This window comes from Molossus molossus, unplaced genomic scaffold (assembly GCF_014108415.1).
Source record: "Molossus molossus isolate mMolMol1 unplaced genomic scaffold, mMolMol1.p scaffold_m16_p_13, whole genome shotgun sequence".
Taxonomy (NCBI): domain Eukaryota; kingdom Metazoa; phylum Chordata; class Mammalia; order Chiroptera; family Molossidae; genus Molossus; species Molossus molossus.
In genome coordinates, this window is record NW_023425348.1 from 48624736 (window position 1) to 48693907 (window position 69172).

The window sequence follows — 69172 nt, forward strand, 5'->3', positions numbered from 1 at the left end:
AGTCAAAATTTGGAAGCAGTTCAAGTGCCCATCAGTGGATGACTGGATAAAAAACTGTGGTATATTTATAAAGTGGATTACCACTCAGCCAAATTCTGCTTCCTTCTTTATTTTGAAGGTGTCAGCCTCTAATAAATGCCTTCCACCCTAAACTCTGTCTCATCATCTACTTCTGGAAAACCCAATCTATGACAAAAACATAGTCAGTCATCAGGCAGTTTGGCCATATGAAATTATCAATTTCCTTGTTTGCCATTCTACTAGTGATATAATGACTGTTTATGCTAAAAGGATAATGTTATAACTATGTGAAATGGTGCAAGAGAGTGCATCTGTCGAAATATGGTTATAAAATCCATGGTCCTTATTGGATCAGAAAAGAATGTAGGTTAATCAAAGCCACAAAATTAATCTGGACACAAAAATTATTCTTGATATCAACCACATACCATAGACAACATGTAATTTGTGGTGAACTTATTGAAAGCTTAAAAATAGCCCTGATCTATTTGGCTCAGCAGTTAGAGCATTGGCCTATGGTCCAGAGAGACCCGGGTTCAGTTTCCACTAAGGGCATGTACCTCCGTTGCAGTTTGTCCCCAGCCCTGGTTGGGTCGTGCCGGTGGCAGCCTTTCACATCGATGTTTTTCTTTCTCTCTCTTTTCCTCTCTCTCCCTCCCACTCTATCTGAACATAAAATGGAAAAAAATGTCCTTGGGTGAGGATAAAAAAAAAAAAAGCTTTAAGGATATTGTGAGATAACATGGATTTTTATTCATTGATTTTAGATTTATGTTCTCTTAAATATTTCACAAAAACAAGAACCATAAATAGTCTGTATTAAAAAGAACTTATTGGCATGAAAAAATAGATAAGAAAATAAGAAAGCCAGCTATAGACTAATAGAGATATTTGTTATACATATGTGAGCCAAGACTCACATCAATCATTTATAAATATTATCTGATCTATAAGATAATATCAGACAATCTACTTTTTTTTTTTTTAATGGTCAAAACACTAGAACAGGTACTTCACAGAAGAGGCAAGTAATCAATAAATATATAAAAACGTGTGCAGAAACTTGATGAATATTGAACACAGAGTATGATTGAACTTTATAAACTTTACAATGAAGGAAAACCAATCCAGGAGGTGGAGTGTATAGGGACACAAAAGGGCTTTTGCTGGGCTGGTAAAATTCTGTTTCTTGTTGGTGGTGGTTGATACAATGGGGAATTTATTTTGCAACAAATTTATTGAGCTGGACATTTCTAATTAATTCACATTTTTAAATAAATTAACGCTTGTTTTACTAAGGAAATGCTCATGGAAGCCATTCCTGATTGTCAGTTGAGGTTTATCTACAATACATTTTCTCAATCCTGTTTTCATCTTCATTTTGTCAATAATTAACTAAAAAATTAATTTAATTTAATTGGTAGTTAAGTTGAATCTCATCATTTTTTTAATAAATAAAGAAGTATATCTGAGTGTTTATTTGTATATCCTCTATACATATGTCTATGACTAAAATCTAACAGAGTAGATTTAAGTTTTTTTTTTTTTTTTTGCTTAGTAGAATGATATTCATTAGATAGTGGTTTTAATATGTAAATGAAAATTGCTCTCCATCAGTGAGAGTCATATCATTAAATTGCCTGTGAAAGTATCTGCTTCTGGTAGTAACTAGAAACTTTACCTTGATGCTAGAGTATAATTATTTAGTTATCTACATGCCATAAATTGTGAAAGTTGGAGTCTATTTTTCAATAATTGAATGTTCAGTGGGAAAAAATAGTCCAAAATACAAATAATTATATTAAGTGTGATTGATTATAACAAGTAATAATAGCTGACATTGTCTAACTGCTTATTACGTGTTAAACACTCTTCTAAGTGCTTTATATTTCCACTTCACAGCAGCTTCGTGTAATAATTATTTCACTCATCTTAGAGATAAGGAGCAAGGAGTTCACATAACTTTTACAAAATGGCAAATAAAAACCAGACTCTCAATGTCAACCAAGTCCTCAAGTTCCAACATTCATGTGCTCTTAATCACATGTATACTGAATTGTCAGTTTTCTATGAGAAGAGATAGTAAGACCCCTGGATTCCAGACAATGGGTATTATGCTTCCTGTCCTCCATATCTGACTCATAACTTGAATAAAAATGACTCCCATTTATGAACAAACTGATGGTTCCCAGGTGGAAAAGGGGCTGGTGGGATGGGTGAAAAGGTGGAGAAATTAATGAGTGCAAACTGGCAGTTACAAAATAGTCATGGGAATGTAAAATATAACACAGGCAATATAGTCAATTATATTGTAATAACTTTGTACAGTAGTGGCAGGTGGGTAGTAGACTTATCAGGGAGACCACTTTGTAAATTATGTCAATGTCTAACCACTATGCTGTACAACTGAAACCAATATAAATATTGAATGTCAGCTGTAACTGAAGATAAAAATGAATAAAAAGAAAAGGACACATATACCACTGAGTGAGAAAAAAAAAACAAAAAAAACAAAAACTCCCATTTTGCCCATTTTGTTTCATCTTGTGATGGAGACTATGTAGATGGAGGATGTAGAGAGAGAAATGAGGGGAAATCAGGCACTGGAAAGGGGTTCTTCTTTTCCATGAGACAGGGCTCTCAGTTCCAATCCGCTGCAACCAGACAGCAAAACTAGGAAAAAGAAGATGAGTGGGAGGACTTATTTTACTTCACCAAAACTAATGTGTTGCTCTCTTATAATTTGTACACATTCCTTACTATAGGGACAGGGGTTGAGAGTTCTCATAGTCAGCGAGGGAAAAGTGGTCCCTCAAGAACTATGCTTTAGTCCAGTTCCTTAGTTAATCTATGCTTCCTTCCATATCCTGATAGCTATAGCTAATTTACCCCTCTCATAACAACAGGGCTTACATAAAAAGCTAGGACACAGAATGAAACCTTGGGGACTGCTATTCAAAGCCCCAGATATTCAAAGTCCCAGATCTGCAAATAGAGTTGACAAATATAGAAGATGGGAGGTGTGAAGGGGAGGAAGACAATGAGGGAGGGACAATGGGTCACCTACATCAGGAATGGACCCTGGAGGGGAACTTCTAAAATAAGTGTTTGTACCAGCCAGGATTGTGTGCAGATTATGAAAACGATGGTGATGTGATTGAATCCTTGACAAGGCTGAGGATTCCAGGTTCAAGACTATGGAACTAAAGAATGGGAGAGAACCAAAATTCAGGTCAGTGAAGGTATCTCATGCATCTTCTCTCTGACACCTCACTGCAGGCACCAGGATAGAGAGGGCAGGAAACAGGGAGCTGATTTCTCAGAAGAAAAAAGTGATAGTATTATCTGTCAAGAGTATGTAGAGAATAGGCACAGGTCCTTAAGATTCTCCTTAAGCTCTAAAATGTGTTTTATTTAAAAATTATATACAAAGGTTTATAAAATAAGGGCTTGGATAAATTCTGGAACCCATAAAGCAAAGAAAAGTTGTGGGAGCAACCAGATGATAGATGTCAACTCAGTGCTGAGTTATGTGTTTCAATTTCTTGCTCTCTTTGTGTCTGAACTTTCAACCTCTGTGGTATCATTCTGACCCTGTGATTTCCCCTAGAAGTCCAGATCAGTACCAAAGACAGAAACTCTTCTTAAACTGGGAAAACATGTAGCTCTGTAATCATCAGAAGTTCAAACACTTTCTAGACAGAAGTCACTATATGACCTCTACTGAAGACTAATAAACCAAGTCAAAACTAATCTAGGATGGGCCCTGGACTGTGTGGGCTTTCAGATAAGGAATGGTGATTTACATAATTGCGTATCTTCAGCACTTGGAAAGTACAGAATGCAATGGATATTTAATACCCTCTGAATTGAAAATAGGGTAGAGTTTTTCCTTCAGTATCCCTTTTAACAACCCTCGGGGCATTTCCAGGTGCTGACACACAGCTATGTATTCAGACAGTCAATCAGCAACTTGGTAGGTTACACCAGTCAATCTATGTGCTTTGATGATTTGAGAACCTGCTAAAAATGAGGTCCATAAGATGATCAAAACCAATCTGTGTGTGTGAGCAAAACAATCATTCAGTGACTGGAAAAGAACACACTATTACGATGGGCATTGAGTGAAAAATTAAGTATTGAGAATGAAACCATGGGAAGCCTTGTAGACAGAATAAACAACAAATGGATTACAAATTTGAACTATACAGAAAGGAATGATAAGGGCCAAAGGGTAGGAGATAAAACAAAGGAACACACCAAGGGGAGAGGAATTAAGTATTTGAGATAGAAAAAGAAGTGGCACCGAAAGTGAAGGAAGGAGCTCAACGGAAGGTGAGGGAGAGTGTGAGGTAAAAGTCTGAGCAGTGTATCTGCATGGGGCCCCCAGTTCATGTGTCAGAGTTTGAGACCTGGTGGATTAGCTCCTCATCATGGGAAGCCTAGTCAACTCTAAGACAGAGGCTCTTAGAATGGTGAGTGGTTGCAGGGAAGAGGAAGCATCTAGGATTTTTAACCATTTCAAAACTCACAGATAATCTCTTGTGCCACAAAAACAAAACAAAACAAACAACCAAGAAAACTCTTGAGTAAATCAAATAAAAATGTTCAGTTTTTCAATATTGAAGCAAAAAAGAGAAAATCAGCCCTGGCCAGTTTGGCTCAGCGGTTAGAGCGTCGGCCTGCGGTCCGGAGAGACCCGGGTTTGGTTCCCGCTAAGGGCACGTACTTCGGTTGCAGTTTGTCCCCGGCCTTGGTTGGTCGTGCGGGTGGCAGCCACTCGATGTGTCCCTTCACGTCGATGTTTCTCTCTCTCTCCCTTCCTCTCTCTCCCTCCCACTCTATCTGTACAAAAAATGGAAAAATATCCTCGGGTGAGGATAAAAAAAAAAAAAAAAAAAAAAAGAGAGAAAATCAAGTTTTGTTGTATGCCCAAATACTACCAAACTTTCACCCACTCCTGAAATCTTTCTAAGGCATAGTGCACATGAAGGATGCTGTAATTTGCGTAATGTATCTGTCACCTTGGACATGAAAATAGTGTGATTCTATGAATGGAGAAATAAGCTATTGTGATGTTTCTACAGCGAAAATGAGCCCCATGCAATGTTCTAGTGCCCTGACATGTACTAGAACTCAACTTTTATTTGTTTCTTTTATTTGCTTTAACTCTATCTTTCTTGCTTTGTGCCTTCCACTCCTGCTTCTTTAACCCAAAATAAGTTAAGCGTTTCTTTTCTTTTTTTTTTTTATCCTCACCCGAGGACATCTTTCCATTTTTTGTTCAGATAGAGTGGGAGGGAGAGAGAGAGAGACAAAAACATCGACGTGAAGGGACACATTGAGTGGCTGCCACCTGCACGACCAACCAGGGCCGGGGTCAAACTGCAATCGAGGTACATGCCCTTAGCGGGAACCAAACCCGGGTCTCTCTGTACCGCAGGCTGACGCTCCAACCGCTGAGCCAAATCAGCCAGGGCAGTTAAGTGTTTCTTAGCCTTTTACTCACAGGCAGGAGTCAGCTATTTCTTCTCTTTTTATCCCCGTGAACACAGAGTTGTTTATCCCTCAGATAAGTACCAAAGAAAGAATCTCTTCTAAAACTGTGAGAAGAGGTAGCTCTGTAATCACCAGTTCAAACACTTTCTGGAGAGAAGTCACTATCTGACCACTCACTCTATCCTCCAGGCTGGTGCTTCAGGCATGATGCCTTCAGCAGCCACCATCAGAAGTTCCTGCATTCACTTTCCTTCTCCCCTTTTCTTTTCTGCTCAGACCTATCATCTTTTATCCACTTCTCAGACGGATTCTAGTTTAATACTCTTATTTACAGTCAGCTCCAACCTCCTCAAAATCCCATTATCTTATATCTGTTCACCAGGCTTCTTAATAAATTTGACATATCTCAGAATCAATGACTAATCCTGCTATATACCCATTAACAGTGGGAAGGCTTGTCTCAGTAATAACAACAAAACTTCAAAAGTGAAGAAAAACTTACTTTTTGCAAAGCAATTCCCCTTTTGCACTTCCATTCCATTCTGACACCCTGTGTCAAGAGCATGACTGGGCAGAAATTACTAGTAGCATTTAAACATACTAAAATGAAAGCCCAAGGTTAAGTGACTTTCTTAATACGATGATTGTTACAGAGTAGCAAAACTAGAACTTCAACCAAATTCTTCCCAAGGTAAAAGCCCAGTAATCTTGAAGACATTTTTGCATGCACAAAAAAGTGTCCAGGTGTGATGCATTAAATTTACATCAAGATGTTTTTTTTCAAAGTACTTGAGATGCACTGTCCATACCAACCATATTAGAAGGTGGCCCCATTTTTCACTGGTTCATGCCAGAAACATTAATCAATTCATGCAATTAATCAAGTCATGCTCTTTTTACTCCCAGAGATTGGCTGTCTGCACCAGAAGATACCTCAAAATTTTAATGTCACAGAACCTTCCGCCTTTTGTTAATCTCATCAGACTTCATAGCTTTTAAAAATGTTTTTCTTAAACTTGCTTAAATAATTTCCATCTTTGTATCTGCAAATAGGTGATATGCAACAGTAATCGGTCTTGTAGTGTTAACAAATAGTGCTATCAAATGCCTATCATAAAATCCACCTTCTATTGCTTTTTTTATATCTATGTCATGAAATTTTAAATTCTCTGAGACACAGTACAATAATAACTGAGGCATTATCATATTAGAAAACGTGGATTTTGAGGTGTTTGTATTTTGAAAACAAACACATATGATTAACTCATATCATTTCTACAGACTCTTTCCTTATTTTTTTTATTTTATTTTTTATCCTCACCTGAGGACATTTTTCCATTTTTTGTACAGATAGAGTGGGAGGGAGAGAGAGGAAGAGAGAGAGAAACATTGATGTGAAAGGGACACATCGAGTGGCTGCCACCCGCACGACCAACCAGGGCCGGGGACAAACTGCAACCGAGGTACATGCCCTTAGCGGGAACCGAACCCGGTTCTCTCCGAACCGCAGGCCGACGCTCCAACCGCTGAGCCAAACCGGCCAGGGCTCATTTCTACAGACTCTTAAAAGTCTGTAGAACTCCCTCAGTTGAATTGTGCCCCAAAATATATTTAGTCGTAGATACTCCCTCAAATCAACTAATTCTATTTCATTTATTTTATTTTTTATCACCATTATCCCTTCTACGCTTTATTCCACCTCTACCCAGCCCCCCTCACTCCCACAGTCACCACGCTGTTGTCCATTCCATGAGTTCTCTCTCTTTGTTTTATTTTAAATATGTTTTTATTGACTTTTTAGAGAGAGAGGGAGACAGAGATTAAAAAACAAAACATCGATGTGAGAGAGATACATCAATCAGCTGCCTCCTGCACACCCCCCACTGGGTTTTGAGCCAGTAACCAGGGCATGTGCCCTGACCCAGAGTTGAACTGGGACCTCTCAGTCCATGGTATGATGTTCAATCTGCTAAGCCACACTGGCCGGGCATTTTTTTCTTTTTTCTTTTTTGATCAATCCCTTCCCCCCTAACAGCTCTCCCTGCATCAGAGCTGTCTGCCTGCTCCCTATGTATGAGTTTGTCTCTCTTTTGCTTGGTAGTTCTGTTTGTTCCTTAAATTCCACATATGACTGAAATCATATGGTACTTGCTTTTCTCAGACTGGCTTATTTCACTTAGCATAATACTCTCTAGTTCCATTCATACTGTCCCAAATGGTAAATTTTTCTTTCATTTTACAGTAGAGTAGAATTGCATTGTGTAAGTGTACCATAGCCTTTTTATTCACTTGCTTATTTATTTATTTATTTATTTATTTATTTATTTATTTATTTATTTATTTATTTTTTGTTTGTTTGTTTTGCCCTAGGATGTTTGTACTTGTTCTTACCACATTGCTCAGGACCAATTTTCTACTGATCTTCTAGGTATTATACATCTGGAAAACCTTCTCATCCTCCCCGATTCCACCAGTCAAGATAACAGGCACCGTAAAACACACCCTGCGAGTTGCAACACTATTATGGCACTTGTCAAACACAGTGATTTCTTCTTCATTCTGTCTTTATTTTCTAGGTTATATAATTTGTAAGAGTATCAACCAGGATATTCTGCATACATAGCTTTATCCCATAATATTGTTCAATAACCTTACATATAGGCAATTCTCAATAATTTGTAGTTGTTTTTTATACGTTCTATTTTTCAATGCCAAAGAATTATTAAGGAATGCCTAAACTACCATCCTTACTGTCTCTGGAAGTCAAGACTAATAAACACCTAATGAACAGGTAGCACATTCAAAAGGCAACTTCTAAAGAACTTGAGATTCTATTGCATTATCTAAAGGAAATATTTTCTGCTTTGCAAGGCCTGCGATGTCGTTCAATACCACCACTTCCCCATTTCTGCTTACTGGCTTCCCAGGCATGGATAAGGCACATCACTGGATCTCCTTTCCATTACTGGTGCTTTACATCTCCATACTTCTCGGTAATGGCACCATTCTCTTTCTCATCAGAGATGATCATAACCTTCATGAGCCCATGTATTATTTCTTGGCTATGTTGGCAGCTGCAGACCTTGGAGTAACATTGACCACAATGCCCACTGTTCTGGGAGTCCTGTGGTTGAATCACAGAAAGATTGGTCATGGAGCCTGCTTCTTTCAGGCCTATCTTATTCATACTCTTTCTATCGTGGAGTCTGGTGTTTTGCTTGCCATGGCCTATGACCGTTTCGTTGCCATCTGCCACCCCTTGAGGTATACTTCCATCCTTACCAACACTAGGGTAATGAAGATTGGGATGGGAGTATTGGCAAGGGCCAGTCTATTAATTATGCCAATAATTATTCGCCTTCACTGGTTTCCCTATTGTCGACATCATGTACTCTCTCATGCTTTCTGTCTACACCAAGATATCATAAAGTTAGCTTGTGCTAATGTCACCTTCAATCGTCTCTATCCAGTTGTGGTTGTATTTGCATGGGTTTTGTTGGACTTTTTTATCATCTCTTTTTCCTACATTTTGATCCTCAAGACTGTCATGGGCATTGTTTCTGGAGAAGAAAGGGCCAAGGCTCTCAACACATGTGTCTCCCACATCGGCTGTATCCTGGTCTTCTATGTCACTGTTGTTGGTCTGACATTTATCCATAGATTTGGAAAACATGTTCCTCATGTGGTCCACATCACAATGAGCTACATTTATTTCCTTTTCCCCCCTTTCATGAACCCTGTCATCTATAGCATTAAGACCCAGCAGATCCAGAGAGGAATCATCCGCCTATTCTCTCTGCCTCGTACTAGAGCATAACTTGGACTCGTAGTTCTTTGAGGAATAACTCAGGAAATCTGGAACAGCTGACACCTAGTTGGTAGAAACAACTAGAGAAAAGCATGCCCACGGAAAACAACTTCTCTGCTATTTAAAATATCATCTTATCCTGCCTGCTTATTGCTAAGTTGTATACAATGTATAAAGAGCACTAAGCATGTATCTCAAATTTTCAACTCATTTGCTATTCTCCCAGATAACTAGCCCTGTTTGTTGAGTCTATGGCACCTGAAATAATATTCTTAGAACTATTGTATGAATTACCAGAGTTTGAGTCAAATTCCATTATTGCCTCATATGTTCTGCATGTATTGGCTCTGATATACCTAGTAATTACATTCTTCACCTCCACTTTCATTCCATTTTCTCACTTGCATGGAGCTAGTTGCCATCTGGAGAACTGCACTAAGTGAAGCAATGAGGCTAACCTTGTCCTCAGTTCCCCATGCCAACTCCAGGGAAAGTATACCTAAGTATGTTCAGTTAAACTTTTGATAAACATTGGCTAAATATCATTTTTGCTAATAATATATGTAAATAGTGCAACAGAAATATAATTATATAATAGTAAACAGAGATATAATTCTTAATGCATATGGCCATTGTCTTGACGAATCAGTCCCAGATACTGCTGAACAAAGGTATGTATTTTAAGATAGTAAAGTGGTATTAAGGTCCAGTGTGGAAGTATGTTATAGGTAAGGTTAAATGGTTGCCCCTGAAATGTGCAAAATAACAGAGTTGAGAAGGAGTTGGCCAAATGTGACAGTGGGGACGAAAGGGGAAGATGGAGGCAATGCTGTGACAAAAGTAATCTCTTCTGGCTCCAAATGTCTTTTGAAGTTGATTTTGTTCACAGTCTATGCACAGTAGGAGGAGTTTGTATTTCTATGGCCCACTGAAAAGCCAGTACCCATTACTCTGGTGACAGGTCTAAAGTGGATCATAGAGGTATTCTTATAAAGAGAAGGTGGAGTATGGAATGCTAGGATTACACATGGGAGTGCTGAGTGACTGGTCACTTCCCCTCCTATAGTAGAAGCTGTCTCTGAGCTCTGTTATCCTGGCTTTGAAAGTGGCCTCTGCCTGCTACACCTACTCTTGGTCATAGAAAGGTGAACATTTTCCAGAATTCCTGATATTTATGAGTATCATAAGAAAACAAACACAAAACCTGATCTTTAGAGCAGCTTCCAACCTCGTAAGTGATCTTTGCCAGATAGGTTGGAGCAACTGTTTGGTTATTTATTAATGTATTCATTTGTTTACACTCAACTTGGCTTGGTGCGTGTAACTGTGTGTGACCTTTGTATTTCTCCTTTCATAGCTTTTAGACTGTGTGCTCCAGGAGGATAATGATGTCATAGGTCTTTTGACCTATTGTATTACAATAACAGAAAATTTTTAAATACATACATTTTTTTTTCATTAAAATGAATGAAACTTAAAATGACCTATGTCTCTCTGTGTGTCTTTTGGTTCTTCTGTTTATGTCTGTATTATTATGCCCCATAATTCCTTCCAATATCTAGGAACCCTAAATTGTGTTCTCATCTAATACCCTAAAATGTGTAAGACCAAAATACTTTTTTCTTTTTTATCCTTACCCAAGGACATTTTTCCATTTTTGTTCAGGTAGAGTGGGAGGGAGGGAGGGAGGGAGAGAGAGAGAGAGAGAGAGAGAGAGAGAGAGAGAGAGAGAGAGAGAGAGACATTGATATGAAAGGGACACATTGAATGGCTGCCTCACACATGACCTCAACCGGGACCGAGGAAAAACTGTAACCAAGGTATGTGCCCTTAGTGGGAACTGAACCCCCGTCTCTCTGGACCACAGGCCAATGCTCTAACCGCTGAGCCAAACCGGCCAGGGCGAGACCATAACTCTTGAAGTCTGAGTTCATTTTATCCTTGTGACCTTGGAAATTAATTCAGGGGTTTCTAAGCCATATCAAAGGAAATATTTATTGATTTTCTCTCTTGCCTCAGTAACAAGACTACAGCAACAAAACCTCACCATGCACAGCATTTCACAACCTACAATCCACTCCCCAGTGAGATTGCACTTTTCTCCCAGGACAAGGCAAAGCTGACTAGTCTCAGTTACTTCCAGATGAGGCTCATAGACTGAGAGAGTCAAAGGGATTAGCCCAAAATTACATGGTTAAAAACCAGAGGAGCTGAAATTTTCATTAAGGAATTGTTTAAAGTGAAAGTCTAGAGGGTTTGGAGGCTGTGCAGATGTATGTTATGAACTCTAGGATATTCTCCTTGATGCCCATGGTGATATGCTGGTATTCTTCCATGTCCCAGCATCCCCATGTCCTGTCCAATATGGATGGAGGTATCTGGAAAGCATAGATGTTTAAGGGTGTCTGAACCCTCCTTGTGGTAGGAGAGCTACCATGCTAGTCTCTTGCATAATTTTTGAACCAATAAAATGTCTAATCATCTGTTACTGTCATCTTGATTTATCTAACTGCATTGAGTATCGATTATGTCTTCAAACCCATTCTTGCCTTAGGAATTCCTCCTTGGTTCTTCCCTCAGAACAAAGATATCCCTCCTTTATACCTGAGTAATCTCACACATTTCTCAGATATTACATACGCTGCGAAGTTTTTGTGTACAGGGTCTGCCCATTCTTTGCTGAGCATGTATTCTGAGCATATGGAAGCCAAATTCACAGGACGTCCTTTTTAGCTTTACTAATTTTCCACTGGTGAATTTTCATCTTAACGTGGTTATAGAAAATATTGATTTTCAGTGAATGATTTTCAATCATTGTGGTCTCCATGTTTTCCTAACAACTGCAGGGACCAAACAAGAAGAAAGGAGAGAGAGAGAACGTACAGACAGAGCCTACAAGGGGAGGCTCAGGCTGCTGCTGCTCCGCCTCCCAAGGCAGCCACTCGGTCTGGGGCAACTAAGAGACACTCAGTAAGACCAAGTGTGCTGCTGATAATATAACCTTGAATTCAAGTTGTGCTTTATCTCAGCTGCCAAAGAACTTCTTTTGTCTCACGAGGTGTTCTTGTGATGTATGGAGCCCCAGGGCTATGAACTGGGCCAGACATTAAACTAAGATTTTTATTATATCGTGAGTCCATGGAAGTATCTATTGAACCTGGAAGACCAGTGGTCACTCAATAGCAGGTTCAGTGCCTTGAAAACAGTGCCATGAGTCTCCTCGGTGTTGCCCAGCTGGAAACCCTGAGTTCAATACAGAGTGAGGACAAAGACGAAGCTTCCTTCCAGCCTGGCAATAATCAATCAGTCATGTGGTAGAAAATACTGTGACGAGATGCATTTAGATGGACTAAAAGCACCCCAATAGATTCTGACTTGTCGGTCAGCAGCCATGTTCTCTTCTGTGCTCTGGAGTGGATATGATTTCACTACCATAAAGAAGCCTTCCACAAGGCATATTCATACATTAAAACATTAAGGAGACACATGTGTCGTCTTGTTGCCCTGACAGGGCTCTGGTATGAATCGGCTGCTGGCTTCATGCCTTCCAGGTACACTAGCACCGGTGATATAATCTGGCGGTAAAACACGCCTGACTGCCTTCGACACAACCTGACACATTTACATTAGGTAGTGATTTTTAAAAATTCAGATATGGCTTTAAAGGGCAGTTGCTATGGTCCAGGCATCACCTCCACTGAAATCCACATTCTGGATAACACCATAGATGTTCAATACATACTGGCTTAATGGCAGGATAACGTTTATGTCCCTGACTATTCTTATGGGGCCCCGGCCTGCCTCTCTGGGGCTCTGAGGGCTCTGACTGTGGCCACAGAGGCATGACTGTTAGCTGCAGAGAAAAGGCCCAGTGTCCACCCAGCACTGGGAACCACAGAGTGGATATACTGCTAGGTGCTCCTTAGAGGGAGCCAGAGTCGGTCAACCACCTGAGGAGAAGCCAATCAGCGTGTTTGTGGTTCCTGTGGTAACACTAGGGCTCCTAAGGGCCATGCGTTGCTTGGTCAAGCTCCTTGCTAAGGACGAGGACTTAGAGGTCAGCCCAAGTGTCAAGATAAGAAACCCTGAGCGAAGAGGAGAGAAGAAGCCTTAGGTCGGAAGTTAAAGACCTGTGGCATAGAGGGAAGGAACATGAGTGAAGTAGCATAGAACACAAAGAGGGCAGCCTGGGACACAGGGATGAGGAGCAGGAAAAGCACAGGGGACGCTCTCTCTGTAGGTGGGATGTTAACGGAAGAAGAATGATCGAGGTGTTCCCCTGGGATCCAATGTCTCTGGGATAAAATTTTAAATTCAGAAATATAATTCCTCATCAGAGACTACCTGGTAGGAGTTTCTGTGCACACAGGTCAGGAGGGCTCTGGAGGGGTGCTATCTGAGCCATGAGCAAACAGGCCCAAACTTTCAGCCCCTCCCCGGACCCGAGTCTTATCTCTTGGGCACAGCCATATGGTCTCTGACAATTTCTCTCCCACAGCTTTGCAAACACTGCCACCTCCCTCGCAGTGGAGGGTCCAGGATGAAGCCCTCCTGGGTCTGGGCAGAGGACAGTTTCTGAGGTCTCAGTGCGGTTCAGGTGGAAGAGAAGCTGTGCCACACACAGGCATGTGGCCTTCAAAGGGACTTGACACTGAGTTTCAGTTATTTCATTAACTGCAATCAAACTATTCTTAACTGAGGTTTTTCAAATTAAGGTTAGAAAATGATGTTTCCAATGTGCTGGGCATTAGGAAAGAGGCACTAATGCAGTATGTGCAGTCAAATGTATGCTTTTACTCATATGTTCTACCTAAATCTTTTTTTATGATCTCATGCTTCACAACCAAGTTGCATTGAGGACTACATACTTCCTGGGCCTTACTCAGCACTTCGGAGTCTGGCATTCTTCAGAGTTTTACTTCCACCAAAGCAGACTTGTCCCTCTTCCAATTACATCTCATATGTAACCCAATCTGAGATTCTCTAAACTAATGTTACTTCCTTGATCATGTTAAGCTAGTGATGTGCTTTTGATAAGAAAAACAAAAAAAATTTAATATAAAAGAAAGAAACGAGGTGAGAAGGCTACTGAAAAAGACAGAGAGGAAAAGTTAGTAAACGGTTTCAGAAGGTTGTGGTTCTACCAGAGCCCAAACCACAGACGATTACAAAGGAACTAGGAAGGTCACAGGAGCTGGGTAAGTTAGAAATGACAAGAAGACCTCAGGGATAAAGTCATTTGAAGATGTATTTATTCAGCCTCAGGAGAATGGGCTCAGACTGCTGAGTTAGGTGCCTATAGGTGTAAATGCATCAGTGTATCAGATTTGTATTTGTTTTTCTTTTTTGTTAATTAATTTTTGTTACAGGTGTTTCTCCTTTTTCTCCCACTGATTCTCCCCTCTGCCTCCCTCCCTGCCCTTTCCCCAGCTTTGTTGTCCATGTCCATTGTTCATGCATACATGCATATAAGTTCTGTGGTTTATCTCTCCCCCACTGCCCCCTCTTCTGGGGATTGTCAGTCTGTACCCCACTTCCACGTCTCTGGGACAACCCCATTCCTCAAACTGTTATGTTCATTATATTCCACAAATAAGTGAGATCATATACTTGTCTTTCTCTGTTTGGCTTGTTTCACTTAGGATGATACTTTCCAGGTCCCTCCATGTAGTCTCAAAGGATAAGAGAACTTTCTTTCTTACAGCTGCATAGTACTCCATTGTGTATATGTACCACTGCTTTTTTTATCCATTTGTCTACTGATGGACACTTGGGTTGTTTTCAGATCTTAGCTATTGTAAATAATGCTGCTACAAACATGGGGGTACATATATTCTTTCTGATTGGTGTTTCAGGCATCTTAGGGTATATTCCTAGAAGTGGGATCACTGGGTCAAATGGAAGTTCAAATTTTAATTTTTTGAAGTAACACCTTATTGTTTTCCCTAGTGGCTGCACCAGTCTGCATTCCCACCAGCAGTATACTAGAGTCCCCTTTCTCCACACCCTCGCCAACACTTGTTATTTGATGATTTGTTGATGGCGGCCATTCTGACAGGGGTGAGGTGACTCCTCATTGTTGTTTTAATTTACATCTCTCTGATGATTAGTGATGTTGAGCATTTCTTCATATGTCTCTTAGCCATTTGTATGTCCTGTTTCGAGAGGTATCTATTTAATTCCTCTGCCCATTTTTTAATTGGGTTCTTTGTCTTCCTTTTTTTGAGTTGTATGAGTACTCTATATATATTGGATATTAACCTCGTATCTGATGTATCATTGGCAATTATGCATGTCCCATGTCAATTATGCTTTCCATTTTGATGATTGTATCTTTCGCTGTGCAGAAGCTTTTGAGTTTGATGTAGTCCCATGTGTTCATTTTCTCCTTTGTTTCTATTGCCTTAGGCGATGTATCATTGAAAATTCTGCTGCGTATGATGTCTGAAATTTTGTTGCCTACAATTTCTTCTAGGGTTTTTATGGATTCATGATCACATTTAAATATTTTTTCCATCTTGAATTTATTCTTGTGTAGGTTGTAAGTTTATAGTCTAGTTTCATTTTTCTGCATGTAGCAGTGGAATTTTCCTAGCACCATCTATTAAAGAGGCTGTCCTTACTCCACGGTATGCTCTTTCCACTTTTGTCAAATATTAATTGAGCGTATTGCCTTGGGTCCCTTTCTGGGTTCTCTCTTCTGTTCCACTGGTCTATATGCCTGTTCTTGTGCCAGTACCAGGCTGTTTTGATTACAGTGGCTTTGTAGTATAACATGAAATCTGGTAATGTGATCGCTCCAACTTTGTTCTTCCTTTTCAAGATTGCTCTAGCTATTCGAGGTCTTTTTTGGTTCCATATGAACTTTTGAAGTACTTGTTCTAATTCTGTAAAGTATGCAGTTGGTATTTTGATGGGGATTGCGTTGAATCTATAGATTGCTTTAGGTAATATGGACATTTTAATGATGTTAATTCTTCCAATCCATGAACAGGGTATGTGCTTCCACATTTTTATATCTTCCTCTATTTTTTTTTTTTTTTTAATGACCTGTAGTTTTCTGCTAATAGGTCCTTTATTTCTTTGGTTAAGATTATTCCTAGGTATCTTAATTTTTTTTTGCCACAGTGGTAAATGGGATTGTTTTCTTAGTTTCTCTTTCTGTGAGTTCATCCTTGGTGTATAAGAATGCCATCTATTTCTTGATGTTAATTTTGTATCCTGCTAGTTTTCTAATCTTTTATTAAGTCTAGTAAATTTATGATGGAGTCTTTGGGGTTTTCTACATATAGTATAATGTCATCTGCAAATAATGACAGTTTCACTTCCTCCTTTCCAATTTGTATCCCTTTTATTTTTTCTTCCTGTTTGATTGCTGTGGCTAAGATTTCCAGTACTATGTTAAATAAGAGTGGCGAAAGTGGGCATCCTTGCCTTGTTCCTGTTCTTAAGGGAAATGCTTTTAGTTTTTGCCCATTGAGTATGATGTTCGCTGTAGGTCTTTGATATATGGCCTTTATTATGTCAATATAAGATCCTTCTATTCCCACATTGCTGAGCGTTTTTATCAGAAATGGATGCTGGATTTTGTCGAAGGCTTTTTCGCCATCTATTGATATGACTATGTGGGTTTCATTCTTCATTTTATTTATGTGGTGTATCACGTTTATTGATTTGCGAATATTGTACCAGCCTTGCATCCCTGGGATGAATCCCACTTGGTCATGGTGGATAATTTTTTTGGTGTATTGCTGGATCCAATTTGCTAGTAGTTTGTTCAGGATTTTGGCATCTATGTTCATCAGGTATATTGGCCTGTAGTTTTTTTGTTGTTGTTGTTGTTTTTTTTTTCAGTGTCTTTTTCTGGTTTTGTAATTAGAATTATGCTGGCTTCATAAAACGAGTTTGGAAGTCTTCCTTGTTCTTGAATTTTTTGCAATAGTTTGAGGAGAATGAGTGTTAGTTCTTCTTTGAATGTTGGGTAAAATTCCCTGTGAAGCCATTTGGGATTGGGCTTTTGTTTTTGGGAGAGTCTTGATTACTTCTTCAATTTCTTCTGTTGTTATTGGTCTTTTCAAGTTTTCTATCTCTTCCTGGTCCATTTTTGGGTATGTGTTTCTAGGAATTTGTCCATTTCATTTAGATTGTCGAATTTGTTGCCATATAGTTGTTCATAGTAGCTGTTCACAATCTTTTGCATTTCTGTGGTGTCAGTTGTTACTTTTCATCTTTCATTTCTGATTTTGTGTATTTGGGTTCTCTCTCTTCGTTTCTTGGTGATTCTACCTAAGGGGCCATCAATCTTGTTTATCTTTTCGTAAAACTAGCTCATTCTTTCATTGATCCTTTGAATTGTTTTTCTGGTCTCTGTGTCGTTTATTTCTCCTCTGATCTTCACTATTTCCTACCTTTTACTTGCTCTGGGGTTTTCTTTTTGTTTACTCTCTAGTTCTTTAAGTTGTGAGGTTAGATAGTCTATTAGAGATTTTTCTTTCTCTTTCTTTCTTTCTTTCTTTCTTTCTTTCTTTCTTTCTTTCTTTCTTTCTTTCTTTCTTTCTTTCTTTCTTTCTTTCTTTCTTTCTTTCTTGTAGGCCTCTAGTGCTATAAACTTCCCTGTCAGAACTGATTTTGCTGCATCCCATAATTTTTTTGTGTGTGTCTTCATTTCATTGGTTTCCAGGAAGTTTTTAATTTCTTCCTTGATCTCTTTGGTAACCTATTCATTGTTTAATACCATGCTATTTAGCTTCCCTGTGTTCAAATGTCTTTGTATGTTCTTGCAATGGATTTCTAGTTTCATGCCATTGTGATCTGAGAAGATGCTTGATATGATTTCAGTCTTCATGAACTTGTAGAGACTTAGTTTGTGCCCTAACATGTGGTCTATCTTTGAGAATGTCCCATGTGCACTTGAGAAGAATGTGAATTCTGTAGTTTTGAGGTATAGTTCTCTGTAGATATCTATTAAATCCATTTGGTCTAGTGCTTCATTTAGAGGCTCTGTTTCCTTGCTAATTTTTTGTCTAGAGGATCTATCCAGTGATATCAACGGGGTGTTGAAGTCCCCTGCTATGATTGTATTGCTATCGATTTCTCCTTTGAAGACCTCCAGAAGATTTTTAATATATTTTGGTGCTACTATATTGGGTGCATATATGTTTACCAAGTTTATATCTTCCTTTTGCATAGATCCTTTCAATATTATGTAGTGGCCTTCTTTGTCTCTAGTTATGGTCTTCATTTTGAAATCTATTTTTATCAGATATGAGTATTGCTACCCCAGCTTTTCTTTCCTCTCCGTTTGCTTGGACAATTTTTTTCAATCCCTTCATTTTCAAACTATTTGAGTCTTCTGTTGTGAGGTGGGTTTCTTGTAAACAACATATAGATGAGTCATGCTTTCTTATCCAATCAGCTACTCTGTTTCTTTTTATGGGAGCATTCAATCCATTTACATTTAAGGTAATTATCGATATGTACTTATTTATTGCCATTTTTGTTTAGTGTGGTTCTGTTTTTCTTCCCATTTCTTCTGCTATTTACAGCAGTCCTTTTAACATTTCTTGAAGTGCTGGTTAGCCTTTTTTTTTTTTTTTTTTGGTCTGGGAAGCTCTTTATTTACCTTCTATTTTGAATGATAGCCTTGCTGGGTAGAGTAGTCTTGGATTCAGATCCTTGTTTTTCATGACCTTGATTACTCCATGCCATTCCCTTCTGGCCTGTAGTGTTTTTTGTGAGAAGTCAGCTGAGAGCCTTATAGGGTTTCCTTGTAGGTAACCTGATGCTTATCTCTTGCTGCTTTTAGGATTTTCTCTGTGTCTTTAATTTTTGGCACCTTGATTACTATGTGTCTTGGTGTGGGCCTGTTTGGGTTCTTCTTACTTGGGGCTCTCTGTGCTTCTTGAACTTGAATGCCTTCTTCCTTCACCAAATTAGGGAAGTTTTCTGTCACTATTTCTTTGAATATATTCTCTAACCCTTGCTCATTTTCTTCTTCTTTGGGGACTCCTATGATGCGAATATTATTACTTTTCCAGTTGTCCCACAGTTCTCTTAAGCTGTCTTCCTGTTTTTTAATCATTTTCTTCTTTTGGCTTTCTGATTGGTTGATTTTTTGTACCCTGTCTTCTAATTCACTGATCAAGTGCTTAGCTTCCTCTACTCTGCTTTTTAGACCTTCCAATGTGTTTTTCATTTCTGATATGTCATTCTTCATTTCCTCTTGGAGGTTTTAAATTTCCAAATGGTTGATTTTCAACATTTCTATGTCTTTACTCATGGTGCTCATGTCCTTACACATGCTGTTGAGCTTCCTCAAGATCATGGCTCTGAATTCTAGTTCTTTTGACTTGCTTAACTGCATCTCATTTATCTCATCTTCGGTAGAGGTCTCCTGTTCTTTCATTTGGCTTTTGTTTCTGTTTTTCACCATTTTGGCTATTACAGTGGGCTTTGGAGTCTGCCAAAATTTCTCTGTGGGTGTTGGTGTTTTGCTGTTTGTGGCTCCCTCTCCTGGGTTTGCATGAGGCAGGGAGGACTTGCTTTAAACACCACTGTCAAGTCTTAACTTTCCTGGTTAGAGTTGCTAGCCCAGGGAATGGTAGTGATCCTCTAGCTTTTTTACCTGGAGGCTATTACTAGCAGCAGTCACCTAAAGAACCTTGGTTTCTGAGTTGACTGAATAACTCCCTCAGGTGCTCAGTGTAAGAGGATTTCCCGAGGGTGGGGCAGATGCTGGTTGTTAATGGGCCTCAGTTAGCATTTCTATGGCCATCGGGTGGTGTTGAATCTCCGAGGGAAGGGCAGCCGCCTCTCCCCAGGGCCCTTGGAAGGAGTAAGAAGACCACAGTCCTGCGTGGCTGCACTCAGCAAAAGCTCTGAGCACCCTCCAAATTCTGAGTGTCCCCACACAGTTCCAGTCCAGTCTGCCTTCCCTCGGCGGAGCCCAGGGTGAGTGACTGTTGCCAATTTAGCCTCTGTCCGGACTCTGCGTCTTGGAGCCGCCTGGGACTTTAACCCGAGGGCACTGCTCCCAGCTAAGGGCAGCCAAGGCTGCGGCACCAGCCGAGGGCGTAGCACCCAGCCGAGGCTGCCACAGGACCCAGCCGAGGTAGCTGCTGGTCCCAGCTGATGCCACAGGACCCAGCTGAGGGTGCTGCTTCCAGCCGAGGCCGCTGGCCCCTGCCAAGGTCACATGACCCAGCCAAGGTCGCTGGACCCTGCCGAGGGCACAGCTTCCAGCAGAGTCTGCTGGTTTCAGCCCAGGCCGCTACGGACCATGGGCTCCTGGCCCCCTCTCGCGTCCTTGCAAGCTTAATAGGATTGAATCAGTGTCTCTGGTTATGTGGTCCTCCAAGCTGCCTTTCGGTTACCCCTTTTTGATGATTTGTCTTTATTTTTGTTGTAATTCCAGTTTGGTCCTGGGAGATGGTCTGTGTAGCTTCCATTCACTCCGCCGCCATTTTTTCTCTCTCAGTGTATCAGATTTGATTCACACCTTGATAGTCTTAAAATTATCTAGTTTATACTCTCTTAACATGTGCCTCCGTGGCCTCTCTTTTCCTCTACCCTATGATTTTGTTCATTTCCCACTGGAAGTATCATTAAGTTTCCTAAATATTTTTCAATCCTCTGGCACCCTAACACCAAGGTCGGTTTTTATTCCTCTCCATGAAGCAATTTAAATGTTTCTGATCTCTCAGAATCATTGCTCAAACATGTAGAAATATGGACTGACTGTAAACAGAATAGAGTCCTTTGTCTTTCTGTTCCACACAGTACAAGAAATGTCCAGTGAGCTGCATCACACTCACTACAGACTCATGGCCGCTGGTCGAATAACAAAGACCAGACCAAGAGAGAGTGCCTCTTCTTTAATACAATTTTGTAAGAGACAATAGAGTAGCCTAGGAACTACTTTGGGGAATGTCCTACTGCTTTGGTGAACCAGGCATTTGAAACAGGTGTCTGACTCCCCTGAGCCTTATGGGCCATGAGTAGAGACAGACAAATGAAGACAGGCTGACCTGAGCCCACGTTGGAGTTGGAGCCAGAAGAGAGAGATGGATCCGTGGATTTCCAAAAGAAGTCTTTCCAAAAATTTTGCATAATTATGATACAAACTGGTTCCTCTTCAGGACAAATGGAGAAAGGTTAGGGTATAAGGAAAGAGGAGCTTTATCAAAAGACTACTATGAGAGGCTGTGGAGCCTTTTTTTAAAGAAGCATCTGAGGGTTTCCGTGGTCACACAAATGCAGGTGTCCAGGGAGGCAGGGTAATGGACAAAATATACTCCAACTAAAGCTTTTTTAAGGATGCTGGACCAATCCAGAGGATCCGTTTGGCAGTCCCAAACTCTTTCCAGCCTGAAGGAGCCTGAATAAAATGGCATTCACCCAGGAAGACTTCATTCAACAGTCCTGGATCTCAGATCAGAGAAAGAATGAGCTCAGCCTACAGACATTTTTTTTTTTTTTTTTTGTCAGAGACCCCCCTCAGTGACTCTGGAGAGACTGAGAACCTTGAGTATGGATTTCATATAGGTCCATGTCTATTCAGACTGAGGATCTGAAGCTTAATCAATATGACTAAGACTAAAGGCATACAGAAAGGTCTGCATCCTGTGAGGTTATTGCCCTTAAAATCTGATAAATTTGAGGGGGGGGGGGCATCTCTTCATCAATTTCAGGATTTTATGTGGGTGTGGGTATGTGTATTGTGTGTATGAATAAGACAGAGAAACCGTTTACAGAGGGGGAATGAACTGGTTGGCAGTTTTCAGAGCTAAGTGATAGTTGTAAGGAAGAAAAGAGCCACTTTCTTGAGGTGGATTTGAATTGAAGCCCACTTTGGGGCTGAACGCTCCCCCTGGTGGTTACACTGGAAAACCACAAGCATGCATATTGACCTGGCTGCTTAGTTGTGCAGAAATCTCATTTCCCACATAGCCTGCCTCAGGGGGCTAGGTATCTGTTCTGGGTAGAGGATCCCTTAAATATAACCTACATGAAGACCTTAAAAGGCATGCCAACTTCAAATAGGCTTTCTCAGTCTCTGTTACAGAACAGGCTGAGTTATGTTCCTTGTAGACAGACAGTTAACCAAGACAGTGTCTCACATACACACAGAGCCAGAAACAAAGTCTCTATCTTCTGTCTCTGTTTCTGTATCTCTGTATCTCTTTCCTTTTCCCTCTCCCGCTCCCTCTCTCTCACACACACATACACACAGATGTACATGTACAACTATTACATGCATTAAAAACCACTGGCACATATAAAATATACACACTCTTGCATTGATACTTGTGGTAATAGATTTAGATGTTTAGTAATAGATTTTAATACATTCAAGGTTAAAGTCTGAATGACTCACACCAACATATTGATACCCCACCTCCTCCATCACATACCCACAGTCATTTCACTTCATACCCACAAGATTCCAGCATTACCCGTGGTACAGAGATGTGGCCAAAGCCTGTTCCTTCATTGTTCCCTGCTGCCAGCCTTCAGAAACCAATTCTGCCTTCCTAGCTGGGGACAGTCACACTGTTTGGTGAGCTCTGTTTAACCATATATTTTCTTCACTAAATGTGAGCTTCATGAAGGCAAGTTTATTTCATGTTTACCTGGGTATCTGTGAGGTGCTGCTCAGGGTTTTTCAGAATAGGCACTTAATGGATACACAGTGAATTAAAGTTGGTAAAGGTATTTTATATAATTACAGTATCCTTTCAAAGTAGACTATTTTGTAATATGATAAAAATAAATCTAAAGACTGTTGTTAATACATTACTATTTCTTGGGCACTCGTCTGTAAATTATTATATAATTCAGAGAAGCAGGGTAGAAAGCTGTCATATAGATGCTAATAAAATATGAATATATATATATATACACATTATATATAATAAGGTAAATACAAATATCTAGATAAGTGTCTAGTTCTCCATTATATAATATTAACTCTGGGCAAAGCTATCTGTTAAATATCCTCACTTAGCTCCATATACCAGGAAACAAGTGCTTTCAGTACAGACTTTAATTCCTTCCTGCAGACTGGAACAATGTTCTCTACAAAAAATATAAGGCTGCCCTGACTGGTTTGGCTCAGCGGTTGGAGCGTCAGCCTGCGGATCAGAGAGTTCAGGTTCAGTTCCCACTAGACCCTAGCAGCTAAGGGCATGTAACAAAAAAATAGATAGATAGATAGATAGATAGATAGATAGATAGATAGATATAGAGAGATATAGATATATATCGATATATACATATATATATATAGATATATATAGTGCCATTGTCTGCCTTTTTTAACCCAATCTTCAATATGTGTTATCTTTTTTTTTTTATCCTCACTCGAGGATATGTTTTGCATTTATCTTCAGATAGAGTGGGAAGGAGAGAGGGGGGAAGAGTGAGAGAGAAACATCCATGTCAGAGACACATTGACTTGTTGCCACCCACACGACCTCAACCAGGGCCAGGGACATACTGCAACCAAGGTACATGGCCCTAGCGGGAACCAAACCCAGGACTCTCCGATCCATGGGCTGACACTCTATCCGCTGAGCCAAACCAGCCAGGGCAATATGTATTGTCTTTGATGTGTTGTATAAACCCTTGCAGTCTTGTGTTGTATAAACCTGCTTCCTCTACTGTCTTATGCCAGGTGTTACTTCTCTTGAATTTCATATCTGAGTATTAAAAAATTTCATAGTTCTCAGAACACATAAATGTTTCCTTACCTCAATGCCCTAGGTATGCTCTTCTTTCTCCCTGGAAATCCTTTCCATAAAGGCCCACCTCACAGTCAATTCTTAGTCTTTATAGCTCAGTTTTGAGTGCCTTCACTGGGCCTCCAAGGTGGGCTGGTTACCACCCACCCAAACTCACATAATTTCTATGTCCATCTCTTTGGTTGCACTAATGATAATTATTGTATCATCTCATATGATAGATGTTCCCAAATAGTAGCAGGCATTGTTGATGGTAATAATAAATGTTGTTGCTGCTATCCTATTCCTATACTATCTTTAACTGGGCTTCCTGTAGGATGTGACCAAAATTATCATCTCAACAAAAGCAGAATTTTCTCAATTTTTTCTGGTAAAGTTCTTTTCTACAAGCCTACAGAAAGAAGTTCAGTTCTCTCCTTTTGTACCCAAGCCAGGACTCTCTTTATGCACGACAATTTGGTAAGATGTTCTGCTCTCTGCACCCTGTCCTATAGTTCTGACTCAGCCTTCCTTCCACTCTGGCCATAACCTAATTACTTACATGGTCTAAGGTGGTGTCACCTCCTGTCTGGGTGTGTTCTGATTACACTGGCATGCCATAAGCTTCATAGACCTTTGTAATCTGTATGCCCCATTTGAGGGGTTTACTGTCACACAACTCTGATCAAACATCCCTTGTTTGGAGGATTTAATAATATAACATTGTTCATGCCCGTCTGTGGGGGGTGTGTGTGTGTGTGTGTGTGCTTGAAAGGAAAGAGAACTGTGCATAAGACCTGACTACAAATGGATTTTTCTAAAAGTTGATGGTTACCAGACAAATACAGGAGAGAGGGAAGCAGACAGGAGAGAGGAAACACTGAGGAGGTACTGCATGTCATAGGGTTTGTTGAAAGAATGGCCCGAGAGATTCTAAAATGGCACCGGGGTGAACGGAAACTACACAGACCATCTCCCAGGACCAAACTGGAATTACAACTAAAATAAAGACAAATCATCCAGAAAAAGCAACAGAAAGGCAGTTTGGGAGGACCACATAACCAGGGACACTGAATTGATCCTGGTAGGATTTCAGAGGCGTGACAGGGGGCCTGGGAGCCTATGGACAGCAGCAGTCTTAGCTGTGAGCAGCACCCTTGGGGTTGAACTCTCTAGCTGGCTCCACAGAGCAGAAAACCAAGACAGAATACTAAAATAGCCACAGCCACTCACCTTGGGCTCTGGCAGAGGGTGGGAAAACTAGACTGGAACTGGGTGGGGACACTCAGGATTTAGAGGGTGCTCAGAGCTTTTGCTGAGTTGCGGCCACGCAGGACAGTGGTCATCTTACTTCTTCCCAGGGCTCTGGGGAGAGATGGTGGCCACTCCCTTGGAGATTCAACCCCACCCAGGTTGGCCATTGAAATGCAAATTGAGGCTCATTAACAACTAGCATCTGCTCCACACTTGGGAAATCCCCTTCCTCTGAACACCTCAGGGTTTTTCAATCAACCTAGAACCCAAGGATCTTCCAGTAACCTCAACTAATAGCCTCCAGGCAAAAAGCTAGAGAATAACTGAATCATTCCTGGGCTTGCAACTCTACTCAGAAAAATACGACTTGACAGTGATATTTAACATGGGTCCTACCATGCTCATCCAAACCCAGTAGAGAGAGCCACAAACAGCAGAACACCAACACCCACAGGAAAAATTTGGCAGGCTCCAAAGGACACTAAAATAGCCAAAAAGGTGAAACAAAGGAACAAATCCCAAATGAAAGAACAAGAGATCTCTACCAAAGATGACATAAATGAAATGCAGTTAAGCCTGGCCGGTTTGGCTCAGCGGTTAGAGCGTCGGCCTGCGGTCCAGAGAGACCTGGGTTCGGTTCCCGCTAAGGGCACGTACTTTGGTTGCAGTTTGTCCCCGGCCCTGGTTGGTCGTGTGGTGGCAGCCACTCGATGTGTCCCTTTCACATCGATGTTTCTCTCTCTGTGTCTCTTCCTTTCTCTCCCTCCCACTCTATCTGTACAACAAATGGAAAAATGTCCCCGGGTGAGGATAAAAAAAAAAAAGAAATGCAGTTAAGCAAGTTAACAGAGCTAGAATTCAGAGCCATGATTTTGAGAAAGCTCAACAGCATGAGTAAGGACATCAATACCATGAGTAGAGACATAAAAACATTGAAAATCAATCAACCAATTGGAAATGAAAAACCACCAAAAAGAAATGAAGAATGACATAGCAGAAACAAAGAACACATTGGAAGGACTAAACAACAGAGTAGAGGAAGCTAAGAACCCGATCAGTGAATTAGAAGACAGGGTAGAAAAAATCAATCAATCAGAAAACCAAAAAAAAAAAAAAAAAAAAAAAAACAATTAAGAAACAGGAAGACAGCTTAAAAAACCTGTGGTACAACTGGAAACATGATTACATTCGCATCATAGGAGTCCCCAAAAAAGAAGAAAATGAGCAAGGGTTAGAGAATATATTCAAAGAAATAGTGACAGAAAACTTCCCTAATTTGGTGAAGGAAGAAGGTATTCAAATTCAAGAAGCACAGAGAGACCCAAGTAAAAAGAGCCCAAACAGGCCCACACCAAGACACGTAGTAATTAAAATGCCAAAAATTAAAGACAAAGAGAGAATCCTAAAGGCACCAAGAGATAAGCAACAGGTTACCTACAAAGCACTCCATAAGGCTCTCAGCTGATTTCTCACAAAAAACACTACAGGCCAGAAGGAATGGCACAAAGTAATTAAGGTCATGAAAAACAAGGGTCTGTATCCAAGACTGCTCTACCCAGCAAGGCTATCATTCAAAATAAAAGGTCAAATAAAGAGCTTACCAGACCAAAAAAAGGCTAAGGGAATACATTAGCACCAAACCAGCATTGCAAGAAATGTTAAAAGGACTGCTCTGCTGTAAATAGCAGAAGAAATGGGAAGAAAAATAGAACCACACTAAACAAAAATGGCAATAAATAAGTACATATCGATAATTACCTTAAATGTAAATGGATTGAATGCTCCCATAAAAAGAAACAGAGTAGCTGATTGGATAAGAAAGCATGACTCATCTATATGTTGTTTACAAGAGACCCACCTCACAACAAAAGACTCAAATAGTTTGAAAATGAAGGGATTGAAAAAAATCGTCCAAGCAAACGGAAAGGAAAGAAAAGCTGGGGTAGCAATACTCATATCTGATAAAATAGATTTCAAACTGAAGGCCATAACTAGAGACAAAGAAGTCCAATACATAATATTGAAAGCATCTATCCAAAAGGAAGATAAAACCTTGATAAACATATATGCACCCAATATAGGAGCATCAAAATATATTAAAAATCTTCTGGAGGACTTCCAAGGAGAAATCGACAACAATACAACTGACACCACAGAAATACAGAAGATCATTAACAACAACTATGAACAATTATATGGCAACAAAGTCAATAATCTAAGTGAAATGGACAAATTTCTAGAAACACATAGTCCCCCAAAACTGGACAGGGAAGAAATTGAAAACTTGAACATACCAATAACAAGGAAACTGAAGAGGTAATCAAGACTCTCCCAGCAAACAAAAGCCCAGGCCCAAATCGCTTCACGGGGGACTTTTATTGAACTTTCAAAAAAATGAACTAACACCTATTCTCCTCAAACTATTTCAAAAAATTCCAGGAGAGGGAAGACTTTCAAACTTGTTTTATGAGGCCAGCATAATTCTAATTCACAACCAGAAAAAGACACTACAAAGAAAGGAAACTACAGACCAATATCCCTGATGAACATAGATGCCAAAATCCTGAACAAAATACTAGCAAATTGGATCCAGCAATACATCAAAATAATTATTCATCATGACCAAGTGGGATTCGTCCCAGGGATGCAAGGCTGGTACAATATTCACAAATCAATAAATGTGATACACCACATAAATAAAATGAAGAATAAAAACCACATGATCATATCAATAGATTCCGAAAAAGCCTTCGACAAAATCCAGCACCCATTTCTGATAAAAATGCTCAGCAATGTGGAAATAGAGGGATCGTATATTGACAAAATAAAGGTCATATATGAAAAACCTCCAGCCAACATCATAGTCAATGGGCAGAAACTGAAAGTATTTCCCTTAAGAACAGGAACAAGACAGAGATGCCCACTTTTGCCACTCATTTAACATAGTACTGGAAGTCTTATCCAGAACAATCAGATATGAAGAAAAAATAAAAGGGATCCAAATAGAAAAGGAGGAAGTGAAACTGTCATTATTTGCAGATGACATGATATTATACATAGAAATCCCTAAAGACTCCATAAAAAATCTACTAGACTTAATAAATGAATTTGGCAAAGTAGCAGGATACAAAATTAACATCAAGAAATGGACAGCATTCTTATACACCAATGATAAACTCACAGTAAGGGAAACTAAAAAAAACAATCCCATTTACCATCGCAGCAAAAAAAATAAGATACCTAGAAATAAACTTAACCAAAAAAGTAAAGGACCTATTTGCAGAAAACTACAGGACATTGAAAAAAGAAATAGAGAAAGATATAAAAAAGTCGAAGCACATACCTTGTTCATGGATTGGAAGAATTAATGTCATTAAAATGTTCATACTACCTAAAGCAATCTATAGATTCAATGCAGTCCCCATCAACATACCAATCACATATTTCACAGAACTAGAACAAATACTTCAAAAGTTCATATGAAACCAAAAAAGATCTTAAATAGTCACAGCAATCTTGACAATAAGGACAAAGTAGGTGGGATCACAATACCAGATCAGGTTATACTACAAAGCTACTGTAATCAAAACAGCCTGGTACTGTCACAAGAACAGGCATATAGACCAGTGGAACAGAACAGAGAGCCCAGAAATGGACCCAAGACATTATGCTCAATTAATATTTGACAAAGGAGGCGAGAGTACACAATGGAGTAAAGACAGCCTCTTTAATAAATGGTGTTGAGAAAATTGGACAGCTACATGCTAAAAGTGAAACTAGACCATCAACTAACACCATACACAAAAATAAACTCAAAATGAATACAAGTCTTAAATATGACCCATGAATCCATCAAAATCCTAGAAGAAAATGTAGGCAACAAAATTTCAGACATCATATACAGCAGAATTTTCACTGATACATCACCTAAGGCAACAGAAACAAAGGAAAAAATGAACACATGGGACTATATTAAATTAAAAAGTTCTGCACAGCAAAAGAAACAACCATCAAAATGAAAAGGCAACCCACTCACTGTATGAGAAAGCATCATTGCCAATGATACATAAGATAAGGGTTTAATTTCCAATATATAGAGAGTACTCATACAATTCAACAAAAGGAAGACAAAGAACCCTATTAAATAATGGGCAGAAGACCTAAATTGACACCTCTCCAAACAGGACATACAAATGGCCAAGAGACATATAAAGAAATACTCAACATCTCTAATCATCAGAGAGATGCAAATTAAAACAACAATGAGGTATAACCTCACACCTGTCAGAATGGCCGCCATCAACAAATCATCAAACAACAAGTGTTGGCGAGGGTGTGGAGAAAAGGGGACTCTAGCACACTGCTGGTAGGAATGCAGACTGGTGCAGTCACTATGGAAAATACTATGGTGTTACCTCAAAAAATTAAAAATTGAACTTCCATTTGACCCAGTGATCCCACTTCTAGGAATATACCCTAAGATGCCTGAAACACCAATCAGAAAGAATATATGTACCCCCACGTTTGTAGCAGGACTATGTAAAATAGCTAAGATCTGAAAACAGCCCAAATGTCCATCAGTAGACAAATGGATAAAAGAGCTGCGGTACATATACACAATGGAGTGCTATGCAGCTGTAAGAAAAAAAGATCTCTTATCCTCTGAGACGACATGGAAGGACCTGGAAAGTATTATCCTAAGTGAAACAAGCCAAGCAGAAAAAGACAAATACCACATGATCTCACTTATTTGTGAAATATAATTAACATTAACAGCCTGAAGAAGAGGGCAGACCCAGAGACGTGGAAGTACGGTACAGACTGACAACCATCAGAAGAGGGGGTTCATGGGGGTAAGGACGAGATAAACCACAGTACTTATATGCATGTACACATAACCAACGGACAACAAAGCCAGGGATGGGGTAGGGGAATGGGGTGGATGGTGTCAATGGGGAAAAAAGAAGAAACATCTGTAACAAAAATAAATAATTAAAAGTGAACAAATAAATAATAAATAAATAAATAAATAAATAAATAAATAAATAAATAAGTAAATAAATAAAAAGAAAGAAAGAACGAGTGTCCCACACATTGAAAGTCGAGTGCAGAGCCTTGGAAAAGCCCGAGACACTGGCTTGGACGTGTATTTGCTGTGGGAATGTATATGAACGACTTGCATGTGGCTTAGAGTGACGGGCAGAGATGGAAGGGGCGTACATAATGTTGTAATAGGAAATAGATAAATGGGTGTGAGGGTGTTTGCTAGTGTGAGAGGACCTTGGGGCAGTGGGAGCTGTGGCGCTTCCAGGAAGGTGAGCAGTTTAGAGCCGCAGTGGAAGGTGCGTGGAGAGTCTTCTTCACAGACCACAGCCAGCCTCTCGGGCAAACTCTGGTTTCATTCGAATGAACAAAGTAGGCAGCAAATGAGGGGGTAGGTGACTGGGATTGGATTTTTCATAAAGCAGAAAAAATGAGTCAGGCAGTACCACTTTTCCTGCAGCAAACATCTGTTGGCAGTCAAAGCCTGGAGACAGAACCCTGTAAAGCTGGGGCTCTTCAGACCCAGGTGAACCCATGGAAGGAGACAGGGAGGGAGGCCAAGGGGAGGAGAGGAAAAAAGGCTCCTACCCACAGGGCTCCCAGCCCTGGGACCTTGTCCTCAGTTTCCCTCAGCTGGAGCCATGGCATTTCACATGCACAGGGAAAGAAGGACAAACCCTTACCTCAGAGCCACAGCCTAATGCCTTTCACTCAGCCTGGTGCTATCTTTCCTGCCCTCTTCCCTTCTCAGTACAAATTACCTGAACTTCACTTTAAAAAATGAACAACTGCTGGTGAGTTTTCATTGCTCTCCTGTGCCTAGATGTCAGGGGTATGAGTTAGAGGGTCACATGAGAAGAAAAAGAAAATTAGGGAGAGCGGGGTGTATAGGTGTCAAGGAAAACAGTGATCTTGAAAGGAGGAGCTCTGAGTTCTAATTTTGACTCCTCCCCTGAGTGATTGAATGACCTTAGGCAAGTGCATCCCCCATGTTGGGCCTTACTTAGATTTTGCATGTGCAAAATGAAGTCTTGGAATCTAGGATCCCAAGTGATTAATACAAATATTTGAGCAATGGATGAAAAGTATTGAATAGGAACTATTAAAAAATTAAAAGAAGACCCAACTGGTATCAACATCAAGAATTCAAAGAGAATTATGGTTTAGGAGAAGATGGCAGCGGGCAGGACCGGAGGGAGAGTGAGTGTGTGAGAGAGTGAACTAGTGTGTGAGAGAGTGTGAGTGGACGACCAAACTCGTGCAGTGCAGAGACACAGAGCAGAAGGTTTCTGTGCTGTGGACAGGGAGCAGCTGGCTACTAAGGTAAAAGGCTCTTCAGGGCACTTCTCCCTGTACGGTGGGGAGATCCCACCACTTTGGAAGATCCCAGGTCTTCCCTGGGAGGAGGTAGTGGGTGCAGCTAGGGCCCAGCAATCTGAGCCCACCAGTGCACCTGGCACCATTGGACCAGTGGACACCCTGTGTCAACACAGACCAGTGCACAGTAGTGGAGCTGCCAAGGTGCTGGTTGAGGAAGCCGCAACCTACCAGGAGCCCAGCACCATCCCCCACAGTAGCAGCCCGATCAGAGTCAAGATATACCCCCAGCAACAGAGGCTGGGGAGCAGACATCCATCCCCAGGCAACAGAAGCACAGATCAGCAGCTGAGACCCATCCCCTAAAACTATAGCAAAGTTCGAGCAGAAGCTGAGCCCCACGGGGCAGCAACACTCCCCAGACACCAGTGGTGGGACCTGGGGCTCCACAGAGGCCTGTGCGACCTAGCGGCCCACAAAATAGGCATGGAGCCCAGTCTCCAAAGGGACTGTGTGATCTAGTTGCCTGCAGGACCTTCATGGAGCTGGGGCACCAGGGAGGCCTGTTTTGGAGAGGTGTCTATTTAGGTCCTCTGCCCATTTTTCAATTGGGTTCTTTGTCTTCCTTTTGTTGAGTTGTATGTGTACTCTATATATTTTGGAAATTAATCCCTTATCTGATTTGACCCAGTGATCCCACTTCTAGGAATATACTCTAAGAAGCCTGAAACACCAATCAGAAAGAATATATGTACCCCTATGTTCATAGCAGCACTATTTACAATAGCTAAGATCTGGAAACAACTCAAGAGTTGTACACCATCAGTACATGAGTGGATAAAAAAAGCTGTGACGCATGTACACAATGGAATATTATGCAGCTGTAAGAAAGAAAGATCTCTTATCATTTGATAGCACATGGAGGGACCTGGCACCCACCCCCCAATCTATTTTTGTGGACATGTCTCTTCTTGCCCTCTACATGTTAGACTTGTCTTGTGTTCAAAATTGATAACTTCTCTCACTTCCAAGGGTTCTTCTTCCAGCTTATGTGCTAGCATCTCTCAAAGTTCTATCTTCTCCTCAACTTCTTCTGAAGTCCACATTTCTGCTAAGTTAATAAAAGAAAATTATGCTAAGCGAAACAAGCCAAGCAGAGAAAGACAAATATCACCTCATCTTATTTATTTGTGGAATATAATGAACTAAACAAACTGATGAACTAAATTGATCCAGAGACACAGAGGTGGGATACAGACTGACAAGCTTCAGAGGAGGGAGGTTGGGGTGGGAGGGAGAGATAAACCACAGAACTTATATGCATGTATGCATGACCAATGGACATAGACAACAAAGCTGGGGATGGGGTTGGGGAGATGAGGAGGAGGGTGTCAATGAGGGAAAAAGGAGAAACATCTGTAACAAAAACAATTAAAAAAAAAAGAATTCGAAGAGAGCTTTAAAAAGCAAGAGATTTCCATAAGAACCATAAGACGCAACTATTGCAAAGAAATCAGGTATGAATAAGAGTCATAACTATCATAACTATCATTTGTTGTTGCATCCACTGACCTTTCTAGTTGCAATACTTTATTCACTAAAAATTCTAGCTCTAATTCACTTTTCTCTTTCCACTACTTATCCAGACATATTTCTCAGTGATTCGATATTCCCTGCTTTGGACCAATCAGCAGCCTCACTCTCAGCTACTTGGCATCCTCTCATCAAGGCTTGTGTCCTTTACCTTAAATCAGCAACTCAATCCCATCCCATACTTTAGAACCCTGATCCCTTTTCACTGTTACTTACTCTTTCATGTTTCAACTTTTCTTTTTATCCAGATTAGTGTCCATAGTACATCCTTATAAACTTCCTTTGCATAGACCCTAACTTCAGTCATGCTAGCCTAAATGAACTTTAATCTAGTTAAATTCAGTTCTCTACATAGTTCCCTCCTGCATTGGGAGTGATAAATGTAGTGTCTGAAAACACACCTCAAGGCTCACTGGTTCCACTTTGATTTTATAAATATCCAATGAGCCTTCATTGATGCTGGAATGTTACTACATTGCCCTGGTCCATCTGTTCTCACTAAAAATACACTAGAGCCAAATGTTCTTGCCAACCACTCCACTGTCACTGTTCTTCTGAAGATCATCCACAATTCCACATTGCTAAATCCTTTGGTCCCCTTTTAGTCCTTATTAGCTTGACCCCTTAGCAACATTGTATATAGTTGATTAGTCCCTCTGGAAACTCAGACAAGATCACACTCTTCTGGTTTTCTTCCTATCTGGCACCCGCCCCCCAATCTATTTTCGTGGATATGTCTCTTCTTGCCCTCTAAATGTTAGACTTGTCCTGGGTTCAATATTGATAACTTCTTTCACTTCCTAGGTTTCTTCTTCCAGCTCATGTGCTAACATCTCTCAAAGTTCTATCTTTTCCTCAACTTCTTCTGAAGTCCACATTTCTGCTAAGTTAATAAAAGAAAATTAATGAAAATCCTGTTTAGGGTAGTGATTATATGTTAAATTTTTGACATGCTTTTGAGATAACTATGAAATATATAGATGAAGATGTTCAGCATGCTCTCCTACCTGAGTCTGAAAATTAAGAAAAAAGAAAAGTTATGGAAATATATTTGACATAAGTTAACATATGGGTGGTAAGTAAAGTCATAAAAGTGATGATATTACTTGAGGAGGAACAAAGAGTATGGTCAGAAAATTGCCAGAAATGGAAATGGCTATAATTGAGAGATGAGTAAAGAAGAAAAACCATCAAAGGAGTCTGAAAAGGGGAAAAATAATATAAATATAAAAGAAAACTGGTGAGAATGGTGCTATCAAAGAAAGTTTTAATCAGGTAATGAGGGTGGTGAAATTAATAAGTGAAGTAGATGATATCAAGGATAATAATGATGACAATTTTGCTTATGATGGTATGGATGTTAGAGAAACTAATAAATTCTCTATTTGTTTCCAGCTCAGTCCCTGAGGAATGCCAGCCCAATATCATCTCAGTTCTCAATTCATTCTCTTGTCCAAAATCTAGGTTTTACCCTATGTTTTACCTCATCAGCTTTCCTGGATTGGAAGCCATTGAACACTGGATATTCATCCCCCATTTCCTTATGGACCTGGTGACCATCTCAGACAGTTGTTTCATTCTGATGATTATTAAGATCCAACCCTCCTCTGCACATGCCATCCCTCATACTATCTACTATCCTATCTGGCTGTCGTGGAGCTGGAAGGTCAGTGTCCACCCTGCCCGCTAGTATGGGAATCTATTGGTTCAACTCCCCTTGATCCACTTTAAAGCCAAATCCAGGTGTTCTGCCTTCCCTCATTTTCCTTCATGAAGTCTCCAGTGCTCCTTGTCATGTCCTTTGACCACTTTGTGGCCAGGTGCCACCCCTTGAGGTCATTATCATTGGCCAGCGAGTGGTCAGTGCAGACCTGGTTGTTATCCTCTAGGAACCTTTGACCATTGTTCCCATTATCCTCCTCCTGAAGCTTTTTCCTATTGTGGGCTTCACATCCTCTGTCATTCTTTCTGTCTACACCAGAAGGGGATACACTTGTCCTGCACATACACCAACTTGTATGGGCCGACACTGGTGGCATTCAACGTGATGTTGGACCTGGTGCTCACTGCACTGTCCTTTGGAGTTATCCTACACACAGAATCATGAGTAAAGAATAAAAACCATCAAAGGAGTCTGAAAATGAAAAGAAATATTATAACCTTGGGAGACTAGCCTCCCAAGAAGAACGGTGTTGAAACTTTCAAACATGTACCTCATACCTCTGTGCTGTGCTCATATTCTTTGTGCCTATGGTGGGCTGTCCCTGGTGCACCACTTTTGGAAGCATGATACACCTTCTCTCCACCTTCTTATGGTTAACATCTGTCTAACTCTTTGTGCCTTCCATGCTTAACCCACTCACATACAGTATTAAGACTAAGGAGATATACCATGCCTTTAGAAACTTCCTGTGCTTAGAAAGGCCAGTGCTGAGTTGTGGGGCTAAAAATTTCATATTGCCCAGAAGAAGGGCCCCAATCAGACCAAAGATTAACAGCATCGAGTACCTTTTATTTCACCCCAAGTTTCCCAATATTTTTTCCATTGCCCTAAATAAAATATGTGTGAATTTCTTTCTTGAATATGGGTTAAGAATGCTGACTTGTTCTTGCTTAAACTATAATTCCTCCTCCTATATAAGAGACCTAGCATTTTGAATACTATCAAAGTTGTCCAGAGGAATGCTCTGTTGAGGGTCATCATCAATGTGAAAAACATAATACTAAAATTAAACTAAACAAAAAATTAAAAAGGAACAATACCTTAAGAAGTACCCAGAACAGAACCTGGCAAAAATCAGGTAAACACCAGGTCTAATTCACTTTAGGAAATGTACCTTTTTATGTGGCTTCTTATGACTGCTTCTCTCATCTCTACCTGCCCAAGATTCTTTTCTCAGGTTTCCACCCTGCTAAGCAATATCCTTTGAACTCATGAGTCACATTGGAAGAATCAGAACTTCTGCATTCTTCCCTGATGGCTGATACAGGCATAATTTCTCCCCATCTTTCTGAGGATTGCTCCCTTCTGACCCTGTTTATCTAGTAGAGAGCTTTGACCCACTTCTAACTCTTCTCATTTCTGGTTTTACCTTTTCTGTTGACTCCTGAGTCCCACAACCGCAGGTCTGACATTAAGCTGAAATTGTGTTTGCTTCTCAGCCCTCTTGGTTGTGAAATCTTGCACAATGACATGAAACGCAACAAAGCTTCAATGAAGGCAACTGCCACAAACTTGTCTAAGGCATAATCTAATTTCTCAGAAGATTGTACATCTAAAATTGCCAGAGGAAATTGCCCCTCCCACTGACTAAATGAAATTCTTGTCAAAGTCTCAGAATTGAGGTTGCACCTTCAAGGTCATTGCCCCTGACAGGGCCTTTCTCCAACACCAGAGCAGATGCTTCATCAGCATCTATGGAACCCTGAACCCTGAATGTCCCAGTGCGACATCTGTCACACACAGGTTAGTATGTGATATGTTAGTGCATATGAGTGTGCTATTTTGTGTTTCAGTTTAGTTTCTTTTTTTCTCCTCCAGAATAGAATACTAAATTAAACTCTTTGGAGGAAGTATGCACGTTGTGTTTACAAGTAAATCTTTATAAATACAATTCCAGGCAGATAGTAGATACTCAATAAACAAATATTAAATGAATTCCTGGGTACAGAAATGCTTAAAGTGGAATCCAAAGCTAAACAAACAAACAAACAAAAAACAACTTCTTTTGTCTTCTAAGAAACTTTTCTTCTTCACATCCAGGAAGCTAGAGAGGACTTCTTTCTGTTGGCATCTGTCAAAGGGATGCCCCTATCATTTTCCTAAGTCTGCTTTGCTCAGGTGCTCCAGGCCCTCCCACCCCTCTCTGCCACAGGTTAAAATGAAAGTGACTGGAAAGTGCTTCCTGAGAGCTGTTCTTCACAGGGTGGTCATGATGAACCTTGTACATAAGCCACCACTCCTGCTGCCTGATCCAAGGCCCAACAGACAGCTTGCTGAGTCTGTTTAATAAATACAATTTTCTCGAAGGCAACATGTCTTATTAATCTTTATATCCAAGTATGTGGCCAAAAACATGTAGTCTCTATATATTTGCTGAATCACTGAGTTAAATACCTGATAAGAAGTAGAGTTTCAAAGGGAGATGTAACTAGAGAAAAGAGGGGACCACAGAAAGAAAGACTGAGGGTCAACCAATAAATTTTCTTGTAACCAAGAAGCTAGTGGGAAAGAAAATGAAACATCATCTATCTGCTGAAACATCTCATGGTGGTACTTATGGGTCACTAAGTAAGTTTCCACGGAAGATAACTAGGGCACCCCAAAACTAAGTTTGGGGAGGATATTGATCTCTTTTTGTTGTTTGTCAGGTCTGCATCCATCGAATGAGTTTCCTCTGAGGGCCTAAGACCCAAGGGAGAAGGACAGATAGCTTTATAATTGGCAGTGAGGTAGCAGATCCTGAGTCAATCAGAAGAGGCTGGGAGAGAAGCAAGAAACGCTGCAGGGGGAAGAAAAGAAACTACTGACATCAAGGGACCAGTAAGTCATTGAAGGTCCTTTGGTTTGTGGGCAGAGGAAGCCAAGTTAATCACCTCTCTGATACCTTTCATCTAGCAGGTATATTAGTAAGGTCATGAAATAGGGCAGCTTCCAGGATGATGACTAGTCTGTGGCTACTGTTACTCTATTATATCTCACCATGAAGTTTTTAGTTGGAAAGAGAGACCAGGAGTTGTTGCTGGGCTGAGTGGTGGAATGGAGTGTTACAGGCTGTGTCAAAGAATCATAATCTCAACTGCTCCACCCTAACTGATGCAGCTTCCAATACTTCAGAGCAGTTCTTTCCACAGTTGCATACTAAACCCAATAGTTTCCCTGGAAAGGAAGCAGGGAACATGTGAAATCATGCATTACTGAATAAAGCTAAGGTGTACAGGGATTCAGTCACTTTACCAAAGTCATGGGGCTGGCTTGTCCAAAAATCACATAAGAGCTCAGAGCTCCAAACCCTGAGTTTCTTACTTTTCATTGTTGTCATATTACTCGCTGACTTTCCCTGAAAGCCCACTGCAGAGATGAAGAGAAGAGGTGTAACTGTCATATGGTAGATAATTGCTATGGAGACCTTTCAATAAGAAGGTAGTCTTGAAAACCACAAATAACAATAATCTGCATCTATTGAGTGAATGGTTCTAACTGTACCACATTTAGAGCTATATATAAATGTCTCTACAACCTACAAAGTAGATACAATAATTGTCTCAGTTTTTCCAGTTGAAGAAACTGAGATTAAGCAAATAATTTGCTTTATCATAGAGTTCATAAATATTTGAATTCTGATTTGAATGCAGATCAGACTCTAGAGCTACTCCTTACCCACCTCACTCTACTGCCTAATGAACTTTGTCTAGGACCAGGTGCATCTTCACTGTCCAGAAGCCTTGAGATGAGAAGACTGAACAAAGGGTTCTGGGAGTTTCCCAGGCCTCCTTCTCTAGGGTCCTTACCTCAGGCTCCTCATCCTCCCCCTGTTCCTCATGCCTCCCCATATCTTCCCCTCCATGTCTGATCACATCTTCCATTCACCATCCTTTCTGCCACCTGGCCTTCCCTTCCTGTTGTCTAACAAGGGGTTTTCTCTTCTCCTCAACTCCCTTCTCTCTCTCTTTCATTTGACCTCCCATTCTGCCCCTCCCTCTTTTTTGCTTCTCCCTCTGCCTCTCTCTATCATCTCTGTGTCCTTAAGCTTCTTCCCAATTTATTCATTGATTTTCTCCTTCATTCTTCTTTAGTCTCTTTCTTATCCTCAGTTCTCTTTCTCTGTCCTTCTGCCATCTGTCAGCAAACCTCTCTCTGACCTTAGCTCCCCATTCTCCAGGCTATTCATCCTGTCCCTCTCTGCCTCATCTCTCCATCACCTTCTGCTTCCAAGTTTCTTCCTCTCAGTTTCACAACCCCCTTTCTCGTTGATGTTTAGCTTGCCTTGTTCTCTCCTTCAACATCTTTTTCACCAGTTTTACCCCATCCCCATTCTTCTTCCATTTTCTCATGCTCTTGCAGCCTCTATACTACTTGAACTTAGACCCTCTCCAGCTTTGCCCCTCAGCATTTTCCTAAGGTCATCATTTCACTGTCTCACGTCCTTCTGCTACCTGATCCTCATCATACCTTCTCTAGTTCCTTAGCCTCATCACTCAGTCTGTCCCTCACCTTGCTTTCTGTACCTCCATATATGCTGTGATCTATTTTTCAGTTCCCCTTTTTTCACTGTTCCCTAATTTTTTTCTTCAGTCCTTTCATCTCTCAGTAGATCCCCAGTCTTTCAATGGTACATACCTTGTGCCAAGATCTAAAGCACTCTCATAATTAAGAGGAGATGGAGTTTATTTCTTTATAATAGGAGAGCATAAAGAGTAGGAACACTAGGGAAAATTATAAGAAAATCTGTTTTGGGTTAGAGGTAATCACAAATATATTTATTGTTTATGATAGCCCAGATTTTGTGCTAAGTTTCATGTACATGGTGTGCCAATTAAAACATATTCATTCTTTAATTAGAAAATATCATTATTATTATTTTACTGATAAGAATACAAAAGCAAATACGCTATCAGACACTGAGGTACGGAATAGCAGAGTGTCTTCTGAGCATCTCTCCAGGTACCCCTTATTTTAGTATTTAATAAAGAAATTTGAGCAGGACAGGCTTTGTCACTGCTGCTCTGTTTCATGGCACACTTACTGATATGTGCTTTTCACAATATCTGTCTAGGAAACATTTCTCTAACAAGTTTATCTGGTGTATTGGGGGTGTGTAAGCTGTGTCAAGTCTCCAGCTTGATTTCTGGGGAGAGATGTCTTTGAAAATATGATACAAAGAAAGAAAGAAAAAAGAAACAAAGAAGTAGGTATGTCTAAATTAAACTTGAAATAAATCTCAGGAATTAGAGTACAGGTGGCAGCTTTAAATATGTAGACTAATCTCTCCCCCAAAACAACAACAACAACAAAAGAAACAAAACTCATAGACACAGACAACGTTATGGTGATTACCAGAGCGAAAGTAAGGTGGGAGGAGATAGAAGAGGATGAAGGAGAGATAAATAGTGACAGAAGCAGACTTGACTTTGGGTGGTGACCACAGGATACAATATACAGATTATAGAATTATATTCTTGAAGCCTAGATAATTTTATTAACCAATGTCACCCCAATAAATTCAACAAAAATTTTAAATAAATGTGTAGACTACGTAGGCTAAATTAGTGTGAATTTGTGAAAGAAAGAATGAGATTTCCTGAGAAGATGCCTGAGGTGTAAGGTACCGGACAGTGAGTCAAGGGTCCCGTGAGAAGGGTCGAGTGGGGAGAGGATCATGAGCGTGTGAAGAGGATCACATAATGACAACAAGGAGAAAAAGTAGACTGGACGAGGCAACTCTGTATAGGTGTCCTCAATTTGCTTAGAAAAGTTAGAGATAACATTTCCTACAAAAAATGTTTGAAGAGTTCATACAGAAGAGACAGGAGTGACCCAAGTTTGAGAATCTGCACATTCTATTCCAGTTGAGTTATAAAGATTTCTCTAAGGGAAGTCTTTCATTAGCTGGTCAAGAACAAGAGTAGGGAAACCCTTTGTTGAGGCTTAATGTCACTGAGGTATGAAAATGATTAGATGGGAATGAGAGAAAAAGGGGAAAAGCAGGCAAAGGACAAGCTGCTTGTGAAGGCAGTTGCTCTTTGAGAGGTCATGGTGTTCCAGAGACCGGACCAGCCAGCAGGGGATTGGTGTCTCATGAGGGCAGGATAGCTCATGCTGACTGGCCTGGTAATCTTCATTCATACTGCCACCTTTGTCAGAGTGAATAGGCCTCTTGAGAATGAGGATCTCCACCATATCAAGTGCCAACTTGAGCTTCTCTACATTCCTGCTGACAGGCTTCCCAGGCCTAGAATGGGCCCACCATTGGATCTCACTGCCTATTTTTGTAGTATACCTCGTGGCCCTCTTGGGCAATGCCACCATCTTGCATCTGGTACGAACCGACCCTTCTCTCCACCAGCCCATGTACTACTTTCTGGCCATCCTGGCTGTGACAGACCTGGGCCTATGCATGTCCACAATGCCCTCAGTGCTGGGTGTGCTGTGGTTTGATGCCCGGACAGTGGGCCTGGTGCCCTGTGTCCTGCAGCAGCACTTCCTACACTCCTTTTCCTTCATGGAATCAGCTGTGCTCTTTGCTATGGCTCTGGACCGCCTCGTGGCCATCCGCTTCCCACTGCGCTATGCATCTGTGCTTTCAGGTCCTCGTGTGGCATTGGCAGGGCTAAGCTGGGCATGCGGAGTGCCGCCATCACTGCTGCACCTTCACTGCACCTACTGAATTTTGACTACTGTCGCCCTGGAGCACTGTCCCATGCCTACTGTCTTCACCAGGATATGATTCGTCTGGCCTGCTCTGACACACGTTTCAACAGACTCTATGGGCTGTGCATCATCATGCTGGCCATGGGCTCTGATGTCCTTTTCATCCTGCTCTCCTACACTGTCATCCTCTACACTGTGCTGGTGATCGCCTCTGCAGGGGAGAGGCTTAAGGCCCTCAACACTTGTGTCTCCCACATCATGGCTGTGCTCTGCTTCTACGTGCCTGTGCTAGGTCTGTCCATTGTGCACAGATTTGGGCACCACACCTCACCCCTGGTGCACATCCTCCTGGGCACTGTCTCTGTGCTCTTCCCACCACTGATAAACCCAGTTATCTATAGCATCAAGACCCAGCAAATCCGCAGGGCCATTATGAAGATAGTTTCACTGGGGAAGACACAGTGAAACATTGAGGATGAAACATGTTGTTCGAAATAGGGAATGTTTTAAAGCTTCTTTTTAGAGTCCTCTTACAACAAAGCAATTTCTGTTTACTTATTTTTTGTTTGAACACTTGACTGTAAATTATGAATGATTCTAATGTAAAAAACAAATAAAAATGATGCTTATTCCTACTTATGTGTATACTTCTAAATATATAATCACTACTTTCTTACAGTGAAAAGAATAGTTACTTTTTACATAAATGTTATGTTCAACATGATTTTTGTATTTTCTCCTCTACTGATCTGTTAGAACTCTAATTCTATAATAATTTTTTTTGCATTTTTTAAAATCTTAATGGTTGAGTGTATTACAGATGTTCCTCATTTTCCCCCATTGACCCCCCTATTTCCCACTCCTGTCCCCCCTCTCCTTTTCCCACACTGTTGTCTGTGTCCATTTGTTATGCATATAAGTTCTTTGGTTTATTTCTCCCCACCCCCCAACCCCTTCCCTTTGTGGTTTATGAGTCTAGCAACTGATTTGTACTTCTTAATCCCTTCACATTATTCATCCATTCCCCTGACCCCTCTCCCTTCTGGCAACCAAAAAAATGTTCTTTTTATTTATGAGAATGTTTCTGTTCTGCCTGTTCATTTTATTTGTAGATTCAATTGTCGATAGATATGTATTCATTGCCATTTTGTTTGTTCATATATTTTATCTTTTTCTTCAAAAAGACCCTTCATCATTTCATATAATAATGGTTTGGTGGTGATGAACTCCTTTAACTTTTTCTTGTCTGGGAAACTCTTTCTATGGCCATCGATTCTAAATGACAGCTTTGCAGGATAGAGTAATCTTGGTTGTAGGAGCTTGCTTTTCATCACTCTGAATATTTCTTGCCACTCCCTTCTGGCCTGCAAAGTTTCTTTTGAGAAATCAGCTGACAGTCTTTTGGGAACTCCCTTGTAGGTAACTAACTGCTTTTCTCTTGCTGCTTTTAATATTCTCTCTTTGTCTTGAACCTTTTGCATTTTGATGATGATGTGTCTTGGTGTGGGCCTCTTGGGGTTAATCTTGTTTGGTACTCTCTGTGCTTCATGGATTTGTATGTCTGTTTCCTTCACCAAGTTAGGTAAGTTTTCTGCCATTATTGTTTCAACTAGGTTTTCAATTTCTTGTTCTCTCTCTTCTCCTTCTGGCACCCCCAAGATGTGAATGTTGGCATGCTTGAAGTTGTCCCAGAGGCTCCTTACACTATCCTCATTTTTTGGGATTCTTTTTTCTTTTTGCTGTTCTGATTGGGTATTTTTTCCTTCCTTATATTCCAAATCAATGGTTTGCTTCTTGGCTTTACCTACTCTACTATTGAATCTGTGTAAATTATTCTTTATTTCAGATAGTGCCTCCTTCATTTCTGACTGTGCATCCTTCATTTCTGACTGGTCCTTTTTTATGTTCTTGAGGCCCTCACTAAATTCGCTAAGGTTCTCACTAAGTTCATTGAGCATCCTTATAAGCAGTATTTTGAACTCAGCATCTGTTAGGTTGCTTATCTCCATTTTGCTTAGTTCTTTTCTTGGAGATTTTTTCTGTTCTTTTATTTGGGACCCATTTCTTTTTCTCCTCATTTTGGCTGCCTCCCTGTGTTTGTTTCTATGTATTACTTAACGAGAAGGTATGGGGCTAGCTGAGACCAGATGCTGCTTGTTTAAAAGAATTTAGGAAAACCTGAAGCAGGATGCAAGACAAGCCAATTTTATGGTTAACCGGAAGTTCTATAATAAGTTACTAGGGATAAATTATTGTAATAATTTGGAAAGTTGAATTCTTACTTTATATTTTTTGGATTAACTAATGAGTTTAGCACTATTCCTTACAATATAATATTTTTATTATATCCATCTATCAAAGATAATTTGTTGTAGATCCAAGAGAAATGTCCAATATTGCTTTTTTTTATAACCCCCACAACCCCCCGCCCATGTCCATATCATAGTCTGGGACAGAAGTAAGTCCTGAGACCCAGCCATATTTTTCTTTACTTTTATTTAACTGTCAATTTTTCAAATGTATTTGATTTCTGTTATCCACACTTATTCTTTCCTATCTTCAGTAATTTTAATGTGTCTTTAAAATTAATAATTACAACCCTGGCTGTTTGGAGCATAATTGCATAGAGCAATAGGTCAGTCAGGGGCATACAGGAGGTGACCAATTGATGTTTCTTCCTCACATCGCTCTCTCTCTAAAATTAATAAAAATACCCTCAAGTGAGAATAATAATAATAATAAATATAAAACATTCATCTAAAAAAATTAGATTAAAATAAAAAAGCTCTCTGACTGATGTGGCTTATTTGATTGAGCACCATGCCATGCACCAAAAGGTTGCATGTTCAATTCCCTGTCAGGGCACATGCCTGCATGAGGGCTCGATCCCCAGTGGGGGTTGTGCAAGAGGCATCCGATTGATGTTTTCCTCTAGCATTAATGTTTCTCTCTCTGTCTTCCTTCTTATTTCTCTAAAACCAATAAAAATATTTTTAAAAAGAATAAAATGTACAGGATGATAGGTGAATAATAATGATGGCAAAATTTTTTAATGGGATAAATCTAAGAGTATTTACATCCTAATAATGAAAAGCAAATGAAGAAGAGGAGAAAAATAGAGGAAAGACTATGAGAGATTTGTGAGTCAACATGAAAAGGTCCATTTAGCAAAGGAGACTAGAGGAGAGGTGAATGAGATAAAAAGAATAGCATAAGTATATGATGTCATCAAACCCATGAGAGGAGAGTATTTACAAAAGAAAAGAGAGGATTTCTGATTTTTGATTTCACATGTAAGGAGCTTGAAACTTGTCACTTCATACTAACAAGTAAATAACTGAATGGATGGAAAAATAAACACCTCTTCCAGTATCCATGAGAGAGGACCAAACACTGCCCCCAAGATTAGAGAGCTAAACACACAAATTCAGGGGGTCACAGCTTACCAGAACAGAAACTCTTGAGACCAGAATAACATAATCCAATAATGTGAATTGCTATGATTTTTAAAATTTCAATGTGTAATTAATGCAATAACAATAAATTAATAGTTTAATTGTAATTTTTTATTGCAATTGTAAGAATGAGTTAGATTGGTTTTAAATTTACTAATCCTAAGACCCAGGTTCTTTGTCCACAGAATCAGGATTTCCATAAAGCACATAACAATTTAATTGCATTGGCAAGTATTTTTAAGAACTGTCCCTTAAATAAGCATTGTTAAGAATATAGAAATAACAATGGCTCCTTCCAGCCAGTCCCCTGAAATATGATGATTGGAAAGCAGCCAGAGAAATAAAATAAGTTCAAATAACTTGTTATTATGAAATGTTTGCTTCAGCTCTTAGCCTAGTCTTTCATCCATGACATACTTATTCTCTTTTGATTCCCATTTATAAAACATATATTCTAGTTATTGTTTAACAGATTATTATGTTTACATAAAGTAGAAAAATATAGGCGGGACAGGACTCTAATCTGTAGCTAAGGAATAAATGTTGCACACATATAAGATGTTATTAAACAGAGACCACACTATCTTTGTTTGATTTCAGGAAAAATAGAGTGTAATGCTTCTCAGGGTGCAAGTTGAGGTAGCAATCTATGGAGGTGAAACAAGAAACCTTACCTCTAAATGTGTTGGAAAACCTGAGTGTTGAGCACGTATTTAATTTTGCCAAAAGACTTCCTCATCCCAATGTCGTTGTTTAGTTATCACCTTAACATTTAGGCAATAAGGGGTCATAAATGACACAATGTTTATAAAGTCAATGAGAAGTATGAAACTTCCATCACCTAAATGAATCTAGGTTGCTGAAATTCAGGCATTTCCCCTGGCAACCAGACTAGGTTAGGGGTCCTATTCGTGAGTCTTTGGAAGATAACATGATCAAGGACACTGCCATGAGTGTCTCACAAAGCTAGGCTTTCAATTATTTAGTGATAATTCAGAACACAGGAGCAACTGAGAATGAAAGAATTGGCTACTCTGGCTGCAAAGACCTGCCTGACCTGAGATATGGGAACTTGACCTCAAGGGAGGCTGGGCAACCTCACCATCTACGGAGAATGCAGTTGGGAATAGATCTCAGTCTGTGGGCTGAGGGCACCACTAGCAGCCAGTGCCTGGTCCAAAACAAAATATTAAAGGTGGTTTTCAGGGACAAGAGCAAGAGGAAGAGGAGCATTAAAGAAGGCCAAGGGTTAATACTAAAGGAAACAGGAAATGACTTATTTGGCAATGGGATTCTGCTTATGATGAAAAAGTACACTCAGATTTGTCTAATTAAGTTTTCTCATTAAACGTTTTGTCCTTTAAAGCAAGTACAAGTATTCTGATTTTTAAGGACAGTAAATAGGTTTAGAGATCATTTATACATTCACGATGAACAAGTAAAATTAAAGAGGAAAAAAGGAAGTGAAATCAGGTGCTTTGAGTTTAAGTTCTGTGGGTAACTCAGGAAAAGTTAATTCAGGGTACAACATGACCTGGACTCTCAGCTAGGGTGACACAGAGAATGAGGTCCTGCTTTCTCAGATCCCAAACAACAGGAAAAACTTAGGAGGAACATAAAAACCCGGGTTATAACTACGGCAATAAATACTGAGACTGAGACTGTGTCCAATGTCAAATATTGAGATTGAGAATGTGATGATATGACAGAAGTATGTCCTTGAGTCACCTAACACATGTGTCATCTTATTCAATGTTTTCTCAGAATTTAACTTATGATTTCCCAGAAAGCAACTCCTGGGATCTTCTGTTCTTGGCTTATTTATTTCTGCAGGCCCAGAGGCAGCCTGTTCTTCTGGGACTGGTTTGCCTGTGTCTCCCAGGGCACTAATCGTCAACACTGGAGGAAGGAAAGGGCTAGTTCTGGAGTCATGATAAATAGCAAGAAAAGTCAGCTCCTGCCTCCAGGTGGCAAGCTGGAGACCAGGCCTGGGACCAAATAGGAGCAGATGGGCTTTCACAGAGGAAGAGTCTTGCCCAGAAGTTCAGCCTGTGGGACCAGGAGGTTGTGGACTTTGTTCGGGTGAGTTGAACCAGGAGCTTTTGTTCTGAGATGCAGCTCATTTCAAGCACATTTTTGATTTTCCCTTTCTCTTGTCATTAAAGACTCCTTCTCCCTGGAGGACACAGACTTTTGTCTAGAAAGCCTTACTATGCAGTGGATCACTTGGTCTCTTTACCCATCTGCTCTGTTCACTCAAGACACCTGGGGCAGGGAAGCCTCCAGTTTGCCCCCAAACCCAGTTCCATTTAAACTGGATATTTAATTTTGTTTTTAAATGTATCTTTATTGAGTAGACCAATTTACCTTCCTCTCCTTCATCTTTCACACCACTAAATCTTGTCCCCTCCACCCCATGCTGGGAGCTACATAACCTTTAGGGCCTGGTCACTTTTAAACCCAACTCCTCGATGCCTTTTTTTTTTTTAATTTATATTTATTATTGAGAGTATTACAGATGTCCCCCCCTTTTTCCCCCCTTGTCCCCCTCCACCCAGCTCCCACCCTACTTCAGGCTTTCACCACACAATTGTCTATGTCCATGGATTATGCATATATACATGTAAATTCTTTGGTTAATCCCCCCTTCCCTCTGAGATTCCTCAGTTCGGTCCATGCTTTTCACTTGTCCCTCATTTCTCTCTTGAGATGGCCCAGCTTCATCTGCACCTCATCTCACTTGCTGTCACTGGTGTCCTTGTATAGCTTTAGTTTAGGCTTCCTAACTTGAACCTGAGTGTTGCCACTGGACTTTGGCATGTCACCTGGAGTGCCAATTTCTCACTCTCTAACTTGTAGAATGGGTGTGATCAGGTCATTTTAAGTAGTTTGAGCATAATAAGATGACAAATACAAAGATCACATGCTCAGGGCACCCTTCCAGAGTGCCTGAAACACAGTACTAAATCAGTGCATTTTCTTTTCTTTTCTCATAATTTATACTTGCCCTCTCCCCTGCCAAATATCAGACTTTACTTTCTCCTTACATTTCCCGCTTATCTCTCACACCTTAGTCATTAGAAACAATCTCCACCCTCCTATAATAACAGCTCCTCATATAATGATGAATTAAATTAAAATAATTTACATTATTATTCTGTCCTCAAAGTTTCTCTCATTTGAAGAAATAAGACAAGATACATTCTTCCTCAATCTCCCAGCCTAGAATAACAACACTGTATGTTAGAGTGTACCTTCTTTCCTGTCATCCCTCCCCCCTTCTCCCTCCCATTTATTAAGCCCTATTGTTATGCTTAAAATATAGAATCTAGGTCTTCTTTGGAGGAGCTTTCAGACAACTGGGAGAAGTCACATCAATAGCTGGACTAAAGGGAAGTGCTTCGAGAGACTGCTACAAGATGTGACTATGCACATGCGTGACAAAGATGTTTTAAAATATAATTTTTAGTTGAATCGAATGCCAGTGTGTTTATGAAAGGAAAGGAAAAAAAATAGCAAAGCAAACAACAGTAACCAAAACAAAACAAATCATGGGAATGACCAGGAGAGAAAAGATAAGTTAAGGTTGTCAGGATGTATAGAGGAGTCAGGTTGAGGAACTAAATCTCATTGGAGTTTAATAAACACTAAGAAGTGCGCCATTCAAAGAAGATGCCTGTATGGATTATAAAGAATTTTTCTTTTTATCTTAAACAGTAGCACAAGAAACAAAATCATTGTTCCCCTTAATAATTCAAATTGATGACTGTGTTCAGATGCCAGTAATTTCCTCTTCACCAGAACATTTTCAATCCTGTATGGATTATGAAGAATTTTTCTTTTTATCTTAAACAGTAGCACAGGGAACAAAATCACTGTTCCCCTTAATAATTCAAATTGATGGCTGTGTTCAGATGCCAGTAATTTCCTCTTCACCAGAACATTTTTCAGTGCCAATCTGTTTTCTTCACTTTTTTTTATGATGTCTTCCTAATTAACACACTAATCAATAGACCATGAAGATGACAAACTCAAAGTTTAGACTCTGATCCCAGACCACTTTTCCTTCCCACAACCTGTATCATGGACGGATATATTCTCTCTCAAACTCCATCTGCTTTTGTTTACATGGCAGGTTATACTCAGTACTGACAGTTTTATACAATGACTCATTTCCCATGCAAACATTTTTTTTTTAATGATCAGAAGAAATTGTAGAAAGCAACAGACAAATATGTGTGAGATTCAGTGTCGTTCATGGATCAGAAAGTAGGGTAAAATGATTTCTTAGAGATATTCTGATACTTGTAATAGCTCAGTATAATAAAAGTGGAAAATTGATATCTTCAAGCTACCAAATTTTAAGCAATTAAAAATGGCTTAATTGCAAAAAAAGATGAATATTATCCATAAGGATGAAGGAAAAAAGTCTGAATAAAAAATAATTTGATAAAAATTAAATTTCTGATGTGTATTGATGAGTCAATTATTATCATTGTTATTATTTCACCAATATTATTAACCTTCATTGAAAATATATTGTGTACTAACTGCTCCATACACATTAACTTGTTTAAACCTCAAAATAAACCTATGAGCTACATATTAAAATTATCTCTGCTTTACAGATGGGGAAATGAAGAACCTGACAGAAAGTAACTGAGCCAAGATCCGAGCTGTGTCAATCTGACCCAGAGTCTATAGTCTTATCTTTCATGCACCGTGATCTGAAATTCCAAAATTCATAATATAAAATCTGGGATCAATAAATAAGGTACATACTTATATATGAATAGTATACTTTAAGTAATCCAAGAAAACTGCTAAAGCTGTATTAAAATCATATGCACTAAAAACAAGTAGTAAATGGCTTAGACTATTGATATGCTGAATCTAGACATAGAAGGGTAGAAGTGAAAGGAAAAATATACCCCAAATATTAATTAGGAAGGAGATCAGGCTCAGAATATCAGCATTATAAGTGATTCCTTATTAAGGAGTCCTTATATCATCACTAATGTTTACCTCTCTGTAAAAAGTGAAACTTCACTGAAGATCTAATGTCTCTCACAATGGCCAATATTACTTTCTTATAACTGATGATTATTGCAGAGTTCCTAAGACTCTTTTATACCCAGTATATTATTATTAATATAACAGTTTTATATTATATTTATGATGTACATGATTGCCTTCATTTTCCAGATATAAAAAGTCAAGTTCAAAGAATAGCCCAGTAGAAAGCAGCAATCAAGTGTTTACAATCATGTCTGCAGATTCAACTGTAATCCCACCTTCCAGTACCTACAGCTTCCTCATCTCCAATATATTTTCCCCTAGATTATGATTTTTTTGTTTCCAGTGTTGAATAAGATCTGTTCTCTTTACCTAATGAGAGAGAGAAAAATATGGATAAAAATTTTATCCTGGATAAAAATTTTTGTCATTTCTGAAGTTTCAGAAACATGCTCTGAGGGACCTTACTCTAGGACTCTTGCCCATTGTGCTCATACACACAGTAAGCAATTGATTAACCCCTCAGAAACATGTGGATTGAAAAGAAAAAATTTTCCAAAGGGCAGAATACTTCTTTCTATTACTAAAAATTCCAGTAGGCAAAATACTTCTTTTCATTAACCTTTATAAATAGTGACTTTTTTTCTACATTCCCCCCACCATACCTAAAAAACAAAATGATCATCATCCAGAAAGTTAAACATAGAGAATTAAGCCTATTTTTAGAGATGTTTTATCCAGGTAAAGCTTGATCATTCTGTGTCCCCCATGAACAGAAGCCTTTGATGATGCTTGTAGTTGCAGGGATGGCCGTTAGAATCCTTATCTCCTGAGCAATTCCATGCTAACGTTGAAATAATTTTATTCCTAACCTCTGTGCCCATCAGTCACCTGAAATCCAGGATGTTCTAATGGGATTTATGGAATGTCTAATAGATCACAGCTTTCTTTGCATCAGTGTCTTCTTTAAACTACAAAATATCTTCTCTTCATAGAGACATGAGAAACATTCCATTTCTACCAGCTATACACAGTGAAATCAGTATGAGGATTCATTTACATTATGAAAGATAAACTATTCTACCAGATTCCCTTATTCTGGATATATACCTATTTGCAAATGATGATTTCACATGTTTATCTAGTATTAAAGACCCAGTGGAACAGGTCACGGATGAGGGGAGGGATATAGGTCGGCAGATAGTAACCTTTGTGTGTCTCACTCCAGGTTGCATGTCTGGCACCTGCCTATATCAATATCCCCAGATTACAGAGGTGGAAAAATGGTCAACAGAAGTCAACTCATCCCAGAATATTTTCTGCTGACTGGCCTCCCTGGTTTAGAGGCCATGTTCCCTTGGTTTATCTTCCCATTCTGCTCTACATATCTTGTGGCCATTGTGGGCAATAGTCTGATTCTGTCTCAACAAAAACACCTCTCTGCATCAGCTGATGTACCTATTTCTTGCTATGCTGGCCTTTGCAGAGCTTGGTGTCTCTGTTTCTACATTGCCCACTGTGCTGGGTAGCTTCCTTTTTGGTGTCGATGAGATCTACTTTGAAGCCTGCCTTTTACAGATGTTCTCCATACATTCATTTTCCATCATGGAATCAGGAATTCTGCTGGTCATGTCTGTGGATGCTTCCTGGCCATCTGCAACCCATTGCGGTTCGCTGCCATCCTGCCCCTCCCCTGGATTGTTGGTACTGGGGCTTCACTTGCACTGAAGAGTGTAATGCTCTTGTTCCCACTGCCCTTTATCCTGAAGCATCTGCCCTTCTGTGGCCACAATATCCTCTCCCACTCCTACTGTCTCCACTCAGATGTAATCCAGCTGCCCTGTGGGGACACTCCGCCTAACAGCATTCTGGGGCTCTGCATCGTTATTTCCACTTTTGGTTTGAACTCGCTGTTCATCGTCACTTCTTATGTGCTGATCTTCTACACAGTGCTGAGCATAACCTCTGGGGAGGGATGGCGGAACGCCCTGGACACGTGTGTATCACATGTCTGTGCAGTTCTTGTGTACTACGTGCCCATAATCGGCGTGGCTCTGGTGCACCGCTTTACGAAGCACACTGCGCCTGCGCTCCATCTGTTCCTGGCCAATGTCTATCTTCTGACCTCCTGTGCTCAACTCCGTCATCTACGGTGTTAAGACCAAGCAGATTCACCAGGGACTAACCCGACTCTTAAGGGGGTCAGGGTCCATGGGATGATTACCTTAAAGCCAGTTGTTTTCCTCACCAAAAGTGGTCCAGGGAAGGAGAGCGTGCTCACCACCTTGTTAAAGTTAGAGAGCTTGATGAGTGTGTAGAGAGGGCACATTTTTATACTATATATGGAATGCAGACTGGTGCAGCCACTATGGAAAACAATATGGTGTTACCTCAAAAAATTTAAAATTGAACTTCCATTTGACCCAGTTATTCCACTTCTAGGAATATATCCTAAGAAGCCTGAAACACCAATCAGAAAAAATATATGTACCCCCATGTTTGTAACAGCACTATTTACAATAGCTAAGATCTGGAAACAGCCCAAGTGTCCATCAGTAGACGAATGGATAAAAAAGCAGTGGTACATATACCCAATGGAGTACTACTCAGCTGTAAGAAAGAAAGATCTCTTGTCCTTTGAGACTACATGGAGGGACCTGGAAAGTAGCATCCTAAGCGAAACAAGCCAAACAGAGAAAGACAAGTTTCATATGATCTCACTGATTTGTGGAATATAATGAACATAACAGTCTGAGGAATGGGGTAGTCCCAGAGACGTGGAAGTGGGGTACAGACTGACAATCCCCAGAAGAGGGGATGGTGAGGGAGAGATAAACCACAGAACTTATATGCATGTATGCATGAACAGTGGACATGGACAACAAAGCTGGGGAAAGGGCAGGGACGGAGAGGGAGGGGGGAATCAGTGGGGGAAAAAGGAGAAACATCTGTAACAAAAATTAATTAAAAAAAGAAAAAGTAACCTAAATTAGAATTGTATAGTATTTTCAGCTATTTTGCTGTATGTGTCAATTTAAAATACACATGCTTTTTAAAGCAAAGATTCTAATTTTTAGCACTGCCCTAGATTTATACTCTGATACCTGTTCATGCAAAATATTAATGACTTGTCAAAATATGTTTAAAGTGTTTGAAGAAATTGAGGGGAATTTATGCTAATAAATTATAAATAATAAATAATTATGTGCAGGAATAACCTACTAAACCTAAAATATCACATGGCTAGAAGTTAATTTTCTATGTGTGAGGATATGGATGGGGAAGTTGTCTGTTTGTTTTTTAGTATTAGTTTTAGTTTTAGGGTTTTGTTTTTTTTTTTCCTTTGACCTATCACACATTAAGTCCATAGGCCCAACCTTATGAAAGACCTGGCTTCTCTTTCTAAAATAAGTGAGATACCTCACTGTGGTCCCACTGCTGACATCTTCATTGTGTCAAAAAGTAAAACAACTGAAGACTTTAGAAAAAATACAAGATAAATAAAACAGCATTTCTACTTAAGCAACTTTGTATCTTGAAACATTGGTGGATAGATGATAGATAGATAGATAGATAGATAGATAATATTTTGACTAAACTAGGAAAAAAGGTGTGACTACATGATTATTTTAAAATACATAAAATTTATGTAAAATTAAGTTTTACACACACAGTGCTCATGCATTTGTGATAGGATACATTAAAATGTGTGTTGCATGTGTTTACATATGTGGGATATTTAAATTTATCATAAAAAAACTTCATGTGGAATGTGGAATTCCAAATATATGCTATGCTTGATACTCCAAAATTCCAAGTGTTTCTCAAAATATGAATTATATAATCCCTGTTTTGTTTTTTTTGCAGAAAAATTAAAGCCTTTTTTTAGAACACTAGTTGATAAACACTATCACAATAAACACAATTATAATAAATACAATAGTAATACATTACAAATAAATTATAATAAACACAAACTCTAATTTTTATATATTTTTCAAAAGAGAGGGGTGATTATTAAATGTATAATGAGTGCTAAGAGTGTTGAAAACTTATAAAGGAAAATTTGACTAAAGGTGTCTCAGAACATAATCCGAGTATAATGGAAAATGACAATCTCCTTTTAGTGTGTATTTTTGCTAAATGTTTTAAATGGGCACTGGTGTCTGGGGAAAAATATACCAACATTCCAAATTCAGCTCAGTGTCCATATGTTTCATTCATTTGATGGTCTTACATCATAGCTTCTGATCTTCTTTAATTCCAGCGAAGTTTAATTCAAATCTGCTTGGGCTTCTCTCACTCTTTGACCATATCCTGGACCTAGTTATGAGCCAGGTATTTTTTGTCTGTTATTAATGTCCAGCAGACCATTTTCTGATCACAGATATTTATCTCTTAAATTCCCCCACTTTCTTATTCACACAAGGTTTGACTTTATTATAACCGGGTCTCACTAAATCTTTCCATTTCTACAAGTCTCTTAGCTACTCCTGACTTCACATATATCTGAATCTAACCTGTCACTTAAAGCTTCTCCTCACAGATTACACAAAGCTCCTTTTCTCTTGTTAAACCAGCAGCACGAAAAGTATGTTTTCAGAACAACTTGTAAAAGCCCTATCAGTATGTCATGGTGGATTTTCAAGCCAATTTTTTCTCTCTTGTCAATCAGAAAATTAGTAAAACACACATACACACAAACACACACAAAACAGCCATCTAAAAATAATCCAAACTCATTGGTTCAGCACCTTTAAATTCTCCTTAACACTGGGTTCTGCAAATGTTCACTCTCTGCTAACTCATGCTAGTCGCCTTATGCTAGGAAGCCCTTATTTATCATACTTTCTGAAAATTCTCCCCATCCTCTGTCTGCAACCCAAACTTTTATTCACAATCGTTTAACCTTTGGGTTCTGTCACCTCCTGATATTAAACACCCTTGATATGCTCTAGATATCAACAATTTTGTGCCTTGCTCATTGCTTGTTAAATGCATATTTATAATAGTGATAAAAGTAAAAGTTGATGACTACAGTAGATTAATACATTATTTCTCCAGTAAATGATATAGCATTAACTAACATTTATGGTGAACTTCTTATGATCCAAACACTTTTTAAAGCAATTTACATAGGTCAATTATTTTATTCTCCTAGTAGATGAATACTATTATTATACTCATTTCACAGAGGTACTGACTCCATACCCTTACTGTTTCCCTTAGGATATCTGGACATTGAGAAGGGGTGTTGTAGTTACCTGGATAATTGTTCCTCAAGAGACTCAAGGACCTTTCCATTACTCCTCTCTCCCCACAACTAATCAGCTCGCAAAGAAGGGAGAAGCATTCCAGCCCTGAGACTAGGGAGAAGTTGATGCCAGCGTGGCAAAGACTTGCTGAAGTGAGCTTCCCCCTTCCCACTTGATACTCGGAGGTCAGCTCTGCTGGTGGTGAGTGTCTGAGGTCATAATCTCCCAGCCTTGACTTCTGAAGCAGCTTCCAGAAGGATTCCCAGCTCTAAACCATAGCTAGCCTTCTAGGCTTTTCCCTAATCAATACCCAGCTTTCTACTCCCTACCTTCCTGAATCTGTGTGATAGAAAAGAGGAAGATTTTCTTAAGCTTGATGGCAGATGAGGAACAAAAGGAAAAGAAAATCAGAGAATGCTATGGATTCTAGAAATAGTTTTGCCATAATAATATCTTGGTGAGTTAATAATGCATATATCTTTTTTTATATGATCATCAATAAGTGTGTCCTTGTTTCCCTCAGAAATGTGGTCTGAGTATCAGTGAGGCAAAGATAAGGAGCCATCATTATTAACAGAAATTTGGGAATAATCAGTCTTTGATCTCTTCTGAGAATGCCTGAGAGAGAGACAGAAAGGCTGGAGGCTACTAACATTCATTGGATGTTTAAAGCTCAGACGAAATAGAGCCACTCTCTGAATTAGGTATTAACATCTCTATCCTTAAAAATAAAGAGAAGGTCATATGATACTTGTCTTTCTCTGTTTGGCTTGTTTCACTTAGGATGATACTTTCCAGGTCCCTCCATGTAGTCTCAAAGGATAAGAGATCTTTCTTTCTTACCGCTGCGTAGTACTCCATTGTGTATATGTACCACAGCTTTTTTGTCCATTCGTCTACTAATGGATATTTGGGCTGTTTCCAGATCTTAGCTATTGTAAACAGTGCTGCTACAAACATAGGGGTACATATATTCTTTCTGATTGGTGTTTCAGGCTTCTTAGGGTATATTCCTAGAAGTGGAATAACTGGGTCAAATGGCAGTTCAATTTTTAATTTTTTGAGTAACACCATATTGTTTTCCATAGTGGCTGTACCAGTCTGCATTCCCACCAGCAGTATACTAGATCTCACTTATTTGTGGAATATAATGAACATAACAGTCTGAGGAATGAGGTAGCCCCAGATATGTGGAAGTGGGGTACAGACTGACTATCCCCAGAAGAGGGGATGGGGGGGAGATAAACCACAGAACTTATATGCACGTATGCATGAACAACGGACATGGACAACAAAGCTGGGGAGAGGGCGGGGAGGGAGGGGGAGGGAGGGATCAGCGAAGGAAAAAGGAGAAACATCTGTAACAAAAATAAATTAATTAATTAAAAATAAATAAAGAGAAGGTGCTTCACAAAGCTTAAGTAGGTAAAGTTGTACCACAGAGAGCACTCACCTCCAATTCTGTCTATGTCCAGGGAGGCAGTGTCCACCACACACCTCCCCTTCTTCCTACTGATTTGCTGTGGCCTATGACATTCTGCTGTGGACCAAATGATTCATTTTAACTTCTCCCTACCTGAAACGCTCATATCATACAGGTACTGAACTCAGGGGTGATGATTGCCTTCTAAGATCTTTTTGTAGGAGGCCTGGTCCTTGTTTGCCTATGAAAACTCTGGAGATAGAGAAGGGAAAGAATGCAAAAAACAAGTAAGAGGGTAGATAGAAAAATAAAAAGAAAATTAAAGAGCATGGAGAGGCAGAGAAGATGGCGGATAACAGGAGAGGGAAGTGTCCAGGTCCAAACATTCCTCAAGATGGGTCCTTTCAGGTCATTTCAATGGTATAGGCAAGATATATGGTGCATAAGACCAAGGGGGCCGCAAGGCCACATGCAGAAGTAACAGCTGCTCAACCCAGAGGCAAACCAGTATTTAGTCTATTTAAAGAGTTAAAAGAGATACGTTTGGCCTTTGGAAGTAAGGAGAGAATATAGAAAAGGCCATAACATGTGAGAAATAGAAATTTCTCTCAAGTTCCCCAGCCATGAGAAGTTCTGATATGTGTGATTATTTCTGGAACTCAAAATCTGTCTCTGAATTTTCCTACCCTAAGTTTGATCACAGCCCACAGCACAATGTTCCCTAAGCTAATATTTGCTGAGGTAAACTACATCAGACTGTGAGAGGTGCAGGCAATGAACTTGAAACATTTTTTTTTTTCCTCTCTCCTATTTTCATAAAAGCAAATTTTATGAAAAAAAATCAACAATTTAACAATCCTAGTACATCAACCCTTTTTACTTTCCCCATGTCGTCCTTTAGCCCTTGTCACAGTGCGGTCTTACATACCCACTGACATGATACTTTCTTCTGCATCATATTACACCCAACCTCTCCATTTTGCCTGGGAAAATTCTACTAATTACCCAGAGGTTGACTAAAATATCACTTTCGGAGGAAAGCTTTCCCTGACTTTTAAATATAAGCTAGATTTTTCTTTCTTTTCCAGGTTCATCCCATTGTATCCTGAACTTTTCTTTTGTAGCATTTAATTCCGTTGTAACTAGCTTCGAAAGACTTCAGGGTATATGACAACTGTATTTCAATAGTTGTAGGAGAAGATATGGTCTTTGGCCTGTGGTTAAAAGTTACAGAGAAGATTTTCTAAGTAGGGCCCAGACATTGTATTGCTAGGATCCTGTATGGTGCATGGCATAACGGAGTGCTGATTGTTTACAGATGTACACAGCAAAGAACTTAATAATAACCAGCATGCAATAGTGAGGTCCCTGTAAGTCCAGCTGCAGCTGACTGGAGTTCACATCTGGGAAGATGCGGACAGGCTTTCAGCAAGTGTGGAAAATGTGCATGTGCAAATATGTGAGCAGATGTACATGGGTGGTGGTGGTGAAGGAGTCGAAAATTACCTTCAAAAGTCCTTTCCACCCTGCGGGTTCAAGATTCTGTTGTTATTCTGGTGCTGGCCAAGACAGTACTTAACTTAAAGCACAACCAATTTTAGAAGGTGTTTATTTTGTTTTTCTCCTCTCTGTTGTCTTCTCCTGCCCAGGAGAACCCTTCTTGAAAGTCTGCTCCCATTGCTGTTGCAGTGTATTCAGGGGTGAGTATAAGTTAGAAAGAAGTTCAAAAGGATGAGGTAGGTTGTCTTTGAAACTGTGGGTCAAGAGATTGTGAATATCATCATGACAATATTTTCATGACCTTTAAAGTCTGTGTACAAATCCACCAACCTTGATTCCTGCCTCCCGATTCTGTCCTTTTGCACATCATCTTTCCAGTTGCTTCCTAGTCCTTTCAAAACCAAAACAGCTAAACCCAGTATGCGTCCAAGCTCCATTCTTTTCAATTTTAATTTTCCAGTCACTTGTTCCAGGCTCTGGTCACTGCTACTTCACAGCCTTACTTTAGATATCATACACACACACACACACACCAGGTATTTTTAGCTGTTTTTTTAATACTTTGCTCTTTGCCTTATAACTATATATTTACCAGTAATATATCTGTTCATGTATTCCTGATATTAGTCTTTACTTATGCTCAGATTGCGTATACATGGCTGTCTCCTCAGCAGCTGTTTAGAGTCAGGCATGTTCACACCAAGACAAGGCAGCAATTTCTCCTTTATCAGATCCAAAATGAGAACTACAATTTAGAGGAATAACTTTCTATCAGCCTTGACTTTCTGATGGAGACTGCAACCCCCTTACTAATGGGAATTTCCTGATGGTATTCACCTGTCAGTTTTCAGGTATGAGATATTTGTCTAACTGTATGTGTGAACTTTGTTTTCTTCTTCTCTTTCCTCAGTGTCCAGGCATCTTTTTCCATTATAATGTTATCTCACTTTTTTATTTCTAATTCTCAAAGTAGCACTGATCCCATGGAATGAGATTTCAACATGAAGAACTCCAATAGGTCTCTGGAGCTCTTACCTACAACATTCATTCTGGTTGGCATCCCAGGACTGGAGGCACAGCACATCTGGATGTCTATCCCCTTCAGCCTGATGTACATTATCATCTTTCTTGGGAATGGCACCATTCTTCATGTCATCAGAACAGATTCTGCCCTACACCAGCCCATGTACCTCTTTCTTGCCATGTTGGCATTGGTTGAAGTTGGTGTCTCTGCATCCACTCTGCCTACAGTGCTAGGCATCTTCCTTTTTGGAACCACTAAGATTAGTTTTGATGCATGTCTTCTCCAGATGTTCTCCATCCATTCTTTCTCCATTATGGAGTCAGCTGTGTTGTTGGCCATGTCTGTCGACCGATTTGTGGCCATCTACAGCCCACTGCATTATACAACCATCCTAACCCTGCCCCGCATTCTTGGCACAGGAGCTGTCATTGGACTGAAAAGCATTATGCTCATGGCCCCATTGCCGATGCTCTTACGGCATCTGCCCTTCTGTGGCCATAATGCCCTCTCCCATTCCTATTGTCTTCACCCCAATCTCATTCACCTACCTTGTGGGGACATTTCTATCAACAATATCTATGGGCTTTTCATTGTTACCTGCACTTTTGGGCTGGATTCACTGCTCATTGTGGTCTCCTATGGGCTTATACTCCACACTGTACTGAATATTGCCACTGGGGAGCAGCGCAAGAAAGCACTCAACACATGCGGCTCACATGTCTGTGCTGTGCTGGTTTATTATGTGCCTATGATTAGCTTGTCAATGGTGCACCGCTTCGGACACCATGTGTCCCCTTTGCTGCATGTTATGATGGCCAATGCTTACCTATTCTTTCCACCTGTTGTCAACCCCATTGTGTATAGTATCAAGACCAAGGAAATTCGTCGTGGCATTGTCCGAATGCTATCAGAGAAGAGATCTAGAGTTTAGACAGAGGACAAAGTAGAACGGGACTTTTTCTCTAATTATAAGTGGTCTGAGATTGCACATTATGTAAATAGTGTTACCTTAAAACATGACGTCTAACAGGAGGTTCTGCATAACATGGCTGTGAATTGGAGTGGGGGTGAAAATGGAGTTGGATTATGTGTAACAGGACAGTATAAAGAATTTATGTTATTTTAAAACATGTGTGACAAGAGGTTTTTTAATACCTTACATAGCTGGTGCAGGAATGCAAGAATTATTTATGAAAACAAAGCACTCCTCATAAGAAAAAGGTAGTCAGAAGCTGGAAGGTGCCCTGGGAAATCTATTGATTCCTATGTTCTAGCAAAAGAGGATTCGGCCCAGCCACTGTGGCTCACTGGTTGAGCATTGACCCATGCACCAAGAGGTCACTGGTTCAATTCCCAGTCATGGCACATGTCCTAGCTGTGGAACAAATCCCCAGTGGGGGACATGCAGGGGCAACCAGTCAATGTTCTCTTTCATTGATGTTTCTCTCTTTCTCTCTCTCCCTCTCCTGTCCTTTCTCTGTAAAAATAAAGCAAAAAGAGTTTTTTTAATAAAAGAGGAGTTGAAATGGATTAGATTCTCTTGAGTTGCTGCTATGAGCTCAATCACAGTAGGACACACTAGCAGCTCAAAGGAGGCTTCCAACACTGGCTCTGATGTGGCATTCACCTGTCCCTACCAAGGTTCCAACCTGAGAGTCTCAAAGATTAAAAATCTTATTCATTATGCAAAATTATGAAGGTCTCCCACCAGGTTTCAGAATCTTTCCAAAAGGCAAGCATTCCTTTGTAGACATTTTCTGTCTGATTAGTGATTTCTTTGCAAGCATTAGAAATAATGTAAAAAATTTACATTTATATTCTCAGAGAAAGGAAGTAAGACCTTTGAGATGCAAATGTATACTAGGTACTTTATTATTGCAGTCACTCCCCACAACAACCCTAAGAGGTAAGATTAACACAATTATTATTATGGTTCAGATGAAAAGATGGTGTTTAGATGTTGCCATAGACTTGCTCCAACCTATACACCTAAGAGCTGGTTTTGGAATCTAGTTGGGTCAAAACCCAGAGTCTAAGCTATTAACTTCTAAACTATGCCATTAACTGAGCAAGAACAGAAGCTCCTTGGATCATGTTTACTACTCAGTCAAGTAGCATTAGTTGAGTCAGGTATAAATCTAAGCCCTATAGATAATATAGTGACCAAAGACACAAGGTCCCTTCCTTTCCTCATGAAGCTTAGAAATAATTTTTTTCTAGCTCCATTCTTTTTCATCTTTAACACTCTATTTTCCTGAGGTCAAATCTCAAAGACAACTTCAGAATCAAACAAAATCTTCGAAAATCACACAATAAAGTGTCTAGAAGTCTTTGGGTGCCTATGACATTCAATAATGAACAGAATTCAGTATGACTCTATGAAAAAATATCAAGTTTTATTTCTTTTTCTGCCATTACATTTAGTATCCTTACTTAAAATGTAGACATTTTGGAACTACCTTGATCCTTTATTTCCTCAATAGGACAAAATGATAAGTCATTCTATTCAGATAGTCATGCATCTAAATTATGAACTAGAACACTTGAGAAAATGCATGAAATATTATAAGCACTTCCACATGTAAGGGAATATTAGTTTGCTTCTGACCAATACTCCTACAAAGAATGATTTAAAAAGTTAGAGAAGTATTTTATAAATGACTTCAGAGAACCTCCAATGAAATGAAGATATAAGAATCAAGATTCCAAAGATAATGAAAACAAAAAAGTAAGCCTGATAGTTTGTGCTATCTTCCCATTTCAGGAGTTTGTCTATTTAAAAGTAATAGCTGATAAGAGACATGGAAGTAGGGAACAGACTAACAAACTTCAGAGGCAAGGGGAAGGAGGGGGTGGGGTGGGAAGAGATAAACCAAAGAACTTATTTGCATATATGCATAACCAGTGGACACAGACAATAACATGGGGAAGGCAGGAGGGGGCTGGGAATGGGGATGAGGGTGTCAATGGTGGGAAAAAATGGGGCAGGAACATCAGTAATACTCTCAACAATAAAGATTTTTTTTAAAGTACAAAACTGCTGGCTTTCAAGATGAAAGAAAGACCCATGAGCCAAGGATGGGAGGCTTTTAGAATCTGGAAAAGGCAAGGAAATAAAGTCTCACTTAGTGTCTTCAGAAAGGAAACAGCTCACTGACTCTGATTTTAGCCCAGTGAAACTCCTGCCAGACTTCTGACATACAGAACTGTAATAAACTGTGTTGTTTAAGCCACTAAGTTTTTGATGACATATGCACTTAAAAAATATATATATCTAAGAGTAAGTGCTGCCTCTATTTCTTAACTTTATTTGCAGTAAAAATAAATATCCTATATTTAAATAAATAAAAATAAAAGTAATAGCTAATAAAATGAGAAGAGTTTACAGCAGCCTCGAAGGGCTGAGGTGCAGAGAACAAAAATTGAAACAGGAAGATCCCCCTGGACCATAGTTCTTTTTAAATCAATTCATTATGTATTTTTACTATTCTGTCTGTAAGAATTAGGGTGACCAACCACCTCAGTTTTTGCAGAAATTTTTTCACTTTATCTCAGATAGCACCACTTCTGGAAAACTCAGCCACAAACTGAGGTGATTGGTCACATTAATCAGAAGTAAACTAAGTACTCTCAGTACACAGATATTATTCTGCTTCTCAAATTACCCTTATAATTTTTATGACATTCATTAAAATATAATCAGAAATGCAAAATACAAGAATTAAATTTTTTAGGAAAACGTTTATACCTAAACAAGAAATTATGTGCATTTATACTTTTCCCAGTGAAAATTAAGCACTGTTCTTTGCTTGATTTTTAATATACATATTTATCTTTGAGATAATTCATAACCAGTACATGAAGAGCATAATCATTTATTCTTACATCAACATGATTTTTCATTTGTCTATCCTTGCACACTGTATGTTTCCAGAATTTATTTACCAATTCCCAGTTGATGAATATCTAGTTTGCTTCATTTTTTTGTGCTCTCATAAATAATATTGTAATAAATAATCTTATATATACAAGTCAATTTTCACACATGTAAATGCATTTGTAAACTAAATGCATTTTAAAAAGTGGAATTACTGAGTAAATAATGTTTTTGTATTTATAATTTTTATAGGCACAGTACTGTCATTTTCCTTCATGTAAGTTTTACTTATTAACTGTCCCTCACCAATTGTGAAAGTATTTCTTTCATTATACCCTTGCCAACCAATCTGTTGTAATATATCTTTTTAATTTGGGTAATATGAATAAAACACTGGCTCAGCCCTGGCCGGTTTGGCTCAGCGGTTAGAGTGTCCGCCTGTGGTCCAGAGAGACCCGGGTTTGGTTCCCGCTAAGGGCATGTACTTCGGTTGCAGTTTGTCCCCGGTCCTGGTTGGTCGTGCGGGTGGCAACCACTCGATGTGTCCCTTTCACATCGATGTTTCTCTCTCTCTCTCTTCCTCTCTCTCCCTCCCACTCTATCTGTACAAAAAATGGAAAAATGTCCTCGGGTGAGGATAAAACAAAAAAACAAAAAACACTGGCTCAATTTAAATTCAATTACTTTCTACTTTAAGAGAGAGTGAACATAATTTCATAAAATCAGGGAATATTTGTATCTCCATTTCTTTGAGATTTGCTCATCTCCTTTTACATTTACTATTACATCAGAGGTCAGCAATTTTTTTCTGCAAAAGGCCAGAGAGTAAATATTTTAGACTTTGTGGGCCATACAGCTTCTTTCAAAACTATTCAATTGTAACAAGCCAGTCAGAGAAAGACAAGTACCACATGATCTCACTTATTTATGGAACATCATGAATGAAATAAGCTGTCCATAAAAACAGATCCAGAGTCATGAAAGTAGGGAACAGACTAACAAACTTCAGAGAGATGGGGGGGTGGGAGGGGTGGGAAGAGATAAACCAAAGAACTTATATGCATATATGCACAACCAATGGACACAGACATTAGGTTGGGGAAAGCAGGAGGGGTATAGGAGTGCGAAGAAGGGGGTCAATGGGAAGAAAGGGGGACATTTGTAACATTTGCAACAATAAAAATAAATTAAATTAAAAAAAAAAACTACTCAATTGTGCTATTGTAGTGTGAAGGCAGCCATAGACAACACATAAGTAAATGAACATCAGCGTACTCCAATAAAACTTTATATATGGACACTAAATTTTGAATTTAATGTAATTATCATGTATCACAAAATATTGCATTTTGTTTTTATTAAATCATTTAAACATGTAAGAGCAATTATTATCCTGTGAGCCATACAAAGACACATGCATTTAATATTCCATTTCTTTAGACAGAGTCTACTCTCTTACTATAAACAATAATGAAGTTAATAAAGGGCTTCCCAGTTCACTATCATCTTCTACCTGCTACCTTATTTTTATAACATTTTATTCAGAAATTGTTCAAATATAAATAGAATAGAGAATATTATAAAGAACTGCCATGTACTCTTTCTTCAGCCTTAAAGAATTATCAATATTATCCATATTTTATCAATTTGACATTTTTCTTTTGTACTGGTAAATATAGTTTTTAGTTTAATTCTTTATTTTTCTATTTTAAATTATGTCTTGTAAACCTTAACAACAAAAAATGAAGTAGTCACATATTTAGTACTACACCCAAAATGCAATATAATACTACATTCACAACCAGATTGTGTTCTTTACTCAACTTCTACATTTTCAAGATTCATAACTTCATAATCACAAGCTTCCTTTTGAAGCAGTGGAAATTATGTAGAGATGGCTACTTCTTGGAGCCAGACTAGATCCTAAAAGTCAAGTAAGCCAGATACAGGATGAAGATAAGACATGTTTATGGAAACACTGTGCCTTCAGTGGTAGAAACCTAAAGAAACATTCACAGGTGAACTCCCAAACAGCTACAGATTTCCACTGTTTGGAGAGAAGTATAATCTAAATAAAGGTCCATATAAAATCCTTGGTTATTTTTCTCTTGATGGCCCTCATCACAACTCCTTGTTGCCTCAGTAGAGATCCAGCCTTCCTAGGAAACAAGTAAGGATAATGTATGTTGAGGCTAATAATGTAAGACACTGAAAGAGGAAATCCCATTTTCCTTGCAAGAGGAAATCTCATTTTGCCTTTCTGACTTTCAAATCTATCAAGAGATCTGGAATAGCTTCCCATAAATCTTCAAGCTATATCAAATCTGAACTTGGTTATATTCAAGAGGACATCAAAGGGTAACTGTTTCAACATAATAGTCTTTCTCAAAGCCACATACGCTACCATAAAGAGCAGAAAGGGACTAACAATCACTGAGAAAAAAATCTACCAGAAAATGGGCTATGTCTTTTCCACATCATCTAACAAAAATCACCACATCCCCACAAATCAGCTGGCTCAATTATTGGTAATGTGTAGCACTCAGTAAATGTTAGAGTTACTGTTATTCTTCCTGATTCTGTCCCTTGGGGCCTCAGGTCTCAGAGCAAAATCTCTATATTCCTGTAAGAATTCTTATAAGATCCAAAGGTTCTGGGATATTCAGAACCATAAGCAACACTTAGCTACAGAGAAGAGAAGAGAAGAGAAGAGAAGAGAAGAGAAGAGAAGAGAAGAGAAGAGAAGAGAAGAGAAGAGAAGAGAAGAGAAGAGAAGAGAAGAGAAGAGAAGAGAAGAGAAGAGAAGAGAAGAGAAGAGAGAGCATTGAAGGAACAAGAAAGCACAAAGGTAAGGCTGTACTGTTCATGGGCGATGAGGAATAAGAGGAAGGGACCCCTGGAAGTGAGAACAGGAGATATTTCACGGAGACAAGGAGAGAACGCAGCCTACCCATATTTGACAGGAGGTGGGATGGGGATGTGACAGGTAGGAAATATGAAATGAAGTACCTCATCAAGAGATGTGTCACTGTCTTCCAACTGAGTTCAAAAAGTAGCCCTGACGCCATTATTCTCTTTTACACCAAATCTGTGGGCATTGACACTGAAGAATTTTTAGTGTGTGTTGGTAAGTGTGAGTAGATCACCTAGTAACAAATCCTGCCCTGAAAATTGGCCTTTTCAGGGAGGTATCCTTTCTGTTACTATTTTTACTTGTCCTCCTCTCAGCCCTGCAAATGGTTCAGTAAATCTCAGAAAGAGGTAAGTTCAAGGAAAGCATGAAAACATCTAATGAGGAATGAACAGAACCAAGCATGAACCAGCCAGGGGCTCATGAATTATAATGCCCTCAAGTAAAAACTTGAGAGGTGAGAAGCCAGTGTGAAGGTCAAGAAATCATTCATCAATATTTGCCAGTTACTGAATCTAGATCTTAGCACACAAGGACCAGTCACAGAAGCAAAGAAGCAGGGCTGGAAGAAACCTTAAGATCTCAATAAACTATACCTAATGGAGGAGTTCTCACCACCTATACCTGGTACAGAGTCCCTATAAATTGTAACTACCTGGAGAGTTAGAGTTACCTTAAGACTAAAGATTAGTACTTTACAGCAGAGAAAAATTATTATTAGGTCTTTAATGATATTAAGACTTGATTTTTTTTTTCCTGATATATACCCATTGGCTTTTAATTTGTCCCAAGGCAAAAAATTTAGTGTAAGTCCTTAAATTTTGTACTCTTTAATATGCTTCAGAATGATCTATCATGTCTTCTTTCTTGTCTCATTCCCCCCAACACACGTATGGCAATAAAGACTCGCACACTCACAGACTCACACCCTCATATATAGCACCTGCTTCTATTTAGAAAGTATAATTTTCCCCTAATTCTACCTTGTTTGGTCCCAACCAACATCCTCTCTCTCAACTAAAAATGAGATGATGGGCCCGGCTAGTGTTTCTCAGTGGTTGATCATTGACCCATGTAACAAGAGGTCGCCAGTTCAGTTCCTGGTTAAGGCACATGCTCAGGTAGTGAGCTCAATCCCCAGTGAGGTTGCATGCAGGAGGCAGCCAATTGCTGTTCTCTCTCACTGATGTTTCTATCTCTCTCTCCCTCTCCCTTCTTCTCTAAAATTAATACAGAAAAAAAAAAAAATACGAGATGATGTCACTTCCTGACTTAATGCTACGTGATGGCCCCATTATCGTCCTCTAAAGCCCTTACTCTGTTCTCATCCTCTTTTCTGCCTCAGTTTTCAGCACCCCTGTAATCAAGCCCACAGTCAAGGGCTACAGAGGACTGGAGGACATCATTTCCTGTCATGTACTATAACCATTTGAAGTACTTATTTCCCATCTTAACCCCTCTACATTCCTTTTTGAGTTTCTTCTCAAAATATAAACAGTTGATAGACCACCTCCTCCATTAAAACTTCCCTGGCTAGCCCAGCCGGAGTGGCTCAGTTGGTTGAGCATTGTTCTGTGCACCACAAGATTGCTGGTTGGATTCCCAGTCAGGGCACATGCCTGGGTTGAGGGTTTGATCCCTGATGCCTACTGGAGGCAACCAATTGATGTTTCTTCCTCATATCCACATTTCTCTCTTCTCCCCCTACCCCAGTCTTCTCTCTAAACATGTCCTCAGGTGAGGATTTAAAAAAAAACAACTCCCCTAGTTATTCAAAGAAAAAAAAAATACTCCTTCACCAATACCACATGTACCTTATTTAAAATAATATAGCCCTGGCCGGATTGGCTGAGCGGTTAGAGTGTTAGCCTGCAGACCAGAGAGTCCTGGGTTTGGTTTCCACTAAGGGCAAATACCTTGGTTGCAGTTTGTCCCCGGCCCCGGTTGGGGTTATGTGGGTGGCAACCAATTGATGTATCTCTCTCATATCTATGTTTCTCTCTCTCTTCTTCCCTCTCTCTCTCCTGCTCTATCTGAAGATAAATGCAAGAATGTCCTCGGGTGAGGATAAAAAAAAAATTTTAATAATATATATTACTTATGCAATTATTAAATTAGTTAAGTAAATATCTAAGAGGAGTCTCTAGCACACACTAAGTTCTCTGTAAATGTTATTGCTGCTGTTACTGTTGCTACCACCTGCTCTCTGCCATCCACAGCAATAAGCATATCACTTGGATTACCTCAGCTGCATTCAACCAGATCACAAAACATGTTACTTGTAGGGGACATACTGAAGTTTGAAATACTAAAGCTTGAAAGAACTATGTGGAAGTCACAAGGAAAGCCTCATGCCTTGACTCTCAAAAATCCCTACCCATATGGCATTATTTTACTCTTAGTAAAATTGTTTTTATTTATTCATGTATTTATTATTTACTTTTGTTACTGATGTTTCTCCTTTTCCCCCATTGACACCTTCCCCCTGATCCCACAGCCCCCACCCCCACCCCCAGTCCCAGTAAATTTGTTTTTAAAACCCAGGGTCTTAGCTTCGTTAATTCATAAGCATAATTCTATAAACATCAAATAAATCTTCCTATCAATCTTCACACTAAGCAAGCTAAAGGCAACTGAAATATGAAAACAAAGGGAAGAACAGTAGTCCCACCTTATGTATAGTTTCCCTTTTCACAATTTTAGTTACCTGCATTCACCTGTGGTCTAAATATATTAAATATAAAATTCCAAAAATAAACAGTTCATGAGTTTTAATTGCATGCCGTTCTGAGAAGCATGATGACATCTCATGTTGTCTTGCTCTGTCTCACCCTGGACTTGAATCACCCCTTTGTTCAGCATATCCATGCTGTCTACACTACCTGCTCCATAGTCACTGAGTGGTCCCCTCAGTTATCAGATCAGTCATCAGAGAAAGAGAACACCTCCACATAACTTTCATTACAATATATTGTTGTAATTGTGCGATTTTACCATTAATTATTGTTGTTAATCTCTTACTGTGCCTAATTTATAAATTAATCTTTATCCTAGGTGTGTATGTATAGAAAAAAATAGTATAATA

The 69172-nt window shown here is 39.5% G+C and overlaps 3 protein-coding genes and 2 pseudogenes across 3 annotated transcripts; all 5 read left to right on the plus strand.

The window, feature by feature from the left end:
- Window positions 1-8398: 8398 nt before the first annotated feature.
- LOC118628479 (olfactory receptor 51B6-like) lies at window positions 8399-9337 on the plus strand. Its single transcript, XM_036259469.1, has one exon. The coding sequence runs from the start codon at window positions 8399-8401 to the stop codon at window positions 9335-9337; it is 939 nt and encodes a 312-aa protein (XP_036115362.1).
- Window positions 9338-34665: 25328 nt separating this feature from the next.
- Window positions 34666-35702, plus strand: LOC118629034 (annotated as a pseudogene).
- Window positions 35703-41138: 5436 nt separating this feature from the next.
- On the plus strand, window positions 41139-42091 carry LOC118627513 (olfactory receptor 51L1-like). Its single transcript, XM_036257689.1, is given in 2 exon segments — window positions 41139-41586; window positions 41589-42091. Coding segments are annotated over 2 exon segments (951 nt in total).
- A 9289-nt stretch (window positions 42092-51380) lies between these two features.
- On the plus strand, window positions 51381-52317 carry LOC118628580 (annotated as a pseudogene).
- Window positions 52318-59276: 6959 nt separating this feature from the next.
- Window positions 59277-60230, plus strand: LOC118628986 (olfactory receptor 51J1-like). The gene is given in 3 exon segments (XM_036260075.1): window positions 59277-59577; window positions 59580-59836; window positions 59838-60230. Coding segments are annotated over 3 exon segments (951 nt in total).
- The last annotated feature ends 8942 nt before the right edge of the window (window positions 60231-69172 follow it).

Excerpts from the sequence above, each read along its gene's own strand:
- LOC118628479 (XM_036259469.1), top strand. The coding sequence starts at position 8,399 with ATGTCGTTCAATACCACCACTTCCCCATTTCTGCTTACTGGCTTCCCA.